The sequence below is a fragment of the Heliconius melpomene genome, chromosome 15, assembly GCF_056956725.1.
Source record: "Heliconius melpomene rosina isolate 202511_hmr_F chromosome 15, ASM5695672v1, whole genome shotgun sequence".
Classification (NCBI taxonomy): domain Eukaryota; kingdom Metazoa; phylum Arthropoda; class Insecta; order Lepidoptera; family Nymphalidae; genus Heliconius; species Heliconius melpomene.
This window is the reverse complement of record NC_140403.1, coordinates 10,066,152-10,138,240: the sequence shown is the minus strand read 5'-3', so window position 1 is coordinate 10,138,240 and position 72,089 is coordinate 10,066,152. Positions and strand designations below refer to the sequence as shown.

The following is a 72,089-nucleotide window of genomic DNA, read 5'->3' as shown; positions in this document are numbered from 1 at the left end:
CAACCCAAGCCAACTACGATGCCATCATTGTACATGATATTAGAAGTTTAAGGATTAAATATCTATAATTATTAAAAAAAAAAACATAACCATCACATATAAAATGACACTATAGTAAACGATGGAATGATTAATTATAATTTGTCATCGTCCGCTTTGCGCATCTTGCTACTATTTTTTTTAAATAAATTAATTTTAGAAAAAGAATACACCTGCTTCACTTTAATAATAAAATTTATAAAACTTTATTATGAAAAATTGTAATTTCACGCTATTTTATAGACGCTACTCGTTTTTATGCAAATTCAATTTGGAGCAGTTTTTCATGTGATTTAAAATTCGTTTGGCTTTCGCTTGCACAGCTTTTTACCCCTTTTTGTCTCTGGGCTGTGTCGGACGATCACGGGTAGTAGTGTAAGCAAATAGAAATAAATTATTAACTAATACGTTAATAATTTACTAAAACTAAAACTAAAGTGGCTGTGTCATTGTGAAGAATGTGGGTTATAAAAAAAATATAATAGAAATTTATATTATTTTTTTTTAACTTCACACTGCACCCTACAAATAGTAGGGATGGCTGAGAGAGAGACAGAGAAATATATTTTTTTTAACTTGTTAAAATTTTTAAATTTTGCAGTGAGATTTAACAATATATGACGTGTTATCTTCTGCGTCTACTTATAAAATTAGATTTTTTTATTTTTATTCAGTATGACATAGAAAAATGGAAAACCCAGAGCGAAGAAACGGAAATATAATTGCATTCACACCCTTGTGCCTGCCTGCTTGCGCCATGACGGCCTCAATACTAATGTAAACTACCAAATATGTATAAAATATTATTATTTTCAACAAAATATACAATTTCGTATAGTATAACCTAGTTTCAGCTGATATTACAGAATTAAATCATGAGTTATAATCGTTTCTAGTACATTTGCTAGTAATTTGAGCCGTTTAATTGAATTATGGAACTTCGAACACGGCGCTACGATGCCTGGTCAAGCGGGCGCATAAATTTGACAATTCTTGTGCTGTATTAATTTTCAGCATTAAATGAACCTCCGATACAATAAGAAAGTTAGTTATCAAAATTTTGAAATTTATTAAATTTAAATAGCTAATATTTCTACAAAAATATTATTTTAATATTATGTAACATTTCGTTTCTAAGGTTCCGTCCTTCAAAAAATAGTAAACGGAACCGGGAAAAAATCGTCTCAAACAGTTATATATCTGTAGAATAGGAGCGTCCACTGTGAACCATTTGAAATTCGTTTTGTGATTTGTGAGTAGCGTCGACAGCTACTCTTATATTTTTGTATGAGAATGGTTTTATAGTCGGACAGCGTTCCTTCAGAAAATAATCGGTTTTTTGTATATATAGTATAACAATAAATAAAAACAAGTCAAATTATCGTTAAAAAGTATTTGAATGTAATATTTGAGTAATTATTACACAAAAGTTCTTTTGGCAGGAATTCAAAATAGCGAATAGGCTATAAATAAATAATTTTCCATCTCATAAAATTCTTACAATAACAAGAAAATTACAAAATTATGCAGATTTCATAGCAGATAGAATTGAAGAAAAGATGTATATTGTTGTTTTTTTTGGAAAAGGACAAGCCAAACGAGCGTTCGGAACACCTGATGAGGACTTCAAACAACGAATTAAAAAGTAAAACGTATTTTGATTTTGTTAAACAAAAATAATTAAACAAAAGTTTTCTTAATTAATGCTACAACAATAATATCAAACTACTGAGCCTGTTAGTTTTACTTGGTACTTTTTTATCTAATTCTAGATTCTATCAAAAATTCCAATTTTGATAACCATAGAAAATCTCACAGGTTTTACATGGTAGCTACCTCTTTGTTAATAACATCATTGCATATTATTAAACCAGAACAGTGTTTGACAAAGACAATCTCATTATATTGATGTTAATATACGAGTACGTACGCCAGAGGAGCTTTGTGACATGGTGACATTTGAATTCGTTTAATCATTCACCCAAATCCTTCTCTACGCGTCGGTTCAATTAAATGTAAAGTAATTATGCAAGCAGGAAGTAAATGGTAAACTACATGTTTGGTATATATATATATTTAATAAATATACTAATTGAAAAATAGTAATGAGTGATTTAAATAAATTCAAATTTATATCTTATATTAATATTACTTAAAATTACATTAACAATTGTAATTCCATTGTTTTATTTTGAATAAATTATTAGAAAATTTTGCTGTATCAGTCAACAGTTCTTAATTTTACCGATATTTATATGTAGTTACTAAGATGCTTTGCTATTCGAAAGTATTAATATATACCTATATAATTTTATATGAATTCTACCAAGGTGTATAAATTCAACATAAAAGACTTAACACTTGTTTATTGTGTTGTTAGAAGAAATTTTCAGGGTAAAATGTTAAAGCGGGCTCCAGATGCATTTTACGGTAGTGACGACTAATCGAAATGGTTCGTTGGGCTATCAGACTAGTCGATGCCTATCCCGGGCCAGAGTTTCAATTTACTCACGTCGTTTGACGAGGACACCTACACTGATTGTAGTAGAAAGGTTTTTTAAAGCTCCGTTAAAGTGAAGGAAAGTTAAAATAATGTTGTTACTTTTAATTATTAATTTCTTTCGTGTGTTTTCCATACAACGTGACGTTGGTGAAGTCAATTATGCTCAACTAGCACGCTCAGAACGCCACGAATGAAGAACTGAACTGTAATTTTAATTATGTTTTTTTAATCTTACTGGATTGATGATATACTTATCAGAGGAAAAACAGATTGACATCACCTTGACCTTCTGACTTTTTTATTTATAAATCATTGTTAAGTAATTTTATTTTATAGCATCGTTTTCATATTGACTTTCCAAAAGGCCAAAAGATTCGCAACCGCCATGTATATTTTATAAATGACCTTACTAAACCTTTAATTTTCCGGAGTATTTTATGAGGGTCCTACAAATCCCCGAAATGGTTTCGTTTGATGATCAAACATGCCAATTCTAGCCTCAAGCTCGAGTTTCAATCTACCATCGAACCTTTGTATCGACGTAAATTTTCGAATACAGGGTGTATTGTTGTATGTTAGTATAACATTTTTTCTAATATTAAGATATTTTATTACCCTTACTTATACTTAATTAGACAGTTAATATTCTATTTCGTTTTATTTTGATATATTAAAATTTATAATATTCTTACTAATCGTATTGAAAATTGAAAATAATTTCATAAATATAGTTGAAGCGGACGAAGCCGCGTGGGTTCGCTAGTGCGTATTTAATATGCAAAATCAAAAACTATTCTATATTGTAAAATAAGTCAAGCTATATTCAATTTGAAGATGAAATCTTTTAAATATGTATTCTACAGAGATTTTATCCCAAAACTTCTTGACTTAAAGACACAGATCACGTTCTTATCGCAAAAACTTTTCATCCTAAGAATTTAATTATTTCTTCAAGTTTATTTAGGAGGTCACGACAAAAAGTCGGTAGCAATTCACTCCAGATCCATCTCCAACCGAGTGGCTCATTACTATTTGTTACAACTCCACGCTTCAACCACCGCTGCCTCACTTTCAAGTAAATTAAACGGTTCTATTCCTTAGATGACTTTCTCAAGTTTTACTTTCGAGTAACTTGTCTACTATCAGTGTAATAAATTTCTAACATGTACTCGTAAGTATGTCTTTATTCCGACAAGGCGCCTCAGTAAGATGACTTTCTCAAGTCTTTTCGGGGTGATTAGGAAAAGATCTGTATTAGTCTCTAAGCTTTGAGCTACCTTCCCTCTGCTACCCATATATACACCAGACACTCAGTGGTTGCGACACTCGGGCCTTTCACACAAAAACTACTCTGGATCAATATACTATTAAATATATGTTGATTGTATTATTATAATACTAGCGGCCCGCCCACGGCTTCGCCTGCGTGATGCGTTATTATTAATTTCTGTCTCCATGAGTACCTACGTCCTACAAGTGACGTCCATGCAAAATTTAAGACTTCTAGCATTTGTAGTAACGCAGTTTCATACAAACTTTCAACCTCAAAAACAACCCCTTAGAAGTCGAATATTGCAAATTCCCGTCTTAGTGAGCACCTACGTCCTATAAATAACTCCTATGCAAAATTTGAGATTCCTAGCACACGTAGTTTCTGAGGTTTCGTGATGAGTGAGTGACCTTTTGATTTTATATATATAGATTATAATTAAATATGTTAATTATGTGTATCTTTAGACTTATACATTAAATAATTAATCTAGATTAATCAATCGTTTTTCTTTCCGTGCTCTAAAATATTTGATCCATTCTCGAATATGTATTAGCAAAAAAAACAATAAGAAGTAGTAATGCCCGCGCACGATTCCCATTAAAACTGTGATGAGATCCACCTTGTAAATCTCCACTTCCGCAGCCGCACTAAGTACGTGACAGCGCCTAACCACAGCTTATACAAGCAGCCACTTAAGATATTATCCCTACTATATATATGTATAGTATGATTAATATACATTTTTATTATTGTTTTACTATTAAAAATTGAAAATTTTCTGTGGCTATTTGAAGCTTTCATTACTAAAATAGTTAATCAATTTGATACATGTATATTATTAAATAAATACTGAAAAAAAGAAAATACTACAATATGTGTAATGCCACAACAATGTAATGCAAAATATAATTAAAGAAGTGCACAGGAATGTAAATATTAAAAATATATAAAACTTTAAAAACCTAAATTAATAATATCTATAATCGCCATTTGTAAAAGAAAACTTAAAAGCCTCGAAGGCGAACTTGCGCCAGCGTAATCGATTCTGTCGCGCGCTCAGCAATGAATCACCGATGTTTTCTAAGATTTAGTTCTTTGTGAGTCTGCTCAAACGTTCTGAACTAACAATCCGTTTCCGTTATTAGAACTTTTATATTAAAAAGAACATTTTTTACAATAGAACAAATCGCAGTGAACGTTGAAGATTGAAGCACTCGATCTAAGGTACATTTTAAGATTTTCTATCTTTAAAATGAGAATAAGTGTAGGCAGAGGGAACCTTGTGTTACGATACTCTTTTACCAATTTCCTCATGCAGATAATGGGGAACGGAGTCTGGACACTACTTACCTCTATCTACCCTGCCGTGTGCGGGAAACAGCGTGAAACTGATTGAAAATGATAATATATTATTCACGCGGGGAAGCTGTAAGCGACTCGCTAGTGATGAACTAATTTTATTTACTACCTATTAAAAAAATCTCTGTAGAACAGAAACTTTTAATGACGGGTTCCTTAATAGTCTAATTTCAAATACATCTTTCAAATATAATGAAATTTGTAAAACACTGAAATTATTTTTTTACATTTTTATTATGTCACTATTAAAAATATTAACTAAATACCTGATTATGAATATAAATCTGATTGTAATACGAACAAAAATCGCTTGGGTTTATCAGATGCCGGAGGGATTGGGACAATATACCCGTACACAACTCGAAAGAATTTACCGGTAAGCCGTAAATGGTAGTTTAATTCTTTATTGTTTTCCTCAAATTTATTTATGTAGAGATCCTTTATATCTTCTTTTTTCTTTTACTTACTGTATTTTTTTACATAATAAGTCATCCCAATATATGTGTGTGTGTGCATAACCTTAAAGTTTTATTGTTTACATGGATAGATAGCAAGCAAGTACATCAAATTATCAGAAAGAAGACGAAGAAGAAAACAGAGGAATTTGTCACTATGTAGTAGTAGGCCTCAATTTGAGACATTGCTACCATGTCTTGTGTCTTACAAGTGCTAAGAAATGAAAATAATTTAGGTCATACACTGTCCCACTACGCCACGAGGGTCAAATTCAAATTCAAAATCTTATTCAAATAGACTATTATAAAGAATTTCGAATTGTCGAATAAACATATAAACAACAAAGCTACCAAAACAATATAAATATAAATCAAAATATTAAATCCATAAAAACTATTTCGAAGAAAGCTTTCTCACATATGCGAACGGAAAGATAAATGGGAATAAGACGCGTAAAAGTAAAACCATCGAACTGTAAATGACAGATTCATACTTTATTGTTTTGTTAGATGTGATTTGTTGGCGATACGAATATTTTTATTTTATCACTTATATTATAATTTACTGATCGATGTACTGTACGTATTTATTATCTTCTTTTATTGATATTTTCCGCCTAAAAAGTAAAAATAAAAGATACATAAAAAGATAGAAATAATTCACTATTTTTACATAAATAAAGTAATACTAATAGATAATAAATGGGAGTTATTTTTAAAGAAAAAAACATATTAAAATTGTAAGCCGCTGTATTAAATCTCATTACGGCTGTTAATTATTAGTACATAGCCGAAGACCACTCAAGTCGTTGCGGCCGCTTTTAGCGTTTACTCTACGGTACTTCAATCTTTTAACATAAGATGACTTTCATGTTAAAAGCGTTCAGAATATAAATTAATTAGAGAGTTTCTGAGTTTTATAATTCTAAAGGTATAAGCTTTGAATAGAACATTCACTGTGTAAAATCCTTCATGTTTGAATTCTTTAGATAATTTCGTACTCCTTAGGGTAAAAGGTTACGTTATATTTTATATCTATATGTTAAGTCTGTATATTAATTACATTTTAATAGTTTAATTACTAAAAATACAAAGGGAACTTAGTATTAAGACAGACCGTTCCCTACTTTTCGCTGAATTTTTCGCTACAATGTGTGTTGAGTGACGGAGTTCAAAGTCGCGCTATGCCTTGTTATGAAAATATTATATGTCTTGCCCCCGAGGGGAAATGGAACCCATAAAAATCGCATTTACAATCACATGCATGTTTCACTGCGCCTGGTCTTTTAGAGTTCTGTACCAAGTAAAAAAGAAAACAAGAGACAAAATGAAATCACATTAGATTTAATAAAATATATAAATTACTTTATTTATTCATTAATTTTCAATGAAAAATATTCTTAAATGTTAAAAATATGCACATTGGAATAATTCCAATTTCGCTGAACTCATAAATAGGTCAAAAACAATAAATAATGTAATGTTTGTAAATTTATATAAGTCTCTATATCCTGCAGGCGGATTTACGCTGCTTAGTTCTTGTTAACAAATACACATTGTTTATGTATTGATGTTCTTATATTCATAAGATAATTCTTAAAATACTTAAATAAGTTTTTTTTAAATGGTAAAGAATTTCTAAAATGATAAGAAGAAAATATTAAATTAATTATTTAATTTTATTATAATAAAAATATGTGTTTTAGTTGTCGAAATAATAAAAAAATAAATAGACAAAACAACAATATTGAAAAAAACAATCCAACTAGTGATACCGTTAACGATAAGGGTTCGGATAAAGTGCTTAACTAATAAATATCTAAATAAGCTTTATACTTACAATATATTTTATGGCCAGTCATGGTCGATTTGTTCCCTTAGACGCTATTAATAGTGTCTATCTAGAAAACTTTCCAAGTACAGGAACTAAAAGTTTTCCTGTCAGACCCGTTTCAAATAATAGAGGAATTCTCCTCAGACTTCATCTTATCTTTTCGAATTGTCGGAATTAAAGATGATAAACGGACGTTTTGATGTATGATGTCGAGTGTCAGTGTTATTTGTATTTTCACGCTGTATCCCGCGTATAGCAGGGTAGGCAGAGGGAACCAGTGGTAAGACACTCCGTGCCCTACTTTCTGCCGAATTTTCGAGGTATTGTGTGTTGAGCGGAACAACTTGATAGCTCCACGCGATCTTGAGATAAAAGGTCTTGACAGACTGACATCAAAGTCATCCAAACAGTTTTCAAGTACAGAACCCTAAAAATACTCAAAATTAGTTTTTACACTATATCATGTTTAGATTCATTACTATATTAAATTAATTTTAGGCGTCAAGCGTAACTATTAGCAATTTATCATGTCAATTTCTTGTCTTGCTAATAAATCCTTAAAAATATAAAAAACATGCGTCCGTGGTATAATAACTGATCGCCCCTAAAGTAACAAACAAGATTACAAAGTAATCAATCAAGGGGAACTGTTGTAGGCAATTAATCAAGTGTGTCACGATTTGTAGAGAGAACTAACGCTCGGCTCTTACAGTATCAATTATGTATCTAAGCCTGATATAAAGCGGATTATTCTAAATATTATAGTACATATTTATACTTAAACATGTATAAACTGTATAGATATATAAAAAAAATATATAAAAGAAACATTTATAAGAAAATCTGCAACTATAGAAGGATATTTTCTTAAAATATTTCTATTTAATATTTAATAAACTATTTTAAACTTAAAAACAATTTTAATTTTCTTATATTAGTAAAATTTGTTTCAAAAATATATTATAATAACTTTTATGAATGAATGGTTTTATGAATGACTGCTGTGTGTGAAATACAGCTTGAAGTCGATTTTATAGTAACTTTTAACATGTACATAATATAAGATTTTTTTCGGTTAGCTTTATCGCTTTTGCGGGATAACGTACTTTGAATATACTAGAGCGCTGTCGACCGCATGATAGCTTACGGTCGTTTATAAACATTTGGCTTTGCTATCCGAAAATCAATCAGTTAAGCTTTATTGGCATGCGCTTCGTGAGTCTCTAGAGAATAAACCTTAACATTCTCACAGATAAATAAGCTTTTAAACTTTTGAGAACTAAAAAATATAGTATTAAAAAAATATATGAGAATAATTTGATTTTTGAAAATGAAATTACTATATTTTTTTCTTATATAGTCGGTCCATGTTGTCGTTTCTTGTTCTAAATAATCTCGGTTACTAAGTCCGGAGTTTGCGTGTTTACTCAGAAAAATGTCCCGTTTACGTGCAACTTAGCTTGAAACTAGTTTCTCTTATCTTACTTGTGTAATAGTACAAATTAGTTTGCTTTATTTTATGTATTATTTCGTAGGTAAAAAGTAATATTTAAAAGTTGTTTTTTCCAATTGTAAATTATTTGGATCTGAAAGTTATTTTACATGTATTTACTTGACGTTATGTAGGTAATTTGCAATACAGATTCTATAGCACTCATTTATATAAAAAAACAGCATTTAAAAATTTATAGGAGTAAATCATTTGTCTTACAATCAAATTCTTTTTAACTACATCTATAATATAAAGTAACGATTTTCTAAAAGTAGTTTTAAAGTATCACATATATAATCATTAACACATTCCCTTTTATCTCTTCAACGTAATCTCTTTCGAAAGAGTAGTCTAACAAAGCAAATCACTAATCCTCGAAAGGGCAACGAATGGCCCATTTCCTGAAGGAACTATATCTTTTTCTTTTCGAACGACACACATTCCCTTTGTTGAAAAATAGTAGTGAGTCACGAAAACAGCGAGGAAGCGTCGTGTTTTTCGATCTAATAAAAAGTTATTTTTGATAGGTTATAAGAGAAGTTTTGATATGGCTGATTAGAATATGTTAAGATTCTATACTTGGATATTTTCAAGTTTTTGAGTAATGACACAGAATTAATGTGCAACAATAATTGGGTTAATATTAAAACGTAAATTAATTTTTAACAAAAACAAAAACCGACTTCTAACAATGAACTAAAAAGTGAAAAATAATTTTACAAAGATTTTATAATTTTGAAGTCGGTGCTCAGTAGAACAAACAGGCTTAGTAATTAGATATTGTAGTAAAGGTGTTGTAGCATTAGATTGACACCGACTTCAAAATTATAAAATCTTTGTAAAATTATTTTTCACTTTTTAGTTCATTGTTAGAAGTCGGTTTTTGTTTTTGTTAAAAATTAATTTATTTTACGATTTTAAGTGATGGGTAGATCTTAAAATGATGCTTCTTAAACGAGTGGTGATAGTGGTGGTAGTGGTTGTCAACGAGTGGTTGTGGTTGTCCCATGTAAAACTTCATTTAATTAGGTATTATTTTTGTGCAAAGTAACATTTTGGTATATTGACAAGAACACACATAAAAAGTATTCCGGCGAATTGGGATTCTCCCTTTTTTGAAGTTGGTTGAAAATGAGAACATCCTCTTTTTTGAGGTTGGTTGAAAAGAAATGCAACGATCAGGAATCTCACTTCTGACATCAATTTAAAAAGTTTTTGCTTGTAACTATTACAGTATAATCAATTTTTTACCAAAAAAAACAAACTTTCTCAATTTTCTCCGGATTCCATAATCGAAACCTAATCAAACTTTCACCAAATTATCCTTGAAGTGTATCCTTTCAAATAAAAAAAGAATCATTAAAATCGGTTGGCGCGACATTGAATTATTCGGCTATTAGTCGCGCACATGCCTAATGCAAATTTAAGACTTTTGTGATTTTCTCATGGATACCATTGTCAGACATGGACCAAAAAAAAATGGGACCATTCGGGAAGCTATACCTTTCAAATAAAAAAAAAAATATCAAAATCGGTTCACCCAGTTAAAAGTTATGAGGTAACAAACATAAAAAAAAAAAAAAAAAAAAAAAAAAAATGCAGTCGAATTGATAACCTCCTTTTCTTACAGAAGTCGGTTAAAAACATCTTAAATGTATTTGTAAAAGACGTAAGTTGGACGATTTAGTCCAGTTTATTACAATGTATCAAACTGGACATTATCGTAGATCCTTTTTGGGAAAACAGAGTAACCTTTTAATATTCTCTATTAGTTCGCGAGCTTCGATAGATACTCGTACGTGACCCTCGCCATTTATGTCGATAGAAAATGGTCATGTTGACTAACATGTCTACTTTTACAATCCGTTATTAATATCTGTTATCGCTTAGACGAGCTGAGAGAGTTTCACATCAGGTATTTCGACCATTATAAATTCATTAGAATGAATAAAATAAATACACTTCCTTGAAACATATTTGGCTAGCACGAACTAAGTTACCAAACAAGCAAGACATTAAAAGGTAACATTCATTACATTGCCGGAGGAACATTCTCCGTGATCTTGTATTCAAGCGGCACCCCCCTCTCACCCCCCTTCTTAGAGGGTGGGCTTGGTTTACAATGCGTCACATTTCACGCATTTTGCCTGAGGACATGCACTGTGTGTTTGTTCTCAAGTAGGTACATACATGTTAAAATAGTAGTTGTGTGAACGTTATCTTTAATAACACGTAGAATAATTATACTTCAACATAAATGGACATTATATTTTAGCGCACTTCCCAAACTACATGTGGAACGTAACGTTTTAACTCTAGGTTCCTTTGTTTACCCCGCTTTATGGAGGATAAACACAACCCACCTTTTGGGCTTCGCGGCATTTGAGTAAAAATATAGCTTCATGTTTTTGACGCAACAGTAACAGAGAAGTTTTATTCCGCTCAATTCTTTGGTTACGTTCCGCCCAATTTTTAAGACATTGTGCGTTGACTGGCAAAATTTCATACTTCGCTTTATATACCAAAACGAGCAAAAGAAAATAAGGTAAGATTCAAAAGTCTATAAATACAAATATGAACAAGTCCGTCAATGTGGATCATATACACACTCGACGGGATAGTCAGACCAGGTTTTTTAAATGCACGTGCATTTTCTGTTCTTTTATTCGAAATCTGGTTGGTTATTTTCTGATTTGGTCTGAATTATGAAAACAAGTTGTTCGTGATGCAAATGCAGCATAATAAAAGTAGTGGTAAGTGAACGGACCGCTAGTAAATAAATATAGAACATTGGAGACCTTGCATGTTGAGTGGCAGAACTCGGGTAAATGGGTGAATGAAAAGAATTCATTCTCCAGATTGGAAAAAAACCTATATTTATCGTTATCTAAATAAAAAAAATCCGCAACCTATGCAGGATGAAATTAAAATTTATATACAACTATCGCCTAAGTCACGGCTTTTTTGACATAATCCCAATCTGTATGAATGAAGCCGTTCTCAATCTAGTTTGCACCATCGATGTTTTCCTATAGAGTTCGGTTCAAGGATTATAATTGGTATGGATGGATTAAAAAAGAAATGAAAAGCATGGGCGGATTTATTTAGGCTTTTCTTTTCAAAATAAATATATTATTTAGATTGTTTTGAAATGGTACGTTTGCTTCTCTCCTGTCACAATGAACTTGTAAAAATAATAATCAAACCCCGTTATTTGCGGGATACAGCGTGAAGTTAAAAAAGAATATTACACTCGCAAGCAGTTTAACAACTGATTATTTCTGACTTATACTCCTCAGTAAAGCTCCCGGGGTAATATTGAATATCTGCCACAAGTTGTAATATTTCTCACATTGACTCTATAATGCATCGCATATTACTCGTATCTGCAGTACGACGTAAGGCAACTATTTGCCCGCGGGTTATTACTGGTCCTCGCTAGTTTATTGTTCTTGCATAACTTTGATATTACGGGTTATAATATTAAATGGAAATGGAATGGAATGCAATTGCAATCTCTGTTCTAAATGGAGCATATTATTTTATATTCCTTATTCATAGGTAAAATTTAGTTTTCTGTTGTCGGTTTGTTTAATCAATAATATTTGTTGTTGAAATTTAAAGGTATATAGGTTAAATAATAAAGTCATGTGGGAAGAATTCTTAAAGTCATATAAATAACTTTCGTGTCAATAACAAAAACAGTTAACCAAACGAAACTTCAAAATTTTCCACTGTACATCTGAAATATGAAAATCGTACAAACTTCCTTTGTTAAGAAAGCACGGACCAAAAAGAGAAGTTTTAATTGAACTCGCGTTTCTGTAAAAGCTTTTATAGAAAATAAAAACTAAAAAATGCAAACGTTCTTTGCACGTTTGTTTTGGTCTTTTTCAGTTTATACATGTTAACGTTACACACAAATTTTTAGTTTACAAAATTTTAATTAAAGGCAGAGAGTGTGTAGCAAAGTAAAACAAACATGTAACCTACAACTCTGAAAATGTCAAATGCATTCTTTTTAAAAATGTCAATTTTGTCAAATTGAAATTTCATAAAATTATCAATAATGTATAAGCAACTACGGTTAACTCCTATAGAATTATGTAGTCATGTAGGTATCAAAAACCTAGTAATTGTCCTGTGAATTTCAAAAAATGTATTATAATTGTATGACTGACTCGTATTTTTCACTGAACCATTAAAGTGAAAATTAGTACATAATCGAATCGTACATATAAAAATAATTCTCATAAAAACGAATTGTACAGCGTACATCCTAGAGCACTAAACCATGTGAAACGTAGAATTTAAAAAAATATATTGACTGCTCTACTTCTTCTGCTTAACTCGTGTATTGAAAAGTTCGAATTAAAATACGAGTCAGCTTGACATGTTTTAAATTTTGTCTATATACAAAAGAAATTCTAAAACTCAAAATAAATAGACAGAAGAATAACAACAGGGAACACAGCTTAAGTATTATATTCTCACAAACACTTCACAGTCACAATAATCAACCAACCAACGACCGATAACTTGTTTTCGAGAACTTGAACAAATCTACTGGGACTTTTAAGATATTTATTGTTCGTATCTTATGTTATTTTGGATATTACTAAGAGTGATTTGAAAATATATTCATTACTAAAAAAAGTCCAGTAAAGTTTAGCTTGTCAGAACCATAAACAATACTCAAATAAAAATTAAATAAAACCTACCCCAAAATTATACTTTATATGCACAGACTTAAACAAAAACTAAATTATAGAAAAATTGCCCCAGCGCCACGACTGGCCTCACTGGGAACTGAGGATATTGGATGAACCAAAAAAAAATTTTGTTATTGTTTCATAATTCGAAATTATAAAAATATGAATATTACAATACAGATCACATCCATTCTGTGTAATTATCGGGAAAACGTAAAATCATTCGAAAAGCAAATAATATATCAAAGTCATTCCACTGACGCGCTGTCACTACGAGGAAACACCTTTTCCCAAAGTTTTGCTGATCGACGCGAATGTAGATATCACATGTACCTACATAAGTGATTGATGCTCTTTTTATACAAACGAAGTCTAATGGGATATTTGTATGGATGTGGCAATACGTGAGCACAGACGATAAATGAGTCCCGAGAGATGCTCCCGAGAGCATAAAATTTTGAAAGAAAGACTTACTGACTTGTAATTCAATCCAAATAATTAATCGTCTTACGCATAACATGTTAAAATGTATTCAAATTTTAAATTTACAAAGAAATGCACAATAATAACGAAATAATTTAATAATAACTGTAAACAATAATAAGTAACTATAGACAATTTATAGATTTCAGATTTCAGAAAAATTGTCATCTTTAAAAAAGATAACGTGAGCGCCAAATTTTCTACTGGAAAGTCGAAAGCCTAAAAGCGAAAAGCTTCTTTGATAAACTAAATCCCCAGGAGTTCAGCGCAGACGCTCTCGCATGCACGTAAAGTGCTACGCTCAATCAGCTCTCAAAGAAACTAAAGGAAGCGACATCAAAGAGCCCGCGACTTACCTCCCACTACCTGCCTATTGAATGTTTATTTTAACTATGTGGATTTTCATACATATTTCCTGTGAATATGAGGATTATGCTGACCATTTACTACATATATTTATATTCTATAGATATAGAGGGTAATATTTGTTTATATGAGGTTATGTAGGCGCAAAGACACAAATGTGGAATCGCGGCGGTTGTAGGTTCGATTTCCACTTGGGGGAATTAATTATTTTATTTCCTTTGCGGGTGGAATACATGTTTACTAAGAAATTAAAAAATATATAATGTAACATAAGATATACTTATAGGGCGGTGTATGTCACGTTGAAATGACTACTAACTAGCGAAGCTATAAAAGTATTTCATTGAATTCTGGCTTCGAGTTCCACTGCAGCAATAATATTTATTTTTATTTTTTGCAAGCGGCTTAAATTCAAATTCAAATTCAAATTCAAAATATTCTTTATTCAAATAAACTTATAATAAGCACTTTTGAATCGTCGAATGAACATATGAACAAAAAGCTACCACCGGTTCGGAAGGCAGTTCTGCTGAGAAGAGCCGGCAAGAAACTCATCAGTTGCTCTTTTCAAAATCAATGGTACAATCTATTACATTAGTTGGCAGCTATCCTGCATTACATTCAATAGACATTAATTCCATACATGTTTGTCCTCTAAGTATTCTTGAACAGTGTAATAAGCTTTACTTGTTAGAATTTTTTTTACTGATATTTTAAATTTTGGAAGTGGCAAATCTAGAATACACTGTGGAATTTTATTATATACACGTATGCTCAGACCCATAAAAGATTTATTAACTTTTTGGAGGCGAAAACTTGGAGTAACAATCTTATCTTTATTTCTCGTTTCTATCGTATGATTGTCACTATGTTTACTATGACAATGTATATTTTGTCGGACAAAGAGAATATTATAGTATATAAATTGGGAAGCAACTGTAAGAATACTTGCATCTTTGAAAACATCTCGCAGAGAATCTCGCGCTCTTAGTTTATAAATATATCTCACGGCTCTTTTTTGGAGGATAAATATTGAATTTATGTCTGAAGCACTGCCCCATAGCAGCATTCCATAAGATAAAATACTATGGAAATAGCTATAGTAGACTAATCGGGCAGTGTCAACGTCCGTCATTTGTCTTACTTTTTTAATTGCAAACGCGGCAGAGCTGAGTTTATCCGCAAGTGCTTCCAGATGAGCGTTCCACTGGAGTTTGGAATCTATAGTTACACCTAAGAAAATAGTTGATTCCGACAAATTGAGAGTTTCTCCTTTAATTAGTAGACTGAAATTATTTTTTTTAACATTTTGTAAAGCAAACTCAATACATTTAGTTTTTTTAGCATTTAACATTAGATTATTAACATCAAACCAACGAAGAATATGCGATAATGCGCTATTCACATCGTCATAGTTTATTTTATTTCTGTCAACCTTAAATATTAAAGAGGTATCATCCGCGAAAAGTACAATATCACATAGGTTCTTCACATAAAAAGGTAGATCGTTAATGTAAAGAAGAAATAAAAGGGGACCAAGAATGGATCCTTGTGGAACGCCCATCTTTAGAGGAGATCCAGATGATTTTACATTATTTATACTAACCTTCTGGATTCTTTGGTTTAAATATGAGGCAATAAGGTCAAGGGCAGTATCCTGTATACCATAATGTTTTAATTTTAATAACAGAGTTACATGGTCTACGCAATGTATATTAAATTTTTTTTAGAAACAATTCTAATTCCAGTTCTTTGCCTCCTAAGCCTTGTATATTTTGGTGTACAATATTCAATGTAAACGGCCTAGGTGTTGTCTTGTTATCTAGTTTAAACTGGAACTTATTATGTCATTATTATTTTTTAATGAAAAATTATTATTACAAACTATTTCCTTTGTTATACAATGTATAACAGGGTTTCGAATATTATATGCTACTAAAGTAGCAATTTGTTTTTTTAAAATATAAAGGTAGATACAATGTATCTTCTGTCAACTTACAACTATTATAAATAAACTTATTTAAATCTAAATAAAAAATCGCGTCACTATGACGTTGAGTCGTATTATACAAGGTCATATTTAAATTATAAATATACCTATTTTGTCTATCTGTAAGGCAAGAAGAATATGGAAAAGAGCATATAACAAATTTACATTTACTTTTACTGTGTAATTTAAGCAAATTTTCTATACTCTTTACCACATCTTGTCTCCTCACTGACAAACTATTTCCATGTAATAGTACAATAGTACTATGCTCATTTACATTCATAGACATTATTTTGTTAATATTAAACTGGTAACTGGCTCCAGGCGAACATGCATTAAAAACATTCGAAAAATGGTAATTAAGTAGGGACCCAAAGCCTTGACCTAATTTATCTGAAATTACAGTAATATTGTTTGGAGAGGAGCGAGAGGAATTTTCTACATGTAAATTCTTATTCAATATAATGTGCATGGCCGAGTCATCCACAACCTCAGAATTACATATCGTTTGAGTGATACTTGACTCAGTGGACTCCGTAACAGCACAACCACAACTATGTTTATTTGTCAAAGATTCAAATCTTTCTACATTATAATTGCACAAGTCAACTAAGTTATTCGCAGCTAGAATATGTTCTCTAATTTCATTCTGTGAGGATTCATACTTCTCACTTAATTCTCTGAGGGAGCTATGTAAGCTATCGATTTCATTCTGCAGTTGAAGTGTGTCTTGGTCATACATATACCTACTTTGCTTTAGTTTATTATTATAACACTCAAGCTTTTTAATTAATGTTGAATTATCATTTCTTAATGTGATAATTTTTTTTGCAGAAAACTTAAAATTTACCATTTTATTTGTTTTTTTTATAAATTTATTTAATTTAATATATTTCTTTAATTTATTATGTGTAGAAAAGTTTATATTTTGCATAGCATATAAGTCATCCTTCGTCAGGTCTATTACAACTGGTTTAAGGAATTGTTGTGCGTTACAATCAACCAGCTCATCATATAAACATGAGGTTTTCTGCGATTCATTACATTCTTTTTGTTTATTTAGTGTAAGAATTGAGGCTTTGGCTTGCAACTCAATTTCAAGCTCTGAAATCCGGTCCAGAGCCCTCTCATGTTCAATGCTGCACTGGTCAAATGTACCCACAACAACATTCAGTTGATCCCGCTGTGCCACTACATCTAAATAGTTTGTATGCAGCTCAGCAAGCTCATTTTTTAAATGTGAGTTCTTTTTAATGATTGTGGTAATTTCCACCTCACTGTCCTCACGTTCCTGGAGAAGCTGCTTACACAGGTCTTGAGAGGATTTTAGTTTATGTAAGGCTTGCTTCAGCTTGCTTTCTAGGTCTTTTGTAGAGGCTTTACGGGTCATAATTTGTGATTCCATTGTTAATGTACTGAAAATAAATAGAGAGCTTAAATATCAACAAAAGGGGCAATATAGTAAATATTAAACATATAAACCAGTTATTTAAGCAATTTCTTTGATCTTTACATGTAAATTAGCAAAGGTAATTTAGTATCACTGTTTTAATATTAATCAAGCAAATTAGCAGTTATATTATTGTATATGTGTATATCACACCCAATAGTCATATAATACTGTGAATTATATAGTATTGAGTGGAATTTTTGTCTGAGGCAAATATTTGAGTCTGCAACTAAGCTTCCAGCTTGTCAAGCAAAGTGAGACGGTATGGTGCCTAAGTGTGAGTTACTCACTATAAAAATGTATTTTGTGTAATTTAGTATGTTGTAAATATACAATATTGAAAGAAATACTCCCCGGGTTTCACAGAGAAATTCAAAAGTCCTTCCGTTGGCACAATGACAGACGACAGGTCACGGCGGTTGCACACTTGCACAGTCCAACGTTAGTAATCTTACAGTTAGGAGTATTTATAACACTGATAACACGTATTTAGGTGATTTTAGAATATACACAGTGAATCATATGAATTAATATACATTAAATAATCCTTTTTAATAATTTAAATTACGGAGCTACTATATTGACATGTTGCCTTAAGTCCGAAAATTGAAGTACCGAGTGTAATTCCCGCCACTGGACTGACTTTGTTCACTCAAAGTAACTAAAAATATTAGTAAAAATAAAACAATAATGAAAATCAGTATTTGACAGTTTTTAATTTCATTGTATAGTTTTGAAAAGGGATGTAAATGGAAATACAAGCCAGTCTGGGCCAGTTGTGGCCAGTCGTGGTGCAGAGGCTAGATGTGACTGTAAAATCGACTCGTTGTAGGTCCCCAGTCGAGGAAATGAGATATTTATTTAAATGTATATTTTCATTTTTTCGCTCTGGTGTCGGCGAAAAGCGCGGCGTTGAGATCCACCACTCAACAGGCAATGCCTCCAGAATTGTGATCACTTGACGTTTTTTACATACTTTATGCGGATAAAATTATGAATGTAATAGGTATATGAGATGTTCATCAAATTAATATATGTACTTCTATAATTATATATTTATTTAAATATTGGAATATTCATTAGGTTAATAATTATGTTTTAATTCATTAATATAAGTGAACTAAAAATACATAAATATGCAAAAGTCGTAGAGCACAGCTAAAACAGGAACGATTTAATGATTCTTTTTGGAATGTTCTGGAGCATCTGGGTTTACTGAAAAAAAAAAATTAAAACACTATATTAAAAAATAACTTTGAAATAAGTTTAACAGCATCTCAAATTTAAATTAATTATATAAGGTATTTTATCGTGTAAGATTTATACGTTTTAATAGGACACCAGTTTATTAAATTTTTTTGTTAAGCAAGGCAAGAACGGTAGCATTCAGAAGCGCCGATCCCATTAAGATACTTGTGTTCCCCGTGAACGTTAAGTGGCTGAACTAAAGGCCACGCTTTGCTTCGTTACCAGAGTGAGTAAATTAAAATAAATATTTCTTTTCCTCAAATGGGAATCGAACCCACAATTTGTCACGCTTAAGTCGCATGCTTGTGCTCCTGCGCCACGACTGGCCTTAACCACGTACAAAAATATAGAAAGTGGGGGAACTGAGTTAGAACACTTTACTATATAAAAGATATTGCGTAAAGAAGTTGATGATTGATTATGTACTCGCATTGCAACACCACATATTTAATAACCACCAATACTTAGTAACGGCAGATATATTCTTAAGTATTACCGATAGACACATATAATAGATATTACACCCAAAAACTCAACAGACGATTCTTCGTTAGAACTTCGTCACTAGTCACGGACGCGACATCCTATATCTTATAAAACAAAGTCGCTTTTCGTGTCTGTCTGAACTTTCTAACTCTTCTTCTTCTAAACCACCCAACGGATTTTTATGCGGCTTTCACCATTAGGTCGAGTATTTCTCAGGGAAGGTTTATATATAGTTTATTATTTGTACATTCTTATGTAAATTAACATAAATACGATAAATGTGTCTAAAGTCCTACCCGTTGAGACACTTTCGCGCATGCGCTGCTTTAATGGTAATTACTACATGAAAATAATGTACTGGAGTATTGTTCCTCTTAATAAGATCTACAAAAAAGTCCGCGAGAGCATATTTTTATCTTTTAAGAATAACGTGTAGTGATCATATTTCTGTCTAAAAATAGTAATTTCAATATATTTTTTATTGTGAGGGATATTTTTCCATAATGGTATTAATCCTTATCCTTTAAAATACTTTATTAATTTTCTACGTTAAACGAAGATAAAATTTGCTTCTTACACTATTTCGAAATTGCGAATAGTATTAGAGAAAAACGCATTTAATTGTTGACACATCCCGCCGTTAACTCATCAGCTGTGCCGACTCAAGTTTTACTTATCCCTTACTCTCAGCATATAAATAAGTATATTAGTTACGTTGGCCATTTAATGTAGATCAAAACTGTCTTTTACTGTTTTTTCATTTTAATAATTACTTTAGAAGTTGTTACAATATCAAAACATCCTTGCTGCGAAACGCGCCCCGCGACGTTTTGCTTATACAGGGTGAGTCATATTGAACTTTCCGGTTTTGGAAGGACGTTGCACGAAGAAGGGAAGGAGTAGAAGGGTGGGGATGGTGTCATTAGACGCGCCATGACATGCAGTTTTAGTGTGAGCAATGGCTTGGTCGGGACAACATCGTGCGTTCGTAGTTGAAGAGTTTATTAAAAATGGCGGCTCCGTGATCACAACACAGCGTGCGTTCCGTTTACATTTTGCTATTGGTCGACGTGATCCCATTCCCACTGGACCAACAATCAGAAATTGGGTATCAAATTTTAGAGCAACATCATCAGCATTAAAAACAAGACCACAAGGCCGAATTAGGACGTCAACGTCAGCGGAAAACGTGGATAGAGTGCGGGCTTCAATTCAACAATCCCCTCGGCGTTCTGTTCGGAAACATGCCGCTTCACTAGGATTATCTTTCAGTAGTGTCCGCAGAATACTGCATAGAGACCTTAAATTTCACCCATACAAGATTCAGGTAGTGCAAGAATTAACAGTTAGAGACTTAGACACACGAACAAATTTATGCCGCGACATTCAGCAGATCCCCCGCACTGCTGTTTTGATCTTCAGTGATGAGGCACATTTTCACCTCGCCGGAACTGTCAACAAACAGAATTTTCGATACTGGGCTGAGAATAACCCACGAAACCTACACGAACGACCACTTCACAGCCCTCGAGTGACAGTGTGGTGCGCTATTGCAGAGTTTGGTGTGTGGAGTCCCTATTTTTTTGAAGAAGATGGTCAAGTCGTCACAGTTACCTCTGCTCGGTATTGCGACATGCTTGAAACTTTTCTGAAACCGAAATTGGAGGAATTAACGCAGAATCATGACAACGATAACATCTGGTTCCAACAAGATGGTGCTACAGCCCATACATCCAGGCGTTCAATGGAAATCCTGCGACAAATGTTTCCCGGTCATCTCATTTCTTTGCGAGGTGACGTTGGGTGGCCGCCGAGATCACCTGATTTAACCCCCTGCGATTTCTTTCTCTGGGGTTACCTGAAGGACACCTTTTCCACGCATCGTCCCCGAACCATCGATGAACTGAAGGCTGCAATCACGGAAGAAATCAATGCTATTCCGCTGAATATGACTCGACGAGTAATGGACAACTTCCGGGAAAGGCTTCAGCAGTGTGTGGTCAATGGAGGTAGACATTTACAGGATATCATTTTTAAAACCAACTAAATTAAAACTGCATGTTATGTGCTTTCAAACAATAAAATAATTTTTACTGCATGTCGCTTTGTTTTTAATACACACCTTATTGAAATCGGAAAGTTCAATATGACTCACCCTGTACAAGCGCGTCATGAGCAGTCATCGGTGGTTCAGTGGTAGAATGTTCGCCTGCCACGCGGGCCCGGGTTCGATTCCCGGCCAATGCATTCTTTTTAATTTTCCTCACAGGCAGCCACGTAGTGCTTGCTTTTCATCAGGGACAGAATACCCTCTTCAGCATTAACCACAAGCTCGAAAAAAAAACCCGCCTGCCTCTATAGCAACGAAGATCTAGATGCGTTTGCAGGTATTGGATAATTGGAGTTGAATGTATAATTTCAGCGCGATATATTTGGTTTCATATTTTTTGTAGTAGTTATTAGTAGGTAGGCTTTTGTTTATAGTTTCTTCCGTTTAAAAATAGTCATTTAACTATCTAAAAATAGTCATTTAAAAATATTTTAATAAGTACTTGAAAAGATTAGTAGCACAGATTTAAAATTACGGTACCTACTAAAAAATCCTTGCTGTGTAAAACAATTGGAAAATCCTTATTGAAACTACGAAAATGCGGGTTGCATTAGAGTTTAATTAATTTTCACATTATCTTAAGTGCTTTGCAAACATACATTATATGAATAATCCAGTAGTATAAGCGGGCGAAGCCGCAAGGGGGTCGCTAGTTAACAAATAAAATATATACATAGATTTTCAATATACTTATATAACATTACAAATAATACGCACTTCCAGCGGCAATCACTTCTTCCAGCTCGTAAGGTAGATAATCAGAATATTTGTTTAAATCTAAAGTAGGGCCGTCTTTTTGAGCATTGACTCTATTAATTCTACTCAAGGACAAGCGGAAAGCTAAGTAGTGATTAACTTTCTGTCCCGTACTCTTGTAGTGCTTGTTGTAATCTTTCATGTATTTCTCAAACAATTCCACGGGCTTCTTGGTATCGTAGTGCGGCTTATCACCGCTGGCCACGGCGACGGCGGCCAGCAGGACGATGCCAATGAATATTTTCATTATTAACGTTGATTGCCTTGTATACGGAACTCGTGACTACAATCAAATCTAGAATGACGATCTCGAAGATCTACCGGTCATATATATAGGAGAGCTGTGTAAGGGTATTATTTGGCTCCGTAAATTATAATTTCCTTAACCCGCCATTAGTGACGTTAATTTGATTTACATCTTTGGTGGCGCCGGTCTCACGGACCGGGATTTTTATGTCTTAAATGGGCCTTTACTATTCTTAGGACATTAGGAACTCTTGGAAAATAAACAAAAATATATATCGACGGTCCCTAGGTATAAAGAATGAAAAGTGAAAAATGCTTTAGGAGAGCGATTTAAAGTTTATTTTTTTATTATAATTATTTTTATTTTGATAAAAACTTGGATTTATAGTTGTATTACGATAACAAACTATTACTACAATACTTACTACTATTATTAATAGTGTTCAAAAAAATTAAGTTCAAATAGTATACTACAAAAATGAACATGCATTTTGAATAGAAACTGACACTTTCGATTATATACAGAGAACTGAGTTCCACCACTCAACGCCTTAATTAGGCGGAAAATGGAGAACGAAGTGTCTTAAGATAAGGTTTTCTCTGCCTACCCTGCTGTGTGCGAGATACAGCGTGAAGATGATTTAATTTTTATTTCCGATACCTGTATATTATACACTCAAGTTTTTTTTAGTTTAGATTCAACGCACAGAAGACCTGTACAATTTTAGTATATTTATATAATTTTCTTTATACGTCTTTTATTCTGTGTCTCACCTTTTATTTTCATGAACTTATAAAATAAGATTTGGCTAGTATAAACTGGGTTAACTAGCAAGCAAAATATAAAACTTATATTTTTTTATGACAAAGAATGGAGGTGATGCCGGGGGAAGATTCCACGTGATCTTGTATTCAATCGACGCTGGTCTCTTACACAAAGGGCGATGATTACAATGCACCATGTTTCACGCATATTGCCCGAGGATTGTGCGTTTTCTTTGAAGTATTATGCATATTAAAATAGTAGTTGTATGACCGTTGTTATCTTTTATAACAAGTAGAATAGTTATAAAACGTAAATGGATATCATTACGGCGAAATTATTGTTTCATGTATATGAATGGTAATAAATCGTATAATGCAGGTACAAATGTGTATAATATATTAAAAACAAATATTTCTGCTGATTTTGATTTCATTTGACTAATAATTACAATTTACTAATTTACTAATAAATATCTATTAACTCTAAAATCCGAGAATCCTTTGTTACGGACACATTCGACCCCACCATTTGGTTTTATGTCAAAATGATCCATTTAAAATGTAAATAAATAATGTTTGTTCTAGCAACAAAAATATAGTAACTTGTCTCTCTTCTCTAAAAATATATTAACTTATATCTCTAGTCTTAAACCATACCTCGAATTTGTTCTTTTTATAGGACATGCGGTCAAATTAATAATGTTATATAAAAATAACAGGACTCAGGATGCTAAAAGTAAATAAAACAAAACTGATAATATAATTTCATAAATTATTGAATAGTTTGCAAATAGTTATTGTAACTTGAGTTATTCGACACCAAACTAATCTAGTCACTTTGCAAAGTAGATTATGGGCTGTCAGAACTTGGTAGAGAGCCGAAAAACTTGCAACGGTGCTCCTCATCTGAGGAGCTCAGTAGGACCATCTGGTCCTACTGAGATGATTGAATTTAAACAACATAATCCGACAAGCGCCAGATGCGATCGTTTGCTTTCAAGTAAATGATCACCCGTTTCTATATTTACTCCAGAGTAAGATATTTCTTATAACGTCAGTTTCCGCCGAATTCTAGGGGCAATGCGGTGAGTGGCGGATCTCAACGACGCGCTTTGCCTCGACACCACAGCGACGAAACGGAAATATAAATTTAAATAAATATTTCAATTCCTCGAGTGGGGATCGAACCCACAACCAGCCACGTGTACAAGCATTTGTGCCCCTGCGTCTTGGTCATTGGTCTCTATTCTAAATATTATACATTTTCATATTAAATTGGACTATTCTTAAAAATTTCAAAACAGATAAATTTATAAATTTTATAATTATATTTTATTTGAAAAGTAAATCTGAGGTCATACATTGAAATATTAAGTATTATTTATTTTTTTCGTCTCTAAATATTATTTTTTTAACTTCGTTCTTTTTCTTCTTGATTTAAGTGATGCGACACTAAGTTTTATTACTCATGGGACAACCCTACGAAACATACGCAAAGGATAAAATACACTATGCACATTCGTAGTGTTCAATAAAACAACATTATTAATTAATATTTTGCTTTAATTCGATTTTAGTGTACGTACCGTTAATTAATTTATAATATAAACAAAATCCTGATAACATTCGCTATTCCAATATTAACGATTATTATTTATAGTGTTTACCCATACACGATAGTGTTTAAAATTTACACGTGAAACCATTAGATGTTATATTATAGAGATACCAAACTTTTGTAATTTATAATCTTTAGTTATCTAAAACAATACGACCGAATATAAACGTATATTTACGTATTTTGTCTTTGTCTCTCTAAATATATCTATCTCGCTTCCTTGATTGATGGCACCAGAGATTGCACGTCAGTGTTAGAGGAGGATGTATGGACTATTTAATTCCTACCGGATAGTATATAGAGCGGAAGATATAAAAGAAACTTATAATTATAGACTGACGCGTGAAAAGATTGTTTTCTCTTATATGGCGTTGTTATGACGGAGAACTATTGACTTTACGTCAACGCTCAAAAATGTTTTGTTGAATGATTATTCTCATTTATATATTTTTTTTTGCGTAAGAATTTTCTGAATTTCCGCAATTTAATAATTTTATGTAGTTATAAGTAGTAGTAATAAGTAATAAGTAGTAGTCTTCATCTTCCTGGCATTAATCCCGGCTGTTACCAGGGTCTGCCTTCCTACTCAACCTACTCCACTTTGCACGGTCTTTTGCGTCCTCGATGGTTAGACCATTGGCTCTCGCACTCAACAGTCAATCAAAAGTTTAAAAAGTCAATTTAAAAATTATATATTAATATAGTTTTTGTAAATCTATTTTCTTCCAGCGTTCTTACTTCACGTCAAAGTGATGATAAATAAAACTTGCCATATTATAAGCCCTCGCCGAAGTATAAAGTAAATGTATTCTTTTCTATATACTTAAATTTTATATATCATTCTTTCGTTGTGTGTGTGTGTACGTTAGTTATCGTTAGTTCGCATCAGGAGAGAAATGAATGTTAAGAGACCATGTTTTCCGGTTTCCATACGAAGTCTAGAGCTGGGAAATAAAAATAATTTGTTGAGCCCGGTGGGGATGGAACTTACAACCATCCTTGCTTTTGCTGATCAAATTAGTAATCTGGATGTGAAGATATGAAGGAAATAATTAAATTTAATGAATAATGTAATTTTATTTGCTTCATCTCCGATTACCTACTACAAATAGGGAAGCTACAAAAATAGCAAAAGTATTTTTTGTTATACAAGTAAACTAAATTACAAAACGAAATTAGTTTTCGCATAAAGTTTTCAGTTCTGATTTTGTTCTTCAGACTTCTTCTATAAGATTCACTGTGGCTTTTGTTATCTATTATAATTTACTACAAGTTTCAGTACTCTTTCGCAACCGTAGCGTAGTTAGATATGAACATTTTTATTGTTGATTAAATCTTATCTATAGCCTTATTATCATAGCCATCCTTCCGAAGGTGAAAAAAAATTACAACTATCATTCTATCAATATAATATTTATAATTAATGCAATGTTGAATACGAAAATTTGCGAAACAAATATCAGTTAGATATAAGTAACGACCTCCTTCTTCTGTTCTGTTAGATTGCAACATTCTTGTAAAAATCTATATAAATCGCAAATAAATTTTGTAAGAGGAATACTTTACATATATTGAATACGGCGGAATTCCCACAACAAAGAAGTAGAAAGCAGTGCCAATAAAAGGGGACGATTGGCTCGCGTTTGACGAAATGGTAAAGGTTATCACGATTTCAATTTCAGCTACATTGAAAATTTTACTTGAAATATTTTCTAGAGTTACCTGTATTGTAATGTAAAAGTAACATAAAATAGTACCTGTTTCACATGATTATATATCCAAAAAAATAAAATCAGCTTCACGCAGTATCCCGCATACGGCTGGGTAGGCAGAGGGAACCTAATGTTAAGACACTCCGTGCCCCATTTTCTGCCGAGTTCTGGTGGCATTGCAAGTTAAGTGGCAGAACTCAACATCGCGCTTTGCCTCGACATCAGAGCGAAGAAATGGAAATATAAACGTAAATAAATATTTCACTTCCTTGAGTGGGAATCGAACCCACAACCATTGCGTTACAGTCACACCCTTGTGCCGCTGCGCCACGACTGCCTCTTATATACCTGAGCATATTTATATATTAAAATTTTAAAAATTTTTGAATCCCTTACAAATTTTTGACTTTTTCTTTTCAGGTGACACTTGTAATAGAGACATTGTGCACATGGTAACATAATTCAATGCTGTACTTTTAGAAAGAATGAGAAAACAAAATTAAACTTCATGATTTACCGCATATCAGAGTAGGTAAAAAGGCTAGTGATAAGTCACAATTTCTTAGTTATTTTACAGTACAGGCACTCAGTTCCACACAATCCATTTTCGAGATATTTTTTTTCGTGATAAAACTCATCACGTTTTTTCTTATTACTAGAATAGGTAAATAAAAAGAATTAATTCCCCACAGTGGGAAACGAACCTACAACCGCGTTTACAGCTAGACATTGTACCACTGCGGCACTAAATTTACTCTATATTTAAATATCTAAATAGAAAAATCCGCAACCAACGCAGGATGAAATTACAATTTATATACAGCCATCACCTAAGCCGCGGCTTTTTTTATGTAATCCCAATATGTATCAATAAAGCCGTTCCCAATCTAGTTTTCACCATAGATATTTAACTATAGTATCCGGGAAAAGGTTTATAATTTGTATTGGCCTAAGATCCCAGTGCATAAATCTGCAAGTATCAGATTTTTTATGCATCTATACTAATATAATATAGCGGAAGAGTTTTTTTGTTTGTTTGTTTTTTAAAGGATAAGATCTCAGGAACTACTGGGTTGATTTACTTTCTTTTTGTTTTGTATGAGAGCTGCATTCTTCGCAAGTTTTAATCCAAATAGTCAAACGTTTTGAACTAGCTCCTATAGTTATAAATCAGTTAGTGCGTGTAATCAATCGGTGTGACCTCATTTGTTCGTGCGTATTTCACAGTTCTAACAAACGACATTTCCAATAAATTTAGAACATTACAATGAGGATTACACATCAAAGCCACTCTATAGGGGTAATCAGCTTATATACGAACAAGTGATGGTGCTGACACATTCTAAACTGGTCCCTGGAAATACTCGTAGAACATTTAATGAAATTTTACTGATTGAATATCGTTCCTTTGTTATACAAAGGAACGTTATAAATTGCTATATTGCTGTCATATAATTGTAACTACCTCACTCAATGGAAATTAAAAACGTGTAAATTAAAAAAAAAACTTTCGTAAATGTTGTTTTTCGAGAAAATTTAAGCGCAAATAGTTAATGGATTTTAACTCGATTCCAAAATGCTAACTCCGTTTAAAGCTCGTCGGTTTCAATATAATTTTGACGAGTTCGGTAAAATTTGCTTTTGATAAATCGGGTCGCCTTTTAATTAACTATTTAAAATGAGGTAGAATGTTGGAATTGTTAAAAATAGTTCTAGCTCAAAAGTAAGCTATTAAATTTAACAATTTGTTTTTCACCTACTTAATTACCATATCTAAATCGTATAAAGCTTTGTTGTGAGTGAACCAGTGTGGTTCAGCAGTACAGCTATCAAATTTCTGACAAGTTACTTCTTTTTTTAAAAGCTTTTATTGTGAAATAGAAGTTATATATATGAAGTCGATTTTGCAGCACACTTTCTGCCCCTGCACCCCGACAGACCTTCAATCGTGATGATCGTGGTATAAAATATTGGCAACGTATTTTTCTTTTAGCAGGTACATACTTTTTTATGAGAACCTTATTATAATATCAAACCAAAAAACATTAAAAACTAGGTAAGTTTAACATTTTTATCATTTATCTTTGAAAGAAGAGAGAATTTTTCGCTATTAGTTAGAACTGATCCATTTCTCGTAGACAAGAGAGCTGGAGCCTCGCCAACCCCCCGTCTGCCGCCGGCACAGCGCAGCGGTGAGCAACGACTGACATAAATCGCCTTTATTGAATTGCGATTGACGATATTTGAAATTCTGAATAGATTTTTATATGATTTCTTTTCATGGATCGTGTTGTGTTAGAGACATACTCGTAAAAGTAGTCGCTGTAATTCGAATATTTTGAAATTTTCTTATTAATTTAAATGATATTTTGAATTAAACGAACCGTTTATATTCCATTCCACCACATTCTTTAACTTTGCGATAAATTTAATCATCAAATAATAATAAATAAATTCCTTTTTGCACTCCACAACTGAAGTAAAATTATATTATCAGTGATAAATTTATCTCTAACAGAGATTTTTTACTACTAGCGAAATGACCCAACAAAAAGTGCATAAATGTATTATTATTATAGTTATTCTTATTATATGAACATTTTGTAGACGCTCGTTAATTATTTACAGTATTGCTGCTTGCTCTATAAACGGGAGATAAGAAACAGATATGGGCCCTCGAAGTGTTATGCTTTCATTCATCGATATTCTATGACTCGTTTTGTTTTGACCGCTAAAATCTATATCTATATATCTATATCTATATCTATATATATAATAAAACTGTAAAGGGGGTAAAATCTGTACATTGAAAATAAACTAAAAAAAACACTTCAGGGGGACTCAATACAACTAATAGAAGGTAAAAATATGATTTTTGGAATTCTTGTCTGTCTGTCTGTTGTGACTCTTTAACTCAAAAACTACTGGACAGATTTAAATGAAACTTCTTTTGTTGCATAGCTATTAGTCTTCGGCAACATATAGGCTATAATTTATTTTGATAGTCGGAATACCTGATGTGAGACCCTAGCAGCCCCCCTAATCTATAAGAGATATCAATACAACGAATTAGGAAAAGTTATTCAACGTGATGAGCATTTTCTGTTGACATAAAAAAAATTGGATCCAATGTGGAACCCCAGTCACCCAGCTAAACTTTATTACATATAATTCGTCAGTCGTCTTAAAATAAATTATTCTACGTAATAAACATTTGTTTTGACGTTTACGTAATACCATAATTATTATTTAAAATGGTTCAACACCAAATGATATAAATTTAAGTAAATATTTTTAATAAATATATACAAATTAAATAAAATTTAAAAAGGAAATCCATAAATCGGTAACATATATGTTTATCACAGATAAAAAAAATTCAATTCTTATAATTTTGAGGCCCGTTGTGGCGCAGTGGCACAAGCACCGGACTGTATACACGACAGGTTCTGAGTTCGATTCCTACTTGAAGAAATGAAATATTTAATATTTTCATTACCTCACTCTGGAAGGAGGCAAAAGTAATTATATAATATCAAAAAAATATACGAAATATCTTCTTTTTTATAAAAATTAATCGCTGAATGTGTTGCTAAGCGCAAATCTCGAGAGCAGCTGAACCGATTTCGGTAATTCTTTTTTTATAATATTCCTTGAAGTACGAGGATGGTTCTAACGGACAGAAAAAAAAAATTACCAGAAAAGGTCCAAAAACATGACTTCTATATTCCCATACAAAAGATTCGTATTAATATCTACTTAAAAGTCAATTTGGACTTTAATATACACTACTATAAAGTTTAAATGTTAGTAGCTGGATTCCTGGAAGGCAAAACAATTGAGTGACGTTAGTATCGTAAAAATATTATAGCCCAAGAACCCAGAGCTGCTAGACCGACGTCATTTTAGCACAGGTGAAATTTTGAGGACTATTAGTCTTACATGTAGTTAAGACAGTATGCTTACTCACTAACTTGAAAATGGGATCCTTTCAGAGGTAGAGAAAAATAACGGTATATCTCTTTTTGGGAAAATGATAAAGCCATCGGATTGATCTGGTTGCTTAGGGTCTGGGGCTAGAGGGGTCTTGAAATAGTCCGTAAATAATATATTATAAATTTTAGATATACTTTAATGTAATTTGCCCCAATTTTAAAGAACCTTTATGACGTCTGGCAGAAGTAAAGGTCCACGTGAAAGAATGTGAAATATACATTTTTTACTTTAAAACATATATAAAAACTCTCTTCCTCACTTAAGGGAGCGTTTTCAATTGACACTTCCAAGTGAAAGACCTGTACGCTCATGTGTAACTCTAAGAAAGCTTGAGTGCCCTATATTTAATACCTCTTTCTATGAAAAATCCTTCACAGTTCAAGCAGTGCGCTTATGGAACTCACTACCTAACTCTATACTGTCGGGCAATCCATCTCTAAATACTATTAAAATCAAATTAAAACAACATTTCTTAATCTCAATTAGAATCTTTAGTAGTCGCTTTGTCTTTTTTTTATTAATTTTCTTTTTCTGTTTCAACTCTTTTATGTCATTGTATATATTTATGTAGGTATAGTAATATTGATTAATATTATGTATATTTGTATGTAGGTTTATTATTATTATTAACATTATATTAAAATACCGCACCCGAATCATTTCTTTTAACATCCGCTACATTCAAGGGTTTCTGGTAGAGATCTCTATTAGAGATAAGTTATCCATTGTACACATTTTTCATGTTATCATAAGTTTTCTGTACTTTCTTTATTGTGTGGTACATAAATAAATGAGAAAAAAAAGAGACTTTCTTCTTTAACGCAACTGAAAGTGTGCTTTAAGTTGGCACTATCTCTGAAGGTTTTTTAAGTTAGAGAGTCTTAAGTACATATTAGACTATCAATCCTCAAAATTTCAGTTTTGTTAAAATGATGTAGGTCTGGGGGCCCTGGGATCTCAGTCTGTTAATGTCAATATTTGTCAACATTTCTATGGTAAGATGTCAATTGAAATGTAAACGTCTCATTGTGCGTCTATATTACTAAATCTAAAAGCCACAAATTTTATAAAATTAATAAAGTGTTGTGTATTTGTGACTTACAAAAAATGCCTTCTATAAGGCGGTGGACAAATTTAGCCAGAAGAATCTAATCGTACCTAGAACGTGAAAATTGCAATGAACGTGACCACGATAGTTGACTGATAATGTTGCAAATTTGAATCGAGCTGCTTTTTGTTATATATCAATTGATGCCAGCAGTGCCTACACCTGTGTTGCTATTGGACCTAAGAATTCTGCTTGCCAATATTGTAAGGTTATTGTAAAAACTCAGTTTGCCAATCAATTTGGTGGCGCAATGATTTTATTATAAGGAGGAGGATTGCCAGTGGTTCCACGTTCAATGCAAGCTGATGAACTGAATTCATGTTTAAAGTCCTCGAAATTGTGGAAACATGTCAAGGTATTACATTTAAGCAAGAATATGTCATGTCATATTGTAAAATGATCAATCTGGAGACATATTCTCTAAACAACTCATTTATATTGGTAATGGTAAACTTCCTGTAGATGCGCTGACTGGCTGCATCACCTTTCCTGATAGTTCTTGTCAGTTAACGTAATCAAAAGATGAACTCATTCATATAGTGCTTCCAAATGTTGCTGATTATTTATTCCATAATTGGTTGAGCGAAAGAGCTTTACTGGCTGCCAAACACACTGATGTAAATGAATTAAATATAAATTTTCAAGATGGCATTCCTGGCAAAATAAGGACACATAAGTCAGTTGATACGGCAACTAATGAACATGATGTCATGAACTATCCACCGGAATTTTTAAATTCACTTGATTTGCCAGGATTGCCGCCTCACAACCTTCAATTAAAGCTTGAATGTGTAGTTATAATGTTGCGAAATATTAACCAACTGAAACTTTGTAACGTCACACGATTAGCGATAAAAAAATAATGAATAACGTAATAGAAGCAATCATATTAAAAGGAAAGTATAAAGGAGAAGACTTTTTGATGATGCGGGGCATCCCAATGATTTCGACTGACATACCATTCGAGCTTAAAAGACTACAGTTTCCAGTACGGCTTGCTTTCGCAATGACTATAAACAAATCCCAGGGGCAGTTATTAAGTGTTTGTGGTACTAATATAGAAAACTCATGTTTCTCGCATGGTCTGTTGTATGTTGCCTGTACCCGTGTTGGAAAACCATCTGCTCTGTTTATTTACGCGCCAGATAACCAAACAAAAAATAACGTGTACCATAAAGTACTACAATGAAAATGAAACTGAATTTAGAATAAGTAAAAATAAAATAAAATATAATAAGTAGGCATCATAATAAGATATCGGAAATTGTTATTTTTATTATAATTTTTAATGAATATTATAAGAATTAAAAATGATTTAAGTTTTTATTTTTTTTATGTTACTAGCTGACCCGGTGTCGCTAATAGCAGAATAAAAAAAAAATCGACTGTTAGGCGATACGAAGTTCGCGGGTCTGCTAGTGTTTAAATAAAACACATTCCAAACGTAGCATAAAGATGATATTATATGGTTAATAATTATAAAATAGGCGTAAGTTTGCTTGTTTGTTCTTAAATGCTGGTGCACGTACCTGTTTTTTAAATTTAAGTCAAGAAGTTTGAAAAAAAATAGGATGAAGGACAACATTTTCGATGTCAAGAATGGGCGTGTATTGCGTGGCTTATCAGATTTATCAAATAACCTTATATCGTCGCTAGGTAAAACTGACATACCTATTTCTAGAATCAAAGAAATAATTCACAAGGCTATTGAAACACAAGAACATCTAAATTTCAGTAACGACGACGGTTGAAAACTTTTTATCTTCTGGGACTACTACGTAATCTGAAGGTAATTCGAAATAGTAAGAAACATAACAATCTCTTTCATTTTTTATGTGAAATACTATAACTTACACAGATGTTCATATTAATACCCCCATCATAAAGCCATAAATACCATGCCGCTGACATAAATTATTTCTAATCGACGCAGTACTAAGCTTATTTAGAATACAATGATTGAGAATTTATATCACAATCACTACACTGGCTTGGAATCGTTCCAAGAGTGAAGAATAATATCTATTTACGACACAGATGAAACTAGGAGATCTTCATTACTGCTCCAAACTTTCCCTGCTGTCTCTGATAAGACGTAATTTACCCACTTGCAAATATCTACTAACAAACTAAACCTTTCATCGGAGTATCAAATTCAAACTAAGTTCTCTGATTCTGCAAATCTAGATATTTAACTCCTTAAACTTGGATCCTACCAAATATGGAAATGAAGATTTGACGTCATGAATACATTTAGACGGCCCTCGAAATAATACAGATAGAATTTTATAGGTACGCAAAAACAACCGTAAGATAAAAATATATTTAGATAAAATCACTGAACACGATTGATTTAATATTTATATACACTTTTCAAATATAACTTTCTGCAAACACTAATTTAGAAGCTTCGTTAATTTTATTAAAAAATATATAAGTTACGTCAATTAAATAAACTTAACTTTATTAAAATAAAATAAAGATTAATAAAGGATGAGATAAAATGGTTTCCAGTCTGGTGGAAGCACTTAACGATAACGTCTCTGTAATAAATGTTAGTGCCGCTCGCCTTTTATTTATAAATTGCTCCGTTTATTTAAAAAAAATACGTTTTCTTAATAAGTATTTTTCGTTTTTAAGTGTGGGATAATACCTACTTTAAAAATGTTAAAATAAAATAAAATAATATTGTTATACGTACACTTTTTATATAAAATAATAATAACGAAACCTCCCAATAAGCAAAAGGATGGCATATAATATTTATGAACTTAATGACCAATTCAGGAATTGTAATCGTGTGACGTGTTTGACAAAAATCGTGTGCCTGATTAAAAATTATAGCAATGTCACAGTTTCGTTAATATCGCTCAGTAATTTTGCTCTTACCAATTTTTATAATTTATTTGTTCTTATAGTTCTGTTTTATACTTTGTTTTTGCACTACTAACCATTGAACATCCTGAAAAGCTTGTCGCGTTAATCAACATTTAATTAAATTGAAACTTTAAAAATTAAAACTTAGCAGATTTTACATAATTAAATTAGTACTAGTTAATTTACACATGTAAATCGCGCGACAAGCTTTTATGATCAAATAAATTGTGTACAATGAGGTTATGAGTTGATAGTTAAAATTTAAAAGACAAATTTTATTTTCTCCTTTTTAAAGCGTTTAAATAAAGCTTTTTCTAAAAATGGTTTTTGCTTATTATTTATTTTTCTGTATCATGCATTTTTTACAAGCAAGCCGCGACGGACATGTTGTGTACAAAAACATGTAAAATGTTCACTGGGGTATTCCAAACATGAAGTAATATTTTATTGCTAATAGTATTTTAAACGGAAGGTCGTGATCGGTCGTTACTATTTAATTTATTTGCGTAAAAAATTGCTACTATTTGAGTGCAAATAAATGTTAATTTATGGAAAACATTTTCAATGAACTCCTTCTTTGTTACACAAAATACTCATAATTCAATGATAACAATTCAGTTTAATTCATAGAAGTATGTAATTTTTCATCAATGTTTTCTTATGATGTTATCACCTACAATGCCTACAAAGTATAAATAAATCACTGGTACGTGGCGTTTTCCACATACTTTATTCGGAAAATATCATGAATGTGATAGGTATATGAGTCATAATGTGTTCATCAAACAAATACAAATATAATATATATAATGAAATTTATTAGGTTAAGGATTATGTTTTAATTCAAAAGAAATGAATTAAAAGTACATAAATATACAAAAGTCGTAGAGTACAGCAGCAGGAACGAGTCATTATCTTTTATCGAGATTTTCTGGAGTTTACGGGTATCCTGAAAATAAAATTAAATCACATTAATAAACATTAATAGGCAGAAAGTATATGGATACTAAATATTAATAATTACATGTATATACTTCGTACTAATATACTAAGCAAATAAATGGTATTTTTTTATTTATTTATTTGAAATATCGTTAGTTATTATAATATCGCCCTAAATTTACGTTAATTAATTATAAATGGGATTTTATCATATAAGATTTTTGTGTATTATTAGGATAACAATCTGTTAATTATTATTTTTGTATAGCAATTCAAGAACGGCGCGAATGAACATAGAAGGATAGACAGGTGGACATTAGTGTCAATACGGTCTGTTCACATCTTTCCGCTGAATTCTTGAGGTATTGCGTGTTAAGTGGCGGAACTCAACGCCGCGCTAATCACCTCATCACTGGTAACTACCAGGGCTAAATAAGGTAATAGTGTTACTAGAGCGAGGAAATTAGACTAAATTGTTCATGACGGACACACTACATTGAAAAATAAAATTTAAAGAGAGAATGTAAATATTACAAATTAAACTCACTTGGAAAAACACCTCTCATTTTTGCCAACTCGCTTGGTGTATAATCGGCGAACTGGTTTATACCGAAAGTAGCGCTGGTACTTTCAGCATTTGACTTATTAATTTGATGTAAGGACTTCACGAAAGCTTCATAATGCTCCAATCTGTCAACCTCGCTCTTATACTCCTTGTTGTAATCTCTTACAAATTTCTCGAATAATTCCGGGGCGTTATTGACGTCGTAGTATACTGGCTTGTTAGCGCTAGCCATAGCGACCGCGACGAGCAGGACAATGCAACTGATTATTTTCATTTTTAACACTGTTTTCCTTATATGCAGGACTAGTGACTACTATTAAATCTAGAATGATGATTTCGAAGATTAACTGGACATATATATATAGGTAAGCTGTGTAAGTGTTAAATGAATTCATAACTTGTTTTTTGTTTAATAGTCATCGAATCGAATATCACGTGCTTCAAGCCGAGGATATGTATGCATAAAACACCATTTTTTCAGAAGACGTAAGGAGCAAAAAAAATTTTATAGCTATTCTACTATCATCATTATCGTAGTTATTAGAAATTTAGATTTATTTTTATAACATATCTAAAGTAGTATTTTAGTATTTAGGTCTCTTTACCATGTCAAACCTGATTTTTTTACTAAAACACATTCTTCTTTTGTTAGTATAGGATTTTTTTTCTTGCTTTCCTTTTATTGTTTATTTTGTATAGACGTTCAGTTGGGGTTGCCATAGCAACGTTTATAAACAATAGTGTAAATATTGTCAAATGCATAGTAGTGTGTGTAATTTTCAATTAATTTATTTAATTATACATTAAATAATAAGTAATAATAAATAATACATTAAAAATTAAGTATTATTATTTAAAAACAATAACGTTCTGGACTTGTCAAAAGGGCTCTAAAGCTTTTGCTTTACGTATAAATATGTAGATCTTTGGCATAGCAACATCATCAACTGGGAAACGATTGTTATATATGAAAAAGACAAATGATCAAATGTGGCATTAAGTACCATCACTCAACACTAAAAAACAGGTTCAACCTTATATATTATTTACCTTGAGAACAAGAAGTTCTCACGTGATAGTACATATGTAGGTAAATATTAAAGATCCGCCTTTGTATTTATTTTATCGTGTTGTATTTAAAGAACAAATTGTGTCATCATAGCAACAACTATGGTGCAAACCGCAATGAACCAATTGAATTTTTTGTCAGATTCTTTTAGGAATCTATCAACCGTATCTAAATTAATTTCTTATAAAAAAGATACGTGTTACTGTCCACTTATAATTATATCGTCAAAGAGAATTTACCGAATCATGGTACACTGAATTTTAAATTTACACATTAATAGTGATACAAAAATACACATACAAAAATTTAAAATATCTGTAAAAAAAATTCTAACAAGTAAAGCGTATTACACTGTTCAAGAATATTTAGAGGATAAGCATGTATGGAATTAATGTCTATTGAATGTAATGCAGGATAGCTGCCAACTAATGTAACAGATTGTGATTGTACCATTGCTTTTGAAAAGAGCAACTGTTGAGTTTCTTGCCGGCTCTTCTCAGCAGAACTGCCTTCCGAACCGGTGGTAGCTTTTTGTTCACATGTTCATTCGACGATTCAAAAGTGCTTATAATAATTGCCTATTTGAATAAAGAATATTTTGATTTTGAATTTGAATTTGAATTTGAATTTGATATATTCGTATCGACATTACACTCGGTAGAAGGTAGAATATTAATCGAAAAAATTAATACTTTTAAGAAAGGATATCTTTCTATATACAATGCTTAAAGCTGGTTTTTTAAAATTAGCATTATTGCAATCTATAGTTATAATAAAATCTAGCTGATGCTGCTTCTGAATGCTGGAGGATATATCCTCCATGATATGAACCGATTGTAATTAAATTAACACTAAATGAAGCTTGCCAGACTCCAATTGTGAAAAGTTCATTTAAATCAGGTTAACTGTTTCTGAAATTAGCGTGAACAAACAGACAAAAATATAAAAAAACCGGAGAAGCGCGAGTCAGGGTCACCCACCGACCGTACAAAAATTAGAAGTCTCTTTCTGAAATTTACACTTAGCTTAGCCAAAGCCTTTCATTTGATTCCTTATTTCAATTAGTGACATTAATACAACATTTTGCCTATCTATTTTATGGCTACTGTTTTTGGAATTTTATAGTGTCGAATACATAATATACATAAATATCTTTTATTTAATTAAAATATGTAGAAATAAGTTTTTTTCAGGATACATTTTTAGATCTAGGTATATGGTTTGAATTTCAACTCGATATCACCAAGCACTCCTGAGATAGAGGCTCTGAGACAGCGAAGAAGAGCTTCGAAGAGAAGACTAGATATAGATAATAAATAATTGATTCCCCCGAGTGGGGATCGAGCCCACAACCGTCGCGTTACAATCACACACTTGTGCCACTGTGCGACGACGACCACAGACCACCTGGATGTGATTAATAAATCGTATTTAAATCTTCTGGGGATTTATTTGGTTTTGCTCGAAAAATTACTCTACATTATATTTTTATGTTGATGCAGTTCGGTAGTTTCTATCATCATACAAATAATAATTTTACAATGAATTAAGATACCACCAGAAAAAATAAAAATCATTGTAATAGAAATTACATGAACAATTTCTTCTAATAATAGTCTTTATGGTTTATCATCCAGACAGTGTACAGACATCGATAAGATACAATTTTATTATTAGATAATTATTTTTTCAAAGTAAATTCTGCAAAGTGATTCTGGAAAGTGGATTTTTATTATCTATAATCGATAAGGTAACCGGCGTAATTTTTATTTTTTATATCTTTCATGTACAGAATTGACTTTTCTATCCTTTTTTTTTATATAAACCCAAGTGAAAAATTTATAGATTGGGAATTCAATGAAGTATTCATAACATGACTAAAAAATATAATAAAAATATTATTTTAACCTACTGTAAAAATAGTCATAAGTATGTGACATTTTTCACATACTTTATGAGATATCACGAGTATGATAGGCATGTGACTCATATGTTTATCAAACAAATGTACTCTGACAATGATAAAAACATATGTTTTTAGTTATGGAAAATTTAATAGGTTAAGAATTATCTTTTAATTAATAAAACAAGTAAAGAAAAAATGTTATGTATTTAGTTTACATAAATATACAAAAATAGTAGAGCACAACAAAAACAGCAACGAATCCATTTCCCTTATACTGATTTTCCAGACGCTACGAGTTTCCTGAAAATAAAATTAATTGTCAATTAATATATATTTTTTTTATTTTATTTTTAAAGAAAAAAAAAATTAACAAGTATTACACACATAAACTAAATAGACGTCTTTTCGTTCACTATCGGTGTATTCGTTGAGAGATTTTCTTTTCTATTTTCTGATTTTCTTCATTAGCACGATTCTTTGAACTCGCGGTCCGTATAATCGGCGAACTGGTTTATATCGAAAGTAGTCATGCTGTGTTTAGCATTAGCTTCATTGATATGATGTAAATTATTCACGAATGCTTCATAATGCTCCTTCCTATCAGCCTCATCCTTGTAGTGCCTGTTGTAGTCTTTTATAAATTTCTCGAATAATTCCGGAGCGTCCTTGACGTCGTAATATGGCTTATTACCGCTGTCCATAGTGTTCGTGGCGATTAGGATAATGCAACTAAATGTAAATAGTTTCATGGTTGGCCTTGTACAGTTGTCAGTCAGTCACACATGAGGGCGCTACTGAGCCACGGAAAACGTTAGCTCCGTATTTTATGTACACAAAAAAGTATTAAAATATGATAATATTATACTAAAAGTAAGTACAGTGGAAGCATAAACATGTTACTATTTTAGAATATAATGTAATATAAGCGAAATCTTCAACAATTAATAGCTAAAGCTGTTTGCGCATTTTAATCAATAACAGCACCATCTAGGAAAAAAATTAAGAAGCCATAGACTATCAGGAATAAATAACAATCCCGCTTTCTATTACCTAGTAAGACCAATAGAGGGCAATACCAGAAGAATTAATGAAGTATTCCATAATAATCAAGTAGAAATATTTAAAGAGTTAAGAATTTAAGAACTTTAAAATGTATGTGTCCAAAAGCCAATACCTCATTTGAATTAGCGGTCTTAACTCCAAATTTTGCCTCCTTTTAAAACTATTATTTTTTAGAATTTGATGGATGATTTTCAAATTTTTCATAAACTATTACTACCTGAGATGCTAGCTACATTTCATAAGTCTAGGTTGACCGGAAGTACCCCTTTAATTTTGATTCCCTGAAGCTGAATAAATTTAGCTGTACGCATTATATCAGATCCACTTTGATCGACTAAATTTAACTTTCATGAGTAATGTTTATAAGTCTATTTTAGTTTACTATAAACCGTAATTTTTAAATTTAAGTGACATCTCTTGATCATTTTTAGTACTTTTAGGACTATTAGTAAGCAGAATATGGTGCTGCTAAACATTTGTTATATCAAACATTATAAAATAGTTGATGTAGTAGAAACAAGATGGCGTTGATCTATAAATTTGAACTCTATATACATACACTATAGTATTAGCCAATTTTAAACAAAAGAAGTTTATCCGCTTAACACTTATAAAGTTGTCACTATTTACTAACCATAACTAATAAGTTTGTTGCCAACAGATCTCACCAGAACTACTTTCCAAGCCGGTGTGCGATACATGTTTTTTCAACAATTCAAAACTTGCTTGCATTTATATATTGCTTCAATTAGTTTTGAAAGATATAATAAAAGTATACATTATTATTAAACTATAATCAATCTATATATTGTAAGAAACTATTGGAAATATTAAATAAAGTGGGAAAGGTAATGAATTAAAACAAGGCTTCAAATAATTATTAAACAACCAAAGGGACTTATCTAGCAGTCTAATAACAATATCTGGTTCTAAAGAATTCATCGGGCAGAGTGACGTTAGCGATCTTTTTCTTTCGGTCGCCGTTGACAGCCCATAAAAGTGCCAGCCAGTAATTAGAGTCGTCCTTATATAACCTCTATGGTCATTATTTCTAATTATTTCTAACAATATACAGGGTGGAATTGTCAGCACCACTTTAAATGAAACCACAGTTTTAACTACTCTATAAAAGCCTAATATAATTCAGAAAAAAAATAATTCCCAAAAATGAAAAAGTTATTTTTTCAAACAAAATAAATAATAAAAATATCGTTTTAAAATAAAACGCCATTTGTAAAGTATAACATTGGCACGCACACACTTACCTGTCAAATCGGAAACGTCGCACACGTATGTGTGCGTCACACGAAATACAGGTATGGATAAAAATCGTGAAATGAAAAAAAAATCCTACGTCCAAACTGTTGAGGTACCTTGATTAATTTCTTAGGTGTGGGTTTGAAATATATTACCCTATATGCAGTTTCAATTAAAGAAGCGCTGCCTCTTCCACCCTGTATAAAAGGGCTTGTCCTCACTGACTGAGGTAAGACGCGCGCACAGCCGTAACCGCTGTGCGTAGAAACGTTAAATTTGGACAGATGTTTACTTTCGTAATCTGGACATCCACTAAGAAGGGATTTTGAAAAATTTTAACCCTAAAGGGGTGAAATAGGGGTAGAGAGTTTGTATGGAAAAAAATTTAAACCTGCACCGATTTTTATAAAATTTGAAATTTAGATTTTTAAAAGTATTTAATTGAACACGTGTTTCATCGTTTTCTAGAATTCTCTCCCTAAGTGTGCAAATAAAGGGTTGAAAGTTTGTATGGAAAAACTTTAAGTCGTCACCGATTTTTATAAAATTAAAAATTTAGACAAAAATATTTTATTGAACACATGTTATTGAACACAGTGTTTCATGGTTTATTAGAATTCACCCCTAAGGGTCCAAATAAGCAGGCGAAGCTGCGCGCGCCCCCTAGTTTTATATAAAAACAATCCGTTTAGATTTACCACAATAGTCATATCAGTTTGCAAAATAAATAGCAACACAACATTAAGAGAACAAAATATATTTTAAAAAGTAAGGTTAATAAAATGTTAGAAAAGTAAATTACCGAGGTCCCTTCTCCCAAATTACTTAGCGATTTGCAATTTGTTCTCTCTTTACGTAGTGGCGAATTATTGAATTGCCTTTTTCCTAAGAATAATTTAGAAACGCTAAGGAAATTAAATTAGAATTAAATATTTTAAATTGAATTTGCAAAAAAAATATTAATAATAAATATATTTAAATAAGATTTTAGTCCATTTAACCATTAAAGAAATTGCTTAGTTTTTACTTAAAATATTTCAGTGTCGTCTTAAAGAATCTCTACAGGTACATTTCGTTTAAATAGTTTCACTTTTTTCATTATTCAACAAGAATAGTTATATGAAATTATAGTCTTTTAAAGCACTACGTCTCCTACACTATTGAATAATTGAACAATATCAAGAGAGTTTATTGAAAGCACAATTCCTGAGTCAGACATGTCGTAAATTGAAAGTTGCGCCGCGCTACGGACATTACAATATTTTCCTTTCAGAAAATCTTTCTTTATAGCAATGGTGGTGCAATGGAAAAGTCTAAATCTATTAAAATAGTTGACTACCATAAAATTTTAAATAACTACTTATAGTTAAAATAAAGAATACTTTTTAATAGATATCGTATTTATACATTTAAAAACGGCAGAAAAAATTAACCTACGATATTTTTCTTTAACAGAAAAAAAAATATACAAAATAAAAATAAATGATAAATTAATACTCTATTTCTAATAAACTTCAAAGAACAAACAAACAACGCTTACAAAGTTACATAAATCGATAACATCTAAACCCTACATGTAGTCTTTAAATGAACTATCATTTGGTACCATTAAGGTCTTAACTGAACCTCATCTGGAGCCAGCTGTAATGCGTAATGATTTTGTTTATCACCTCCACAAGTTCACCTCAACTTTGTGGGTTAGTACGACCAATATTCGATGGTTTTAGGCTATTTTGAAACATTTTCTGTAATTTACTCATTTTCAGTAGCTTGTTGTTATACTTGCTTAGAATATACCAATGACTAGTGATGCTCGCGGCTTCACCCGTTTGAACTATTATATTTTATGTAATAATTTGAATTACTTTCGTGTTTTAATAATATTATGAACATAAATAAACCCGCTGGATTCAAAGGGCGCAGGACCGGATGGAGTGGCAAGCATTGGGAGAGGCCCATGTCCAGCAGTGGACTTTAAGAGGCTGATGGATGGAAATACATTATATATACATTGAAAATTAAAGTTTCAGCCAATTCAATGAAACAATATAGCAGTTTGAATCCAGTCGTGGCGCAGGGGCCAAAGCGTGCCTATAAACGCTACTGGTTGTGAGATCGATTTCCCACTCAAAGAAATGAAATATTTATTTAAATTTATATTTTAACTTCTTCGCTTTGGTGTCGAGGCAAAACACAGCATAGAGTTTCGCTACTCAACACGCAATGACCCATAATCAACCGTTGATTCGTCGTTCGAGTTACATTCTGTATACCTAAGTAGATTTGGGAGAAAATTTAAATTCCATTGTCTATTACAAAATTATGAGAGAAATAAAATAAAAAAGTGTGCATAAAAAAGTAAATTCTTTAGTTCTTTAACTTTTCGTAGCCAAAGGATTAATCGGGATACTAAAACTTCGCTGTCTGTCTGTCACCAGGCTGTATCTCATAAACCGTGAAAGTTAGTTGAAGTTTTGACATATCATGTATTTCTATTGCTATTATACCAAAAATACTAAAAAACTGAATAAAATAAACATTTAAAAGGATCCCACTCAACAAACGTTTTTAATGCTTTTTTTTATAGATAATGGTACGGAACCCTTCGTGCACGCGTGTACTCATACTTGGCCGGTTTTCCATATTGGTTTTGTAAAACATTAGTCACATAGTTTATATGTAAAAGTAAAATCAACAATCTTATTTAGTAAACATTTCAGTCCATGACAATATGATTACTTGGAAAATTTCGCAAAAGCTCAAACGGAGCTTTCCCTTCATTGTCCTCTTTTAACTTTTCAATGTGAAAAAGTTTTATAAGCATAATATTGTTTACAATTTCCCTCTTAATTGCAATATCTTGATATAAATATATATTTTTATTTTTGTGTCTTTAATATTTTTTTTGTTTGAAATGTTAATAGCGAGTTCAATTCTTAAAAAGCTGCTTTGCTCTTTTTTCCTTTACAACAGGATAGGCAGAGGAAGCCACGTGTTAAAACACTCTTATGCTCTATGAGGTGCTTTGCCGTCCAGAGTGGGGAAATAGTTCGATTCTACTAAAAAAAACCTGTATAAGATAATAATTCATAATTTTAGCTAAAGTTAATATTAAATGTTACATTTCCTCGAGTGAGTATCGAACCCACAACAAATCGCGTTTATACTTGTGCCCCAGCGCTACGACTGGCCTCATCATTTCTTTTATGAATTTTACTAATGCAAGAATTATTGATATTTAATTTCTTCAGCTTTATAATATTAATATAAATAGATTAAACATCTTTAAACATTATCTTGAGAAACTGCAGGAAAACTGAGTTAGTGGATTTTATAACGAGTGCTAACAAGGCGGTTTCGGCTTCAGATAATAGTCGCCACTTTATAGTTCAGTTTAACAACGAAATTTTAAACATGCTTTCAGGCAAAATTTAGTAAAATAAAGGCGTGGTTTAAGACATTATGAAGAAAATACCCTTCTTTTCATTCGATTTCGTAGAGAGTAGAGATATGTTTTTCAAGAGAAAAACTTGTATATATAAGTCTCTCCGTTCTCTTTTTTCCACCCGATTTTCGAGACAAATAATCTATAAGTGTTTTTTATAATAAAATTTGGTATCGAGGCTTATACCTATCAATATAACATATTATTGGACAGGACTTGGAAGACAACAAAATTTGAATTTGAATTGAATTTATAATAGACAAAGATAGATAGAGATAACAGAAAGAATATGGTGTACAAACGCTCTTGAAGCCGAGTGTGAGTGTCTATCGGCTAATCAACCTGTATAAATATCCCAGGCAAAATAAAATATAATTTAAAGCCTAATTCTCCTTTACCTACATATATATATCAAGTACCAAGAATTGGTATTTACTATTCAGTATTACGTGAGAAACCGCTTTGTACCGATGTAACGGATGCGGGTGAATATTAATCACGGGTTGCACAGCTTACATTTGCATTTTGGATAATGCCTAAATATAATGGAATTTGCAACACTTTGATAGTCCTAATGTTTCTAGATACTACCTTAGTTATTCTCATTTTATGTTTGCTTTTCTCTCGATCCCGCATATGTATAGCAGAGTAGGCGGAAAATGTAATGTTTGAACTACCGTTCTCCAATTTGGTGTTTTTTTCTTATTCAAAGCGGGAAAGTGAAAATAATTCATTGTTCCGAGGTAAGTATAGGAGCCACAGTCCACAATCAGTCGGCAGATATTACTATTCAATTTAGTGGGTTCTCATTATTTAAAAAGTGATTAAAATTATATCTTATTTTCAGTTTTTTGTGAAAAATTATTTCTCTTTCTACAAAAAAGGAATAAAAAAAATTGTGATCATTCCTCTGAGTAGAAATAAAACCTATTATTTTTTGGTTTTTACTTTTGTTTATACGATATTTTAGCGATGGGTCACTCAGTTTTTAATATTATTGAACTGGAGAGCGAAGTATCGTGACACTAAGGCTAAAAAAAGTCTTTAAAAATGATAAATATAATTCATTTTGCTTTATTATAAGTACACAATACTCGTATATAAAAATGTCACGAAAGCTATGAATTAAATAAACCGTTTTCAAGCTGGAGACTCGCCAAAAGCTCATTTTACTTAAGCCAGTGGTTTGTATTGCAGATATTAAAACTGACTGCCTTCTTAAGATGTAGTCAGATTTTTTTTGTCAACAACATTTTAACTTAATTTAATTCTATAATTTATTATAGAACGACTTTAAATTGTAAAATATTATGACTTAAAATATAAAAAACCAAGCGACTCCGTTCGCGGGTTCGCCCCGTGATTCAGGATGGGGATATACTCATACTACGCTTCACGCTGCTTCACGCAGCTTCACGCTGTATCCCTAGCTAGGCTAGTAAGAGAGAACGGAGCACCGAACGCTACGGCCTCTACGTATCTCTTTCGCCTCGTCCACTGTTGTAAGCCTTTTCTGCGTGCCCTCCGGGGGTCCGAATGCTTTTAATGTGATCTTCCTCCAGTATCCATTCTTTGATACTGTGTTTTTAGGTCAACCGAGTTCTCCTTCTATATCTCTTACTAATTTAATTAAAGATTTTGTTAAAACATACAAAACAATAGTAGAAATCGCATCAAACTCCGTTTCATGATTTGAAAGGAGATAGCTTAGCAACAGACACACATAAGCAGAATTTTGTTTTATCATAAGTATTGATGACTTGCATATTTATATATTTTTGGAGTATATTTAAAATGATAGACAGTGAAGAACTGAGTGACCTGTCACAGAAAATTTTGCAATGTGAATTTGTCGACATACTTAAGTAAGAAAAAATTAAACGTGATTTCTCGTACGTTTTATATTATTTAAACATGAAAGTAATTTTAAGCACATACTTTAAACCGGAATGAGCGTCTTGAATGTACACATATTAAAATATTTTGATCTAATAAATATGAGATATTTGTAATATGTCGAGAGGATGCTATTTGTATGGAATTTATATAACGTGTATAACCGTTCGCGTTGTTATTGGTATGCAACGATTATCTTACATAATCTATTGTTTTTCAGCTCCCCGTTATATATCCCACAGAGTAGGGTAGACATAGGGAACCAGTATTAAGACGCTTCGCACTCTACGCGCCTCTCAATTTTCGATACATTGCGTGTTAAGTGGTAAAACTCAACGCCGCCTTTATCTTGTTAACAGAGCAGAGCAGAAATTGAAAATAATTGAGTCCCCCGAATGGGAATCGAATCCATAACCGTCGTTTATACATTATTGAGGAACTTAGATGTAGTCCTCGGTTTATGATCTGACAGAAGGAATGCTGAAGCGAATGTATGACTTGATACGACCAATTTTCAACTGATAGCGTCACTATAATTCTAATAAAATTCGTATATTGCCGTGACGGATGGACTACTCACATAAACCACGAAAACCTTCTGATTTATTCGTTTACGCACCAGATGGAAAAACAAGAAATATTGAGCATCCCACAGCTCTTCAATAAATATCGAATTGAAACCATACGCTGCAATGTCACATATTTTTCGAAATGACAAATATAAATATATAGAGTTATATTATTATAGCCTATATCATTTAGCGATAACGACTAGTTTAATGATCTAATTTAAAAAAGTGGTGAAAGTTACTCAATGATGTACTATATATATGTGATTCAACAGCTAAGATATCCTGTAGTGAGATCTAACACCGCATATGAGTTACGCGGTGTTAGATACAGTCGCATTTAAAAAAATATATTAGTTTTATTACATATTATTTAGTAAAAAGGAAATATAAACTCGTATCTGAGTTAATATGTCAAATTCAAGATCCAATGAAGTTGATAAATGAGGGTATTCCAGTAATCGACGGTAATTTTTCACCTTCCCCACGCGTTAAATCGCTAATTTAGACACCCCGTCTGAGGTTACTGTCTTATATAATCTATGCTTAGCAGAACACATGCATTAGCATTTATAGTATTACATATATGTAGTATGTACATATTCTTGGAATTTGAGATAACTTTATCTAACAATTAATAGTTTTACATCAGTTTTATATTTTTCCAGCTTTTGATAGAATCTAGTGACGAGACACTCCGTTCTGTTCTGTTCTTTCTAATATAGCGTTCCGAGCGTGCCAACGAGACACTCCGTTCTCCATTTTTATGCCCGAATGTCACGAGTATTGTGTGTTGAGTAGCGGAACACAACACCAGCGAAATTGCTATCCTACTAATTTTATTATTCTACTAATATCAATAATGGTAATCTATAATGAGGCCGGTCCTTACGCAGGAGCACAAGTGTGACTGTAAAACCGACATCGATCCCGACTTAAGGATATGAATTATTTATTTAAATTTATATTTCCGTTTCTTCGCTCTGGTGTCCAGGCAAAAGCGCGGCGTTAAGTTCTGCCACTCAACACACAATGCTCCCAGAATTCGGCAGAAAGTAGGGAACAAAAGCAATCTAGTGTCGGAATTCAGCATACACGAGAGTCCTCTGAGCGGGAACCGAACCCACAATCTTTGCGTGTACTGATCTCATCTCTCCTAAAAGATGAGGTTCAGAGCTGTCACAGGGTGCGATCAATCTCGTCGCTGAATATTTGTCGATTCCACCCGATGAGAGATTTGATTCGACGAAGAATATTAATTCACACCAGCTCTGAGATAACAAATATAATACATTTTGGAGATGTGAACAGGTTTCAAAAGAGATTTATTGTATTCTTAATCGCTTGATCGATATTACTTATATATTATTTAGATAATGTTAATAATTTTCCACGTGGTACCTAGTGTTATGACACTCCGTTCACCACCTTCCACCCAATATTCAAAACTAAAAATTAAATCTTGTTGACGAGCGTATCCTAACGCTGTGTTTTATCTAACTGACTAGGTATGAGTTTATTACAGTTAAATTCGAGCTTATAATGGTCTCAGAATAATTGTATCTATAAAATATTCTTTCGTTGTTTAGCTGCTACTACTTTGTCATGTTTTAAGTCTTTCGAAGAACTGTATTTAAATGTACAACAAGAGCTCTTGTAATAAGATGAAATAAATTGTCTTTGTTAACTTTCGTTCACATTTTCTTTTTAAATTTAATGTAGATTAAATTACATTAATATGATTACATAAGCGTCTTTGTACTTAAAATTTTTTAAATATTACTCCTCTCTAAAGAAACATAAATATTTTATTTTTTACAATAAAAAAAAATATTTTTTGTAAAGACAATTTGAGCATTTTTATTTTATTTTAAGATAGTAACTGTGTAATACATTTTATAACATGAAAGACGAATATATATCTTTTTTTTTACAATAGCTGTCAATATTAAAAACTATTGTGAACATAAATAAAATATATATATACACACACATACTTGTATATATATTTACTTTTTATTACCCATCAATAGTAATTGTATAAATGGGTAATAAAAAGCCGGAAAAGCGTGAGTCGCCGATTATGAGTTCTGTACATGTCAACCATGATTTAATTTTTGCATTACTTTGCACGTACGACGTTGAATCCTAGTATTGAGACACTCTGTTCCTATTAACATACTTCCGTTCCTCACTTTCCGCACTCTAGAGGCATTTCAACGAGTCGGGATCGAACCTATAGCCAGTCCCGTTTACAGAACTCAACGCTTTACCTCGACACCAGAGCATAGAAATGAAAATATACATTTAAATAAATATTTCAATTTCTTGAGTGAGGATCAAACCCAAAACTTATTCCGTTTACAAGCACACTTCCCCCACGACTGGCAGTTGAGATTATTTTTCTTTATGTCCCAGGAATGTTACGCAATTTATAAATTAATCAAAAATGACATTCTTTTTGCTTTTTAATAAAATAATAAGTTTGTTATCTAATATTACTTGAACATTGACACTTAAGCTTAGCGTTATCATACGATGATTTTGTAGTTTCTGCATAGCAGCATACGCACATATATAAAACTATGTAATAATATTATAGGTAACATATACCTATAATATTATTATATAGTTTTTAGTTTTTAGTTAGTCTATAGTTTTTAGCCAACACTAACAAAAATACAAAAATTAAAACAATATATAATTAATCAATTATACATACATATATTGTTTTAATATTTCAACGTCAATTTTCCTTATTTTTATATTTTAAAATGTCGTTTACATCTAAATAGTTTAAAAAAATAACATTCATCATCATCACCAGCCTGTCCTCGTCCACTGCTGGACATAGGCCTCTCCAATGGCACGCCACTGGACTCGATTTTCAGCTCTTCGCGTCCAGCCGCTGCCCCCTAAAAAAATTACATTAAAATTCAAAATATACTACTTGGTGGTTTTTTTAAAATAGAACTCAAAAAACTGAACTGCAAAGTAACATAAGTAAACGATATTATAAATAGGATTGTCGTTTGATTTTCTTGTGTTAGTTATCTCACAACCGTCATGGATCTTGAAGTAAACGGTAAGATTGTGGCTGTTACCGGCGGCGCCCAGGGCTTGGGCCTTGCGATGGTCAAAAGTTTTCTTCAACATGGAGCCAAACTAGCGATTATTCTTGACATCAACAAGGAAGTGGGTGAGCAAGTTATAGCGGACTTAAAAATAAATTATTCAAACAAGGTTATTTTCTACAAATGTAATGTTGTGACAGATTTGGAAAAAATTTACGATTTGATCATCAAAAATCATCAACAAGTTGATGTTTTGATAAACAATGCTGGAATTCTAGATGAATTAAACATCAAAAGAACTATAGATATTAATACAATTGCTGTTATGGAATGGTCCATGAAGTTTTACGAGCATATGAGAATTGATAAAGGGGGCAATGGTGGTACCATTATTAATGTTTCTTCGATTTTCGGCTACAGGATCACAGCTTATGTACCGTGCTATCAGGCTTCTAAGTTCGCTGTTCTTGGGTTTTCTAAATCTTTAGGACACGAAACTAATTTTAAAAAGACCGGAGTGCGAGTAGCGACACTTTGTCCTGGATCAGTTGTTACGAATTTAAGTACAAATTTTGTTATCAGAGAAAAAGATTTATTACCAGAATTTTTGGCGAAACTTAAAGGTTATGAATGGCAAAATAGTACAGCTATTGGATCAGGTATAGTGGAAATATTCCAGAAAGCTGACAGTGGTACTGCATGGGTAGTAGAAGGATCTAGACCGCCTCAAAAATTGGTTTAAAACTATCTTATGGCTCTATAGCACGAATACAGTGCATAGCTCCTTGCCTTTTATTTATTTTATTTATTAAAAATCTATTATTACTCCATAATAAAAATACAATAAGGACCTGGAACTGATTTAGTTGGTTCATTTTTAATAGTTGTCTCATCAGAATGTTAAAATGTTTTCTGAAATAATAATAATAAAATACTTAATGAAAATAACATGCTCATTTGATTTGTTCTGCTTCTCGTCTTTTGTAATAGTAACAATACTCAAATATATAATTGCATAAAAACTAATTATTTACTTCAAGCACTTCTTATAAGTAAATAAACAATACTTTATTACTTCACTATTTTATTTTCATTTCACAACTTTTTGTGATTATTGTAATAAAAATAAAATATAAAAGAAAAATAACATGTTTATAATTTATACTGTTGTTAGAAGGTACATTATAAAGATACTGACTTATCTGAATATTGTGACGTAAACTATAAAAGTGACAAACATAAACTTTATCGGTGAGTTCCGCTACACGACACGCATGTCTTGCGAATTTGAGATGAACATGACAGAAAATGAAGATCGGAGTGTCTTGGCACTAGATTCCACGTGGCTACCTTTTCATACTAGGCAATTAGGCGGAAGGTCCTCGGAATGTTATAACACTAGGTTCCCTCTGCATCCTGCTAGGTACAATGTGATAATTAGTCCGACTGGAACGAATTGCTCTTCTATGACGTCAATTAATTCTTTCACTATTTAGAAATATTATTATAATAAATACGATAAGAAAATAATAAATATTATTTATTTAACCATTAAAAGTCAAGTCATTTATGAATCCTACACTTAATAATATCTTTGTTTTTTATATTTAAAAATGTAAAATTGATTCACTAATTTAATAAAAGTATATACTCTTTAGAATTTTTGTACTTTTTTTAAAGTATGCGTGATATTTACATATTTTTATAGTTTCACGATGTCGCCTGGATAAAGCAGGATACACACAAGAAACCTACTATTACAAATACTCCGTTCACAATTTTTAAGATATTGCGTGTTGATTGCGGAACTCAACTTGGATAGATTTTGATGATGATGATTGACTATTTTTAGTTAAAAAAATAATATTTGGAACATTTAACGTTAAATATTGACAAAAGAAAAAACTATTTTTAACGCAACATTTGTATATTTTTTTAAATAATAATTTTAAACATAAAAAAATGCTTTTTAAGTCATTACAAAACAAATAAATAATAAAAATATTATGTATAACTTAAATGATTTTAGTGTTATTTTTAAAATTTTCACACACATTTTTTTTATTGATTTATTTAGATCCACCAGTGGTAATAATATTAAATTAATCATACAGTAGGTTTCTTATATTTAAATTACTACAGCTAAATGCATTACCTTTTAAGGTTAAAAAATTAAGAAGGAAAAAAAAGAAAAGGAATTCATTAAAAAGGAACTTTAATAATGTTACAATCAGTTGCACATACAGCTGTGCCAGTGGGTTAAAAAATATTAGCGTAAGATATAAGTAATTATATTATATGGGCGGCACATTATGATTTAAGTGCTAGATAAGATAAAAAATGTTTATTTCGTCAAAAAAAAATCGACCTTTTTGACTCTAATATATTTGAACTTATATAAAGAATATCATCCGAGATAAATTCAATTGCGCTGTAACTAGTCTGTCGAGTTAACATGGCTAACAATCTCAAAAATAAAGTTGTCGTCATCACTGGTGGTGCGGTGGGCATTGGGCATTCAATAGCAGTGAATTATCTTGAAAAAGGAGCCAAAGTAGTGGTTCTTCTTGATGTTGACGAAAAACAAGGAGCAGATACAGCGAAAAAACTGTGCGCGAAATATGGAAATGATCGCGCTGTATTCCTTAAATGTGACGTCACAAAAGATCTAGAAGTTGTATATAAAAAAATTATAGACACTTACAAGACTGTCGATGTGCTAGTTAACAATGCAGGTATATTAAACGAATTGCAAGCAAAAAGAACCATTGATACCAATGTTATAGCAGTGATAGAATGGTCTTTAAAGTTTTGGGAACACATGAGAACAGATAAGAATGGGCAAGGTGGTACTATTATCAATTTATCATCAAGGTGTGGCTATAGGATAGAGCAATATCTTCCAATCTACCATGCTTCCAAATTCGCTGTATTTGGTTTCTCCAAATCCTTAGGACACGTTTATAATTTTAATAGAACAGGTGTCAGAGTACTAGTCATATGCCCAGGATTAAGTAAGACAAGTCTTGCGGGAAATATTATAGTGTTTGATTCGGAGATTATTGAAGATTTTAATGTCTTCCTAACCGAGGAACCGTGGCAAGAGGTTGACTCAGTTGGTGCGGCTGCTGTAGAAATATTCGAAAAGGCTAATAGTGGTACGGCGTGGTTAATAGAAGGTGCTCAACCTGTTGTTGAAGTCTAATAACTGGATTATCTTTATGTTTTGTTACTTATTAAAATAAGTTTTTTTAATAAATTAAAGGTATGGTTGTACTTAGACTCAATATATTGGTCTAAATTCATGTTTATTTTCTTACTAAATTAAGTTACCTAAAGCCATATACATTTTTAACAACCATGCGAATGAAGTTACAACTTCTTATATTACATATCTATATAGGAAGTTGTAGCTTCAAATCTTAAACGGTTATTATAAACGTTACTTTGTACCCTATCGTTTACTAAATACTAATCTATATATATAATAAAACTGTAAGGGGGGTAAAATCTGTACATTGAATATAAAGTAAAAAAAACACTTCAGGGGGACTCAATATAACTAATAGAAGGTAAAAATATGATTTTTGGAATTCTTGTCTGTCTGTCTGTCTGTTGTGGCTCTTTAACTCAAAAACTACTGGACAGATTTAAATGAAACTTCTTTTGTTGCATAGCTATGAGTCTTCGGCAACATATAGGCTATAATTTATTTTGATAGTCCGAATACCTGATGTGAGACCCTAGCAGCCCGCCTAATCTATAAGAGATATCAATACAACGAATTAGGAAAAGTTATTCAGCGTGATGAGCATTTTTTGTTGACATCAAAAAAAATTGGATCCAATGTGGAACCCCAGTCACCCAGCTAAACTTTATTACATATAATTCGTCAGTCGTCTTAAAATAAATTATTCTACGTGATAAACATTTGTTTTGACGTTTACGTAATACCATAATTATTATTTAAAATGGTTCAACACCAAATGATATAAATGTAAGTAAATATATTCAAATAAATTTTTTTAAAAAAACCATAAATCGGTAACATATATGTGTATCACAGAAAAAAAATATTACATTCTTATAATTTTTAGGCCCGTTGTGGCGCAGTGGCACAAGCACGCGACTATATACACGACAGGTTTTGAGTTCGATTCCTACTTGAAGAAATGAAATATTTAATATTTTCATTACCTCACTCTGGAACGAGGCAAAAGTAATTTTATAATATCAATAAAATATACGAAATATCTTCTTTTTTATAAAAAATAATCGCTGAATGTGTTGCTAAACGCAAATCTCGAGAGCAGCTGAACCGATTTTGCTAATTCTTTTTTTATAATATTCCTTGAAGTACGAGGATGGTTATAACTGACAGAAAAAAATAAAAAAAATCCAGAAAAGGTCCAAAAACATGACTTTTCTATATTCCCATACAAAAGATTCGTAGTAATATCTACTTAAAAGTCAATTTGGACTTTAATACCCTACTATAAAGTTTAAATGTTAGTAGCTGGATTCCTGGAAGAAAAAATTGAGTGACGTTAGTATCGTATAAATATTATAGCCCAAGATCCCAGAGCCGCCAGACCGACGTCATTTTAGCAAAGCTGAAATTTTGAGGACTAATAGTCTTACATGTAGTTAAGACAGTATGCTTACTCACTAACATGAAAATGGGATCCTTACAGAGGTAGAGAAAAATAACGGTATATTGCTTTTTGGGAAAATGATAAAGCCATCGGATTGATATGGTTGCTTAGGGTCTGCTACCTCTTTATATGAAAAATCCTTCACAGTTCAAGCAGTGCGCTTATGGAACTCATTACCTAACTCTATACTGTCGGGCAATCCATCTCTAAATACTATTAAAATCAAATTAAAACAACATTTATTAATCTCAATTAGAATCTTTAGTAGACGCTTTGTCTTTTTTTTATTAATTTTCTTTTTCTGTTTCAACTCTTATATGTCATTTTATATATTTATGTAGGTATAGTAATATTGATTAATGTTATGTATATTTGTATGTAGGTTTATTATTATTATTATTATTAACATTATATTAAAATACCGCACCCGAATCATTTCTTTTAACATCCCCTTACATTCAATTCGTTCGTTCATTCGTTTCTGGTAGAGATCTCTGTTAGAGATAAGTTATCCATTGTACACATTTTTTCTGTTATCATAAGTTTTCTGTACTTTCTTTCTTGTGTGGTACATAAATAAATGAAAAAAAAAGAGACTTTCTACTTTAACGCAACTGGAAGTGTGCTTTAAGTTGGCACTATCTCTGATGGTTTTTTAAGTTAGAGAGTCTTAAGTACATATTAGACTATCAATCCTCAAAATTTCAGCTTTGTTAAAATGATGTAGATCTGGGGGCCCTGGGATCTCAGTCTGTTAATGTCAATATTTGTCAATATTTCTATGGTAAGATGTCAATTAAAATGTAAACGTCTCATTGTGCGTCTATATTACTAAATCTAAAAGCCACAAATTTTATAAAATTAATAAAGTGTTGTGTATTTGTGACTTACTAAATATGCCTTCTATAAGGCGGTGGACAAATTTAGGCAGAAGAATCTAATCGTACTGCCCAGAACGTGAAGATTGCAATGAACGTGAGCACGATAGTTGACTGATAATTGTGCAAATTTGAATCGAGCTGCTTTTTGTTACGATATATTAATTGATTGGTATAAAAATAGATATATCTCAAAATAGAGGAGCACTAAAAGGCACTCATTATTATATTAAAGAGGATTACCCGAAAAATATATTGGAAAAAAGAAAGTTACTACAACAGGAAGTAAGGTTGGAGAGAGAAAAAGGAAACAAAGCAATAATTAAATATGATAAAATTGTAATACTAAACAATAATATACATACACCAGCATACGAAAACAAAAAAAGAACTCTTTCCAATTCCCCTGAGCACAACAAGAATAATGGAGCTGAGCAAAAATTGCAAGCATGTAAGAAGAATAAAACGCAGAGATCGATACAAAGATCATCAAGCTTATCCGAGAGTGTTTTAAAGCCCAGCATGCTAAACTTTTTAACTAACAAGAAGCCAAATGACGCAGCCAATAATCAACAAAATAAATCCATGTACAAATAGCAACTACCACCCCCCCTCTTGCAGAAAAAACACATACAATATTCAAACAACAACTATTAATAAATCTAATCTCCCAAGCCGGTTGGTCACCGTGGGAGAATATGACCACAACCCTCCAAAGAAAAATATAAACATACGGAACATACCAATAAACTACAAACTAAATAAACTACATTACATTATGTGAAGATCAACAAACTTTGGAGGAGGCCTTCACCTGTTGAGGGGTTCTTGCGAAATATATTGAATTAAATAAACAAATAGAAAGAAAAAATAAATAATAATATTAAAATAATAAAATAAACATTACGATACTAACCCTAAAATAAAATAAATTAAAAATATATATATATATATATACATATATATTAAAAAAAAATGTAACTAACCTAAGAAAAAACCTAAGAATAGTTGTAATTTAAGAATAGTTGTAATTTACTTTAGCAAGAAATAAAAGGCTTTTTATTTTTATTTTATTTTATTTTTATTTTATTATATCAATTGATGCCAGCAGTGCCTACAGCTGTGTTGCTATTGGACCTATGAACTCAGCTTGCCAATATTGAAAGGTTATTGTAAAAACTCAGTTTGCCAATCAATTTGGTGGCGCAATTATTTTATTATAAGGAGGAGGATTGCCAGTGGTTCCACGTTCAATGCAAGCTGATGAACTGAATTCATGTTTAAAGTCCTCGAAATTGTGGAAACATGTCAAGGTATTACATTTAAGCAAGAATATGCGTGTCATGTTGCAAAATGATCAATCTGGATACATATTCTCTAAACAACTCATTGATATTGGTAATGGCAACTTCCTATATATGCGCTGACTGGCTGCATCACCTTTCCTGATTGTTTTTGTCAGTTAACGTAATCAAAAGATGAACTCATTCATAAAATGCTTCCAAATGTTGCTGAAATGTTGCTGATTATTTATTCCATAATTGGTTGAGCGAAAGAGCTTTACTGGCTGCCAAACACACTGATGTAAATGAATTAAATATAAATTTTCAAGATGGCATTCCTGGCAAAATAAGGACACATAAGTCAGTTGATACGGCAACTAATGAAGATGATGTCGTGAACTATCCACCGGAATTTTTAAATTCACTTGATTTGCCAGGATTGCCGCCTCACAACCTTCAATTAAAGCTTGGATGTGTAGTTATAATGTTGCGAAATATTAACCAACTGAAACTTTGTAACGGCATACGATTAGCGATAAAAAAATAATGAATAACGTAATAGAAGCAATCATATTGAAAGGAAAGTATAAAGGAGAAGACTTTTTGATGATGCGGGGCATCCCAATGATTTCGACTGACATACCGTTCGATCTTAAAAGACAGCAGTTTCCAGTACGGCTTGCTTTCGCAATGACTATAAATAAATCCCAGGGGCAGTCATTAAGTGTATGTGGTATTAATATAGAAAACTCATGTTTCTCGCATGGTCTATTGTATGTTGCCTGTACCCGTGTTGGAAAACCATCTGCTCTGTTTGTTTACGCGCCAGATAACCAAACAAAAAATAACGTGTACCATAAAGTACTACAATGAAAATGAAACTGAATTTAGAATAAGTAAAAATAAAATAAAATATAATAATTAGGCATCATAATAAGATATCGGAAATTGTTATTTTTATTATAATTTTTAATGAATATTATAAGAATTACAAATGAATTAAGGTTTTATTTTTTTTATCTTACTAGCTGACCCGGTGTCGCTAATAACAGAATACATATTAAAAAAAAATCGACTGTTAGGCGATACGAAGTTCGCGGGTCTGCTAGTCTCAAATAAATGTCGAGAGGACTTCGGCGACTAGTTTTGAAAAATGTGAAGCATTATTTTACTTTAGTAGTCAGTGTTACCCACAACTGCCGCACGAATGTATAGCGGATGGATTCGATGCTCACTCAGGGGAATAAATTATTATCATGTGTTCTGGTCTGGTAAAAAAAAATATACTATTGATTTTTGCTACTTAACTCGAATTTTGATGGAAAACGCAGAACCGAGTGTCTTGACAGTAAGTTCTTTGTCTGCCTTACTATATGCGGGTAAAAACGTGAATTACAAAGAAAGAGTGGAAAGCGAAGATCCCAGTAATTTATTAGGTTAGTGTATCGCAGTTGTAATAAACTGGTTATTTATGTAAAAAAACATAATGAATTGATAAAAAAAACATGTCCATATATTTAATAATAAAATTTAATTGACAAATATTTGATATCGCTGAGTTCGCTTTAAATGAGATTTTATCCGGTGTCCTTTTACGTAAGAATTGGCGATATTGCTCTTTATTTAGCTTTAACACTAGAAGTGCCGAAGATTGAGACCCCCCTAGAACCGCCGTCGTGACAAATTTGTCCCATTCTACTTATTATGTTGATTGTTGGTATAATACAAAAAAAATATTATTAAAATAAATCGTAAAGTATGTAGACCATCTTTAATAATCAATTCTTATTATTTAACAAACATAAAAGTAGCAAAAAACAAAACACAAAGAAAGAATCAAATATTTCAAATACGTTCTAAGGTCGTGACAACTAACTGAATAACTCTTACAAAATTATAAGTTATTGAAATTAGTTAATATTATTATTAGGCCAAGTAATGCATTAATATATTCTTCATCAGTGATACATCACAGATGATGATGATGATGATGAACATTGCGTGGTAATGCCTCCAGAATTTGGCGGAAAATGCCAGCGGAGTGCATAGCACTAGGTTCCCAGGTTCCCTCTACCTACCCTACAATTGTCCACATTTGGTATCGAGTGTTTTTTCTGAAATTCAAGCCTAGCTTAGTCATCCTTTCATCTGATACCTCACTTGAACTAGCGGCAAAATTTAGTATTGACACCAATTTTACCCCACTTTTCAGGCTATTATTTTTTAAGATTTATACATAAATGTATAGTTTTCAGATTTTTTCTTGTACTTGTACTACATGTAGATGCTAGCTGCCAAATTTCATAATTCTAAGTTCACTGAAAGTACCTTATTAATTTGATTCCCTTTATAGTGTCGAAATACACGTTTTTTACTATGTAAATGGTCATATCTTTTTTTAAGGGCGCTTTTTCAGGAAATTAAGGGACTGTAGATCGTCATATAGTTGATATTCATATACTCATATGAATATCAACTCGATTTCTCCAAGCATTCCTGAAATAAAGGCACAGACAGACGGATGGACAAAAAAATGATCTTATAAGGGTTTTTTTTTCCTTAAAAGCTACAGAACCCTAAAAACTTAGGTATTGACTGCTAAACCTACTATTCAATTTTTTCCGCCCCCGCATCGCCCTTTCACCTCCACCTCGTCCCCGAGGCATGAAAATATGTCAAATTATACCCTCAAATAACAAAATAATAATGGCGGGACAAAAATGACCCAGCGGCAGTTCTAGGTAAATCTAATTTTTTTTCAAAAAGTATGACTGCTATAAAATTATTTATATCTTTAATTAAATAAAGGTGTAAAATTGGTAATAGTAAAAAAATTTCATCTACATAAATTAACAAATAAAAAAGTTATATACAATCAAACTTGCGTTTGGGTCAAAAATGGGACGGGGGCGCTTCTAGTGTTAAATTATATTAATAGTAGTAGTAGGCAGAGGAAACGTAGTGTCAACATATAGGAATTATGGGAAATGATTAAAATTAAATCAAAAATCAAATCAGCTTCCCTTTGAATCCTGCACGTAGCAGGGAAGGCAGAAGGATGAAAATCTTCATTTCAATAAATATTTCATTTCTTCGAATGGGGATCGAACCACCAAAAAATCTCATTGACAGTCACATTTTGTGCCCCTACGCTACGACAAGCGTCGAAAAGGCTAATAGTGGTACGGCGTGGTTAATAGAAGGTGCTCAACCTGTTGTTGAAGTCTAATAACTGGGTTATCTATGTTTTGTTACTTATTGAAATAAGTTTTTTCAATAAATTAAAGATATGGTTGTGATTAAACTCAATATATTGGTCTAAATTAATATTTATCTTTTCACTAAATTAAGTTATCTATAGCCATATACATTTTTAATAACCTTGCGAACTATTTCGTTTATAATAACCGTAACTTTGTACCCTGTTGTTTACTAAATACTAATCTATATATATATATATATATACTAGCGACCCTCTTGCGGCTTCGCCCGCTTTAACTACTGGATTATTCATGTAATGTATGTTTGCAAAGCACTTAAGATAATGTGAAAATTAATTAAACCCTAATGCAACCCGCATTTTCGTAGTTTCAATAAGGATTTTCCAATTGTTTTACACAGCAAGGAATTTTTAGTAGGTACCGTAATTTTAAATCTGTGCTACTAATCTTTTCAAGTACTTATTAAAATATATTTAAATGACTATTTTTAGATAGTTAAATGACTAATTTTAAACGGAAGAAATTATAAACAAAAACCTACCTACTAATAACTACTACAAAAAATGTGAAACCAAATATATCGCGCTTAAATAATACATTCAACTCCAATTATCCAATACGTGCAAACGCATCTAAATCTTCGTTGCTATAGAGGCAGCCGGGTTTTTTTTCGAGCTTGTGGTTAATGCTGAAGGGGGTATTCTGTCCCTGATGAAAAGCAAGCACGACGTGGCTGCCTGTGAGGAAATTTAAATAGAATGCATGGGCCGGGAATCGAACCCGGGCCGCCCGCGTGGCAGGCGAGCATTCTACCACTGAACCACCGACGCGTGTAAGGCAGGCGGGCGCGGCGAACGCATGGCGAGTGGCGAGCCGTTTCGCAGCAAGGATTTTTTTGATATTGTAACAACTTCTAAAGTACTTATTAAAATGAAAAACTGTAAAAGACAGTTTTGGTTTACATTAAATGGCCAACGTAACTAATGTACTTATTTATAGGCTGAGAGTAAGGGATAAGTGAAACTTGAGTACCATACAGCTGATGTGTCAACGGCGGGATGTGTCAACAATTAAATGTGTTTTTCTGTAAAACTATTCGCAATTTCGAAATATTGTAAAAAGCAAATTTTATCTTCGTGTAACGTAGAAAATTAATAAAGTATTTTAAAGGATAAGGATTAATACCATTATAGAAAAATATCCCTCACAATAAAAAATGTATTGAAATTATTATTTTTAGACAGAAAAATGATCACTACACGTTATTCTTAAAAGATACGAATATGCTCTCGCGGACTTTTTTGTAGATCTTATTAAGAGGAACAATACTCCAGTATATTTTTTTCATGTAGTACTTACCATTAAAGCAGCGCATGCGCGAAAGTGTCTCAACGGGTAGGACTTTATACACATTTATCGTATTTATGTTAATTTACATAAGAATGTACAAATAATAAACTATATATAAACCTTCTACGAAAAACACCCGATTTAATGGTGAAGACCGCATCAAAATCCGTTGGGTGGTTTAGAAGAAGAAGAGTTAGAAACAACAGACAGACACGAAAAGCGACTTTGTTTTATAAGATACTAGCGACCCCCTTGCGGCTTCGCCCGCTTTTACTACTGGATTATTCATATAATGTATGTTTCCAAAGCACTTAAGATAATGTGAAAATTAATTAAACTCTAATGCAACCCGCATTTTCGTAGTTTCAATTTCCAATTGTTTTACACAGCAAGGTTTTTTTTAGTAGGTACCGTAATTTAAATCTGTGCTACTAATCTTTTCAAGTACTTATTAAAATATTTTTAAATGACTATTTTTAGATAGTTAAATGTCTATTTTTAAACGGAAGAAATTATAAACAAAAGCCTACCTACTAATAACTACTACAAAAAATATGAAACCAAATATATCGCGCTGAAATAATACATTCAACTCCAATTATCCAATACGTGCAAACGCATCTAAATCTTCGTTGCTATGCCTCTATAGCGGGCGGGTTTTGTTTCGAGCTTGTGGTTAATGCTGAAGAGGGTATACTGTCCCTGATGAAAAGCAAGCACTATGTGGCTGCCTGTGAGGAAAATTAAATAGAATGCATTGGCCGGGAATCGAACCCGGGCCCGCGTGGCAGTCGAGCATTCTACCACTGAACCACCGATGACTGCTCATGACGTGCTTGTATAAGCAAAACGTCGCGGGGCGGCAAGGACGTTTTGATATTGTAACAACTTCTAAAGTACTTATTAAAATGAAAAAACAGTAAAAGACAGTTTTGATCTACATTAAATGGCCAACGTAACTAATATACTTATTTATATGCTGAGAGTAAGGGATAAGTAAAACTTGAGTCGGCACAGCTGATGTATCAACGGCGGGATGTGTCAACAATTAAATGCGTTTTTCTCTAATACTATTCGCAATTTCGAAATAGTGTAAATAGCAAATTTTATCTTCGTTTAACGTAGAAAATTAATAAAGTATTTTAAAGGATAAGGATTGATACCATTATGGAAAAATATCCCTCACAATAAAAAATATATTGAAATTACTATTTTTAGACAGAAATATGATCACTACACGTTATCCTTAAAAGATAAAAATATGCTCTCGCGGACTTTTTTGTAGATCTTATTAAGAGGAACAATACTCCAGTACATTATTTTCATGTAGTACTTACCATTAAAGCAGCGCATGCGCGAAAGTGTCTCAACGGGTAGGACTTTAGACACATTTATCGTATTTATGTTAATTTACATAAGAATGTACAAATAATAAACTATATATAAACCTTCCCTGAAAAATACTCGACCTAATGGTGAAAACTGTATAAAAATCCGTTGGCTGGTTTAGAAGAAGAAGAGTTAGAAAGTTCAGACAGACACGAAAAGCGACTTTGTTTTATAAGATATAGGATAGGATAAAAGAACTTGTCCTCACTGACTGAGGTAAGAGGTAAGACGTTTGTCTGAGGGTCTCGATGCCCAAAACAGAGGCTCTCCTATTCCATGGCCGGCGGAGGGGTCCCCCCCGTAGGGCTACTCTGAACATCCAGGATCAGGAGGTGGAGGTACGGACCCAGATGAAATATCTGGGTCTCACCCTAGACGGTCGATGGTCGTTCAAACCGCACTTCGCTCTGCTTGCACCAAAGCTTGTAAACTGCGCTGGAGCTCTTGGCAGGCTATTGCCGAATGTCGGAGGGCCGGACTCTTCATGCCGACGGCTTTATGTCGGTGTGTTGAGATCCATGGCATTGTACGGTGCACCTGTGTGGGCTGACGCTCTCACCGCTCACAATAAAACCCACTTGCGGAAAGCGCAGCGGGTTATAGCGGTGAAAGCAATTCGAGGTTACCGTACGGTGTCGTGGACGGCGGCTACACTCTTGGCGGGCGATCCGCCTTGGGAGCTGCAGGCGGAAGTGCTTGCTAAAGTTTACACTTTTCGAGCAAGTGAGCGGTCGCGAGGTGAGCAACCATCGGCAGAGGTTATCGCGCGGATCAGGAGAAGAGCGGACGAAGCCCTGATCCGGCGTTGGAGAGAGGACCTGGGGTCACCGGCGGCAGGCCTAGCGACAGTGGAGGCAGTTCGCCCACACTTGGGTCGCTGGGTTAAAAGGAGTTTTGGTGTCCTGACGTTCAGACTGGTGCAGGTTCTGACGGGGCACGGTTGTTTCGGTAAGTACCTGCATCAGATTGCACGTCGGGAGATGTCGCCGGTGTGCCACGAGTGTGATGCCTCCGTGGATTCGGCGCATCACACTCTGGCTGAATGCCCCGCTTGGGCCCCACAACGCCATGCCTTGATGGCGGCAGTGGGTAGAGACCTCTCACTGGCCAGTGTGGTAGGGGCTATGCTGGACTGTGAGAGGAACTGGTCTGCAATGGTCTCCTTCTGCGAATCAGTAATCGCATTGAAGGAGGCCGCGGAGCGGGTGCGCGAGTCCAGCTCGAACGCAGACTCGCTCCGCCGCCGTAGGCCAGGGGGTAGAAGAAGGCGGTATGCGCGTCTTCTACTCCCCCTACCCTAGAGGAGCTACCGCGGGAAGGTCAGGTTGATCTTCCTGCAAGGTTATTGCGGATGCCCTAGGGCACCCTGAAAGCGATGATGGCCTGCAAAAGGCGGGCCTTCCACCGAGGCGTCGTAGTAGTATGCGCGAGCGATCCTGCGGCGTCTCATTTTGGTGGAGAGGGTTACCGCTGGGTTTTAGTGGGTATGATCGGTCTCACCGGTGAGTCCCACAGTACCGCTCATCCGTAAGGCACGCCTTCCGTATGGGCGGTCTGCGTAAATGCATTTCCCAGCGAAAAAAAAAAAAAAAAAAAAAAGGGAAGGCAGAAGGATGAAAATCTTCATTTCAATAAATATTTCATTTCCTCGAATGGGGATCGAACCCCCAAAAAGTATTTGTGCCTCTTCGCTACGACTAGCGTCAATAGGAAATTAGAATAAAACAAATAAATAATGAAAAAATTCCACACGATTTAGATTTATTTGTGCTTTTTTATTTTTTTCAACATACAATAAAAATATATTTTAATAAATGTACAATACAATACATACAACTGCGCCAGTCTTAAAAAAATATTCGCGCAAAATATTATATATGATAGGCACGTTAAGTGATAAGCAGAAGTTGTTTATGTTGTCTAATGAATTAAGACCTTTGACTCTACGCTTGTTGTACTTATATAAAGAGTAATCCGAGATAAATTTATTGTGCTGTAACTAGTCTGTCAAGTTAACATGGCTAAAAATCTCAAAAATAAAGTTGTCGTCGTCACTGGTGGTGCTGTGGGTATTGGACATTCAATAGCAGTGAATTATCTTGAAAAAGGAGCCAAAGTAGTGGTTCTTCTTGATGTTGACGAAAAACAAGGAGCAGGTACAGCGAAAAAACTGTGCGCGAAATATGGAAATGATCGTGCTGTATTCCTTAAATGTGACGTCACAAAAGATCTAGAAGTTATATTTAAAAGACTTATTGACACTTACAAGACTGTCGATGTGCTTGTTAACAATGCAGGTATATTAAACGACTTGCAAGCTAAAAGAACCATTGATATCAATGTTACAGCAGTGATAGAATGGTCGTTAAAGTTTTGGGAACACATGAGAACAGATAAGAATGGGCAAGGCGGCACAATTATCAATATGGCATCGAGGTATGGCTATAGGATAGACCAATTTCTCCCAATTTACCAAGCTTCCAAATTCGCTGTATTCGGTTTCTCCAAATCCTTAGGACATGTTTACAATTTTAATAGAACAGGTGTCAGAGTAATAGCCATATGCCCAGGATTTAGTAGGTCAAGTCTTGTAAAAAATCCAAAAGTGTTTGATTCGGAGATTAATAAAGATTTTGATGTCTTCTTAAGCAAGCAACCATGGCAAGAGGTCGACTCAGTTGGCGAGGCTGCTGTAGAAATATTCGAAAAGGCTAATAGTGGTACCGCTTGGTTAATAGAAGGTGCTCAACCTATTGTTGAAGTCTGATAAAATTATTAAAAAATATAGTTAACCCAGTCGTTAGATATATTTTTTTGTTACTTTTAACGATAGGTTTTAATAATGTTTTTTATTAAATTAAAGGTATATTTGAAACTACGAGTACAAACGTTTTAATATTTTGTTCATCTAAATTCATATTAATTTTCTCACTAAATGAAGATATCATAGCCATTTACATTTTTATTAACTATGTTTCCTGTTCATCTATATGTCCTGTTCATAACTAAAAGACTCCCTGCGGTAGAAAACGTGAAGTTTACTAAGAAGAAAGTATAAAAAGTGAAGAAGAGTGATTTTTATATGAAAAAAGTAATGTTTTTTTAAAAAAACATGCGTATAATATATTTCATGTTGTTGCTCAACATTAAGAATTTATTAACAAACACTTGATTGTACCAATATTTATTCTTACTGATGTAGTTGCTTTTATGTATAAAACTTCGCTCAAAATGACATTTAACCGGGTATACGTTTACTAACATAAATTACACGCAAGAATTCAAAAGACTCCTCTTTATTTACCTTTTTTACATTTATTTATCTTCTAGCTTCACGATATATTCCTTATAGGAATATACTATGCCTAAGTCCTTTAATTGTTTAAGGCTCCCTCTGCCTACCCTGCTTTGAACAAAGTGAAGATGAAAACAAACACTAAAGCTTTTGTTACATGATTATACAGATATTTAATGTGTATCGAATCCAGTTTCATGTATGTTTATTATTACAAAATTACAACGTAACGTAATTGATATTCAATACAATAAAAGTTTGTTAATTTTGATTGAAACCTAAAGAAAAAGAAAATAAAGATATATAGTAACACAAGAAATATTAAATTGAGTAAACACCTTGCCTTACCTGTTTCAAAATAATATAAAAAAAAACACAAAACATTCGTAAACCAGGTCAGCAGTTTGTCTCAGCTGTCTCAAAAATATTTTAAAGCGAGAAAATTTGGTATAAAAGATAAAAGGGCGGTGTCATCTTCGCTGAGTGGTGTTGAAATCAAGGGTTACTTTTTATAACTTTATTTATTTATATTCAAGAAATGTTATATTTTTAGTAACATATTGGTGTTCGGGAATTTTTTTCTCACTTTCTTATTTTTTTTTATGAAATATAATAAACATAATATATATGGATTTATGCGTATGTACTTAAAACTCAAACAGACCAGATATAGGTTTAGAGTTAATTTATATAACAGCGGAATTAAGAAAAAGATCTCAGCCTGTCTAGAACTATCATCAATTCATCCGGAACGTTCTTCAAAGTTTCAAAATTTTTTATTGATTATATAACAATATTATAAAGATTTTAAATTACTTCATCACCCAAATCCTATCAGAGCAATCACCGTGGCGAATGACAAACAATGGACTTCTCATAATTTCTTGCTTCATTGAATTATAAGGTAATACGTCGTTCTCGTAATGAAGCATTATTGGAGGGGGTAAGAGCTTTGCAGCATTAGTTCACATCAAGTACGCTGAAACTCAACGGGTGGAAACATAGGGGTAGCAAATTTATAAAATTTTATAGTGGCTAAATTGTGAAGGAATTGAGTGTAAACCTGGTGATTGTGTGATAATTCGGGAAAGGAAAATTATTGAATACTAACGACTCTCTCGTGGCTTTTCTTGCTGCTACCTTGGATTATGTATAATCCTTTGCTTACTCGTTTATATGATGTAATAAATAGCAATACTATAAAAATATGATATGTAATATATATAAAAAATTGTTTAGACTTAACACGAAAGAATAAATAAGGAAGTTGTCCATATGATTTTTTTACACAATCATTTATACAATAAATAATAATGTAACAAACGAATTTTGTTTCACAGCTTGTATAAAGCCGTCGTGATGCAGCGGCACAGTGTCGAACTGTAAGCGCGAAGGTTATGGCTTCGATTTCTACGATTGGATTTTTTTTAATTTCCTTGCTCAGGTAACAAAACAATACGCAAAATTGACTGCCGAGCACACGAGACGAAGTATTTCGAAAAGTGGGGACAGCATGACCTAACTAATTTAAATAATTAAGCTCGGAGCACTTATTGCTCGTACGGTTCTCGATCGTAAAGATACCACGATGCCTCGCTTACTTTTACTATTCCCTGAGATGCTTAAGATTTCGCCTTAAGTCCAATGTTGTATGCTCGTAAACATTAACACGTGAAGGAAGATGGCAGAGTAGGTTTTACTTTGTTAAATTGAACTAAGAAAATAAACTCAAGGTAATTTATACTGGATCTATCAATACTAATTTATAATTTTTTTTTGGGGGTCCAAGATGGAAAGCGTGCCCTCGGCGACCCGTGCCAGCCCTTATGAGGGCTGCAAGGTTGCATCCGCCAGAAGTTGATGACAGTGGACGAAGCGAAAGAGATATGCAGAGATCGTAGCGAGAAGCTAAGTAAGCTTATAATACTTTTTTATCGCACATACATATTTTTTTTATATTAAGAGAGAAAAAAATGGCTTCCTGCTGTATCCCGGGTGGGGTAGGAAGAAGGAACATAGAACTAAGGCATTTATTACTCGTGTAACTTCTAATATTATCGTTAAAAATTCCTACACATACCGTGTATAATTAAACCGTCTTATAATATTAGAGGCTTTTATTTAGTAATATCCGTACCAATGTATGTTGTCAGAACCTTGTGATAAAACACTCCGTTCCCATTAAGACACTCGCGTTTCCCATTTTCTGTTAAAATCTGGGGGTACTGCCCTTTGTATAACAAAACTGGAGAAAATAATTCTGCTAGTAAATATCAATTTTCTGTTCCTCGCTATAATTAGATAGATTGTGGTGTTGACATTCAGCAATGTCTCTAAATTCAACAGATATCAGAGAACGGAGAGATTTTGCTATGCAGAAAAATGTATAAAAAATGTCGATTTCTTCATAAAATTACTGAGCAGACAGCGTGCAGATATGATTAAGCAATCTCCATTAGAGAGAGGTAGCTCATAGCTCGTACCAAACAAATTCCTTTGCAAATTTAATTATAGCACTGAAGTTTATTATTTGTTGGACTTTATTCCTTACTAGCGGCTCGCTCGCGGCTTCGCCCGCTTACCATCTATAATATTTTATTATGCCGCATTTATCAACAGATTGATTATAAAATAGGGTCACTTTAATATGAAAAAAATAAACAATTGTGAATCGAATTCTAACAGTAATATCTTATTGTGTACTATTATAAGTAATTTAATCGAAAAAACGAATAATTAAAAAACAATCTTGAATTCGCGCATGCGCAACTAAATTTTAAGTTTTTGAAAAAATTAAACAAACAAACTCTTTCGCTTTATTATATTAGTATAAAAGTGCTTTATTATATTTGATCTAAAGGAAATTAAAAATATTTTAAAACAATTAGAAACGATTTCAAAGCTATACTTAAGCGCACAAACTTAAATAAAAAAATAATTATAGCAAATAATATTTCAATTAAATCATAATTAAGAATTTAATATATAATTTTTAAACTTACAGATAATTTTATAACCTTTTACTACTTAAAACCCGTCATTTTTAAAGTCGGTGCCAACATGGGTATTTTTTGGACTTCATTGAGTATTTACATTTAGTATTTTTTTCTTAACCTTTAAGTATGGACGTCGGGTCTGACAGACCAGACAGTTCTACGAATTCTACAAATCGGCCACTTCTCGGTGACCTCCGCCACTGAGTCTCTCAGTACCTTTCGTGTTAATGACAAAATGAATGTAGATAGCAGTGGTTGTGTCTCTGGGTTCAAAACACGTGAGTATTTAACTTTCTAAACGGGGCCTGGGTCTGTCAGACCCGACGTCCATGTTTCCCATACATGAATGATTTCAAAACGCCATATATTTTTATAATATTACAAAATATACTTTAATATTTTAATTGTATTATTTGTATTCAAATGTTTTTATTGTTTTATATCATATATTATTTGGCATTGTTTGTTATATATTTTAGTAATATAAATATTATTTACCTAAAAAGATTCAATTTTTTTAGTTTTTATGATAAAATGGAAAAAAATGATCGACCTAGCACGTCAGGGACAAAAATATCGGTACTTTATAATCAACATCAAACAAAAGAATTGGACGACAACATTTTATAAAGAAAATAGCACTTTATCAAATAAAAAGACGCGTTTCGTATACTAAACTACTCTAAGAATTGAGAATGACTTTGACTCGCGTTTCGCGATCTGATCTATCATTTATTGAACATGAAGCTAAAAAATAGTTTTGGGATCTTGAAAAACATGTACACTTTGCCCCAAAAAGATATACAGAAACACAACACATACTTATGTTGACTGCAATCGTCCTGTTTGCCTACAATGTTGAAAGCCATTGTGTATCGATGTTCAATAATACCTTATCTTGAGGTGTTGTCAAAATTTTTATTTTATAACATAAGATGTAATTTCTTTATTTTTTTTTATTTGTTAGACTTTATATTTTATTAAAAAAATATTTATTTTATTATCTGTCTTTTTTTTATAGTATTATTTTCTTAAGAGTCATCCCATGTGGCCAAAGACTGAAATTGTGACTTTAAGTTACTTAAATCGTTGTGATGCGTAAACTTTAATAAAAAGCAATTTTATTTATATTGATTTTGCTTGATTTGAGGCTATTCATGTAAACTAAAACATAAAATTGTCTTCTTCCTTTAAAAAACAGCCGGACTATGACCAATAAAAATACACTGGTCTGACAGACCCGACGTCCATATGTATGTTATAAAAAAATCACGTCCATAGTTAAAGGTTAACATTTTTTTTTTCTTCACTGGCATCGACTTCCAAGATAACTATTAAATTAAGGATCGAGAACCATTTCCAGGGTCCATTATATGTCTGATTAGAGCTGGTACCGTCGAAGCTGGCGAGACGTTAAATACTAATTATTTTCCAAGATAACGTAACTTGATTAAAAATTCTAGTTAAGTTTGCACTGTGTTGTGAAGTTCAGATTAAGTTCTGTTCAACGTTGTTAGATTACGCTCTGATAAATGCTGAAAGTTGGCTTCGGCTCTCGGGAAATATAATATGTGGGGGTTATTACTATTTTCTTTTTTATGAAATCGTGGTAAGTTAATTATTTATTTACGATTTCTTGTTGTAGGATACATTTAGCAAAGTAGACTGAGGGATATTTAGGAAAGGGATACAAATATTTATTAGTATTATAAGACTTCATCTTTTAGCAAATTTTTGAAACAACCTGTAGAGTTACGAAACTAAACGCCGCTCTTTGACTTAGAATAGAATAGAATAGAATATGCTTTATTGCACACAAAAGAATATATAGAAAGAACAACACAAATAAAATTGAAAGAAAAACACGTATGCAAAGGCGGTCTTATTGCTTTAAGCAATCTCCACCAGACAACCTTTGAAACATTACAGATAAATTGTAATGAGGAAGGAGAAAGGGGACAACGTCTCAGTGCAAATTTTATGAAATATAATTAAATATTATATAATATATAATAAACTAAGTCAATAATATAAAATAAACTTACATAAAATGTGTTTAATGTTTATATACTTTACAAATACATACATACATACATACATACATACATAGATAAAACGTGTTCAAAAAATATATATATAATATTAAAAAAATAAAGATAAACTATTATACAAAATTAAATAAGTACTCTTTCAGACGATTTTTAAAACTGTATAGAGATTTGGAATGTCGAACTTCTGTAGGAAGTTCATTTCAAAGAATTGCAGATTTCATAGTAAAAGACTTGGAATAAAATAGGGTATGGGAAGTTGGTAATTTAAGGAGATTATCACAACGGGATCTAAGGTGGAGGTGAAGAAG

The 72,089-nt window shown here is 32.4% G+C and overlaps 6 protein-coding genes across 6 annotated transcripts; 3 read left to right on the top strand and 3 right to left on the bottom strand.

The window, feature by feature from the left end:
• Nucleotides 1-18,857: 18,857 nt before the first annotated feature.
• LOC146531676 (uncharacterized) lies at nt 18,858-22,869 on the bottom strand. The gene is made up of 2 exons (XM_085198402.1): nt 22,518-22,869; nt 18,858-19,171 (listed from the first exon to the last, which is right to left on the bottom strand). The coding sequence occupies exons 1-2, from the start codon at nt 22,801-22,803 to the stop codon at nt 19,131-19,133; spliced, it is 327 nt and encodes a 108-aa protein (XP_085054528.1). The 5' UTR covers nt 22,804-22,869; the 3' UTR covers nt 18,858-19,130.
• Nucleotides 22,870-35,676: 12,807 nt separating this feature from the next.
• LOC146531675 (uncharacterized) lies at nt 35,677-36,724 on the bottom strand. The gene is made up of 2 exons (XM_085198269.1): nt 36,368-36,724; nt 35,677-35,827 (listed from the first exon to the last, which is right to left on the bottom strand). The coding sequence occupies exons 1-2, from the start codon at nt 36,657-36,659 to the stop codon at nt 35,817-35,819; spliced, it is 303 nt and encodes a 100-aa protein (XP_085054395.1). The 5' UTR covers nt 36,660-36,724; the 3' UTR covers nt 35,677-35,816.
• A 2,821-nt stretch (nt 36,725-39,545) lies between these two features.
• On the bottom strand, nt 39,546-40,100 carry LOC146531674 (uncharacterized). Its single transcript, XM_085198265.1, has 2 exons — nt 39,745-40,100; nt 39,546-39,660 (listed from the first exon to the last, which is right to left on the bottom strand). The coding sequence occupies exon 1, from the start codon at nt 40,059-40,061 to the stop codon at nt 39,825-39,827; it is 237 nt and encodes a 78-aa protein (XP_085054391.1). The 5' UTR covers nt 40,062-40,100; the 3' UTR covers nt 39,546-39,660; nt 39,745-39,824.
• Nucleotides 40,101-50,655: 10,555 nt separating this feature from the next.
• On the top strand, nt 50,656-51,636 carry LOC146531673 (15-hydroxyprostaglandin dehydrogenase [NAD(+)]-like). The gene has a single exon (XM_085198433.1). The coding sequence runs from the start codon at nt 50,656-50,658 to the stop codon at nt 51,403-51,405; it is 750 nt and encodes a 249-aa protein (XP_085054559.1). The 3' UTR covers nt 51,406-51,636.
• A 1,443-nt stretch (nt 51,637-53,079) lies between these two features.
• On the top strand, nt 53,080-53,868 carry LOC146531672 (15-hydroxyprostaglandin dehydrogenase [NAD(+)]-like). The gene has a single exon (XM_085198285.1). It carries the CDS (start codon nt 53,119-53,121, stop codon nt 53,866-53,868), a length of 750 nt encoding a protein of 249 aa, XP_085054411.1. The 5' UTR covers nt 53,080-53,118.
• Nucleotides 53,869-65,412: 11,544 nt separating this feature from the next.
• On the top strand, nt 65,413-66,320 carry LOC146531671 (15-hydroxyprostaglandin dehydrogenase [NAD(+)]-like). The gene has a single exon (XM_085198620.1). It carries the CDS (start codon nt 65,457-65,459, stop codon nt 66,204-66,206), a length of 750 nt encoding a protein of 249 aa, XP_085054746.1. The 5' UTR covers nt 65,413-65,456; the 3' UTR covers nt 66,207-66,320.
• Nucleotides 66,321-72,089: the final 5,769 nt, after the last annotated feature.

Bases quoted from the DNA above. Each gene is read 5' to 3' on its own strand.
- LOC146531676 (XM_085198402.1), bottom strand. From the start codon at position 22,803: ATGAAAATATTCATTGGCATCGTCCTGCTGGCCGCCGTCGCCGTGGCC. The intron at 19,172-22,517 runs GTGCGTATTATT...TTTTTTTTTCAG, and splicing joins AGAAGTGATTGCCGCTGGAA to TAAACCCAGATGCTCCAGAA.
- LOC146531675 (XM_085198269.1), bottom strand. From the start codon at position 36,659: ATGAAAATAATCAGTTGCATTGTCCTGCTCGTCGCGGTCGCTATGGCT.
- LOC146531674 (XM_085198265.1), bottom strand. From the start codon at position 40,061: ATGGACAGCGGTAATAAGCCATATTACGACGTCAAGGACGCTCCGGAA.
- LOC146531673 (XM_085198433.1), top strand. From the start codon at position 50,656: ATGGATCTTGAAGTAAACGGTAAGATTGTGGCTGTTACCGGCGGCGCC.
- LOC146531672 (XM_085198285.1), top strand. From the start codon at position 53,119: ATGGCTAACAATCTCAAAAATAAAGTTGTCGTCATCACTGGTGGTGCG.
- LOC146531671 (XM_085198620.1), top strand. From the start codon at position 65,457: ATGGCTAAAAATCTCAAAAATAAAGTTGTCGTCGTCACTGGTGGTGCT.